The sequence below is a fragment of the Epinephelus fuscoguttatus genome, linkage group LG2 (genome assembly GCF_011397635.1).
Source record: "Epinephelus fuscoguttatus linkage group LG2, E.fuscoguttatus.final_Chr_v1".
In the NCBI taxonomy this organism is placed as follows: domain Eukaryota; kingdom Metazoa; phylum Chordata; class Actinopteri; order Perciformes; family Serranidae; genus Epinephelus; species Epinephelus fuscoguttatus.
Window position 1 is genome coordinate 31,513,413 of NC_064753.1, and position 72,089 is coordinate 31,585,501.

The 72,089-nt window shown below is 40.6% G+C and overlaps 2 protein-coding genes across 4 annotated transcripts; one reads left to right on the forward strand and one right to left on the reverse strand.

Annotated features, from left to right (window-relative positions):
* Window positions 1-12,171: 12,171 nt before the first annotated feature.
* On the reverse strand, window positions 12,172-36,920 carry LOC125900621 (beta-2 adrenergic receptor-like). Of its 3 annotated transcripts, none has more exons than XM_049595733.1 (4): window positions 36,688-36,920; window positions 30,109-30,193; window positions 17,039-17,401; window positions 12,172-16,593 (listed from the first exon to the last, which is right to left on the reverse strand). In XM_049595733.1, exons 1-4 carry the CDS (start codon window positions 36,691-36,693, stop codon window positions 15,689-15,691), a joined length of 1,359 nt encoding a protein of 452 aa, XP_049451690.1. In that variant the 5' UTR covers window positions 36,694-36,920; the 3' UTR covers window positions 12,172-15,688. The 3 variants fall into 3 exon arrangements, with proteins under 3 accessions (XP_049451690.1, XP_049451708.1, XP_049451700.1); XM_049595751.1 differs by having other exon boundaries at window positions 17,039-17,406; XM_049595743.1 differs by lacking the exon at window positions 30,109-30,193 and having other exon boundaries at window positions 17,039-17,406.
* A 6,343-nt stretch (window positions 36,921-43,263) lies between these two features.
* LOC125900665 (haptoglobin) lies at window positions 43,264-50,366 on the forward strand. The gene is made up of 4 exons (XM_049595815.1): window positions 43,264-43,399; window positions 43,724-43,779; window positions 46,732-47,015; window positions 49,668-50,366. The coding sequence occupies exons 1-4, from the start codon at window positions 43,395-43,397 to the stop codon at window positions 50,235-50,237; spliced, it is 915 nt and encodes a 304-aa protein (XP_049451772.1). The 5' UTR covers window positions 43,264-43,394; the 3' UTR covers window positions 50,238-50,366.
* Window positions 50,367-72,089: the final 21,723 nt, after the last annotated feature.

The window sequence follows — 72,089 nt, forward strand, 5'->3', positions numbered from 1 at the left end:
AACACCTCGAGGTGCACACAGATGCAACAGCTGATAGCACTTCTGCACTGCCTCATCATGGCAGAGCACAGGATGAACATAGAGCCGTGTTATCAGCCTCCTCATCATCAGAAGCACCCAATTTTCCACAGCATGTGTACTATCAAAATTAACTCATAATCCAGGCACACCCACGGAAGTGTTGACGTCCTCGATGAATTGGGTCATATTCTCTGAATCGGTTGAAACGTATCAATGGACAGTGAGGCAGATGTCAAGCAGGCGTGATTATGTAACCCGGAGCGCTGCAGGTGCTGTCTGAGGTGTTTGTTTGCAGTAAGGAGGAGGAGGCATGACAGCTGGGAGCCTGTCGTGTCGGGTCAACCAAATAGGCATAAATGTACTTCCTGAATCCTGATAGTGATGTAATGTTATTTGGATGATTGTATTAACTTTTTTTTTTCACTAGAAATAAACATACTAAGATAAAATTGGTGGAAGAACTGTATACATTTTGAAAAATAATTATGTGGGAGTGATGTAAGGGCAATTTAGATGCATAGTGCTGAATCAATAACCTGAAGGTCGCTGTGTGCAATGGTGTAAGTATTACCTAGAATAGCATCCTCAAGGACAGTAGCCAATATGTATATAAACAATTTAGTATCACTAATTGATATACTGGAACATAGAAAAAGAACCTGTCAATACACGTGTACATCCATCCGTGGCCCTGGAATCACCTTTACTTTTCATACAAACATTAATGTATGAATATCACATAATGACTACTTGCAGGTTCAAGGAAAGGTTTCAGAATTGCATCTGCTTCTGCAGATCTTTTTGCACTCTGCCTCCTGTTCTCAACTCTATTAGACTCCAAACTGCATGGCAGTCTAAACTCAAATGGAAATAGTGGTTGTCACTCAGGGTTGCCACTCTTTTGTAATCATACATTTCAAGGACTTTTCAAGCAGCTTTCTAGGACAAATTATTTCCAACTTAAAGGCACTTAGTGAGGTCCTATTCCAAGCACTTACAAGTACTTTCCGGACCCCCAGCAGCCGTGCTTACTGTCTATTTTTCTATATGTGTTTATGTAGTTTTTTTTAACCACTTTGAGTTGATTTTTAGCTTATTATACTTCTACTACTTTCTACATACTCAGTCAAATAAAGCATGCTTTAAATAGAACAAACAAAAGCACCATTGTCAACACAACAAACCTTTTAAATTTCTTTTATTATAATTTGCAATGGGGGCACTGACGTCTTTAGAGAAGACCATTTGAAAGCATGTAGTGGTTTGCTGATTCTGCCCACATCAGTACAGAGTCAACAGTCAACACCAGCGTTACCACACCCTTGTTGTCTTTCATACATCACTGGGCGTCATGCAAATAAGAGCTGAGGGACACCAAAACGACTGCTTTCTGGAGACAGGTATTTCTTAGTATAGGGGGTGTGCAATGTGTAGAACGGGAAATATACCGTGCATGCCAGTCTAGGCCCTTATATACCGTAAACTATAGAAAATAAAAGCCTTGAAAAAACAAGCCCAATTTTGTGTCATTGCATCTGACCTTTTGTAAATGAAAAAAAACCATACCATATGAATGCGTTCTGAAATCATGTATGCAGTGCAGTGTGACTGAAGTATACGGCCTAGTGTCCTTCTGCGGAGGGCTGTTATGAAAGCAGGTGAAGCCTCTGGCAACAGGAAGTCACAGGTGTGATGGAGGAAGATGGAGCCATAAATGACACACCATGCTGCCCGAACCGATTACCGCTGACGGGAGGGTGTGTTTACGTACAAAACACACGTAAGAAACACATAGAAGGCAGAGGGTAGATACAGGAAGGAAAGATAGGAAGGAAGGAAGGAAGGACATCGAGAAAGACAGAAGGAAGCAAAGAATGAAAAAACAAAATGAGGAAGAAAGGCCAGAAGGAAACAAGGTATAAAGATGAGAGGAATATAAGAAGAAACACACTAAAAAGAAGGATAAAAAGGAATTTAGTATGGAAAGAAGGAGAAAGGAAGCAAGGAAGGAAAAAAAGAAGGAAGTAAAGGAATGAATGAGGTGTGGAAAGAAGGATGTAAGGAACAAAATGAAAGAAGGAAAAAGGGTGGGCAATAGAATGAAAAATAAATAAGGGAGAAAGGCCAAAATGGATGAAGGTATGAAGAAAGGAGGAATTAAAAAACAAGTAAAGAAAGATAGAAGGAAGGAAGGAAAAAAGAAAGAAGGAAGTAAAGGAAGGAATGAGGTGTGAAAAGAAGGATGTAGGGACAGTAGGAAATAAAGACGTAAACTAAGTAGGGGAGAATGAAAAAGGAGGGAAGAAAAGAGGAAAGGAATAACGTATAAATGAAGGAGAGAAAGGATGAAATTAAGAAAGCAAGGAAAGACTGAAGAAAGTGTATTATGTATGGAAAGAAGGACATGAGAAAAGAAAGAAAGAAATAAGGAAGTAAAGGAAGGAATGAAGTGTGAATATAAGGATCTAAGGAAAGAAAGAATGAGGGAATAAAAGAGGAAAGGAATTAAGTATAGAAAGAAGGGTGTAAGGAAGGAATGGAACAGAAGGAAGAAAGAAGAGATAGAAGCAAAGAAAGTAAAGGAAGGAATGATGTATGGAAATAAGGATATAGGGACAGAAGGAAGTAAAGATGTAAACAAAGTAGGAAAGAATGAAAAGAAGGAAGAAAAGAAGAAAGGAATAAAGTATAAATAAAGGGAAGAAAGGATGATATTAAGAAAGTAAGGAAAGAGGTAATTAAGTATGGAAAAAAGGATGTGAGGAAAGATGGAAAGAAATTAGAAGGAAGGAATAAAGTATGGACAAAAAGGCGTAAGGTATAAAGGAAGAGATGAAGGAAAAAAGGGTGTACAGAGGGGAGGATGGAAAGAAAGACAGAAGGCAATAAGTAAGAAAGGACAGGCTGAATGTACCTAACAAAGGAAATAAGGATGGAAACTGCGCACCAAGCATCATAGTGTGTATCAAAGAAAAAAGCGCAAAGGTCCAGATGCTTTCCGAATATTCCAGTTTCACTTGTTCTATTTTTAGCATTGTCCTTACGTCTGTTTCAGGTTTTACATAACCCCTACTTCCGATAAAGTAAGCAAACACCCACTCACTCTCAGCCATGCAGTAAAGCCATATGGGACTTCAGCTCTCATTAGCCCAAGACAGCGTGAAACAAGTCGGCTGAAAGGCATCAGGGATAACCATCATTCACCCCTGGAAGTGGCTGCTCACTCTACAGCCCTTCAATATGTTCCCCAGCCCTATACCGTACATGCATTAAATGTATGAATATATAAGCCTGATGAAAAAACACATATAGAGAAAACAAAATGCAAATTAGTAAGTGGGAAGGTGTTTAATAATTCAAGTGAGACTGTCCTCCAAAATACAACCACATAGGTCAGTACAATCAGCTGTTTACAACCCGTATACTGTAGAATGGTACAGGAATGAGTCCTAAAACCTGGAAATGAGGCATTTTAGCACTCCTGGTTCCCTCGTCTCAAAGTCAGTGGGTTTTCGGTTGGATGCCTGAGATAAGATCTGTGGTTAACACAAGCTTAAGAGACGTTTATATGTTGTATGACATAAAATACTTCAGTAAATACCTCACTTGTAAATTTTGAAGCCTTTACTTGGCTTAAAAACAGCAAATGGCTAAATGAAACTACAGAACGTCATCAAGTTGAACGGCTTTACAGCCTTGTTGCATTAAATAGAATTCATGCGACTGTGTTGTAGTACGTTTAAAGATGGACCTGCGCTTGTATAGTGCCTTTTTGTTATCTGACCACTCAAAGCCCTTTTTACACTACAAGTCATATTCAGACGTTCACACACACATTCATACACTGGTGGCCGAGGCTACCATACAAGGTACAACTCAGTTTTTTAACACAACAATTTGGAACAATTTGGGGTTCAGTATCTTGCTCAAGGATACTTCGACATGCAGACTGGAGAAGCTGGGTATTGAACCACTGATCTTCCAATTAGTGGACCACCCACTCTACCTCTGAGCCATAGCTACCCACCTCTACAGCCTAACGTTAGCTTTATACTTCTGGTCTCTTGCAATTACGCGTCATTAAATCATAAAAGAGGTGTTCATTTGCAGAGATTATCTTGCTGAAGGTATAAACTTTTGTTTTCCACAGAGCGTATTTTCTGCAATAATTCAAAACTCAAAGGTTAAATCCCATTGGCTTTTTATTAAGGGGACCAGGGCGATGTTAACTCTGGTGTTGCCCTCTATACATTACAATAAATGGAAACCCTGCAGCACTCTATGCTTATTATTAGTTGTCTACCTCTAGTGGCTGTAGGGATAATGATGGGAGCAAAGGAGGAAGTGGGGTGATGTAGTATAAAGAGCAACAGGGAGGCAGTCAGGGTGGACGGGTCAGTCAAACAAACACAGAACTTTAACCCAGGAGATCACTGTCCATGTCCCTTGTGAAACAGAATGTCACAATCAGTTTTTTAACTATGTAACGTATGGGGTAGGTCACATGACACACGTCAAGTTTCATTACATTAGTAACAAACATGCTTATTTTATCCCAAACAATGACATGTGTTCTAAACCTTACTAAGTTGTTTTGTTGCCTAAACCCAAAACATTGTTGATAGGCAGATACCAGATACCCCCTCATTTAGATATGACACCTCTAGGGGTGCTATTTTAGGAAACACTCACTCCTATGTATTTGAAGTACAGGAACAAATGACTCGTGGTTGTTTGGGTTGGAGGAGTTGTTGATTTAAGCACATATAATGTTTTAATATTGTGTTTTTAGTGAAGAATTTATCATCAGTTTGAATGAGCATGACAGCTTGATGATACATTTTTAAACTTGAAAACTTCCTAAGCGTGCCTCTCGCTGGAAAGCTGATTATTTCAAGAGCAATAGCTGTAGTGATATTATACCAACTTCCTCAAACACAGTAAAACCTCTGTGTTAAATATTACAGAGCAGCCTCTCTGTCTGAGGACAGCCTGCAGTGACAGGACCACTCAAGTTAAGTGCAATAGTGAGTTTATTGAGGAGCCTGTGGATGAACCGTGCAGGTGGGTGTATTTATAGAGGGCAGCGTCAGAGCAGACTCCAGGTAGACCTGACACCAGACCAGCAGTCTGTTACCTCATCTGAGGCTTGGTCTGCAGGGCAGGTGGCCTCACTTGGGCCATGCTGTGAATAATCTAGCTGACATATCTGCGAGGGTTGGGACCAAACTAGATGGACGGCTGGCGATGGAGCTGGTGTTTTTTGGACTCTCAAAGGAGCCTCTGCTTTTTTCTAAAAGATAGAAACTTTCAGTGAGGACAGAGGGAGAAAGTTTGCCTGATATCAGATAGAATTGTCAGCTTGTTACACTCTGTTTCCATCTTCAGTCCGCTCCAACCGATTCCTGTGGGAGAGGAGGAATTGATTTTCTATAACCAGTCACTAAAAACCAATGTATCAGCCAATGTATCAGCCAGAGGAGATATGTAATCCCTCCTACCAGTGGGATGTGACCAGAATATCTCTAGCAGGAGGCACCCAGGCGGCATCCAGACCAGATGCCCGAACCACCGCAATTGACCCCTTTTGATACGAAGGAGCAGCAGCTCTACTCTGAGCTCCTTCCGGATGTCTGAGCTCCTCACCCTATCTCTAAGGCTGAGCCCACCTACCCTTCCGAGGAAACTCATTTCGGCTGCTTGTATCTGCGACCTCATCTTTTGGTCACTACACAGAGCTCATGACCATAGGTGAGGGCTGGGACGTAGATGGACCAGTAAATCGAAAGCTACGCCTTCAAGCTCAGCTCCCTCTTCACTACAACGGTCCAGCGCAGTGCCCGCATCACTGTAGAAGCCGCACCAAACTGCCGATCCATCTCACACTCCATTCTACCCACACTCGTTAGCAGGCCCTAAGATACTTGACAATGGGCTCCATGCCTGTGGTGCTGATTGGCTCATCGAGTCCCCTTGCAACACTTGTTTGTTTTATTTTAACCAAGACATCGTTGTTTTGTGTCAAAATGCCAGACAAATTCGTCAACTTGAACTAAGTGGAACTCGTTCTTACTAAACAAAGTTTTGCTCTCTTCCCAGTAAACGACCAAAACGAAATTTAACAAATTTTCTATATCGTTAAGATTTTATTCTTCCAGGCTGACGTGTCCAATTTTAAACATTGGGTGATAAAATATTAGATCTGAGCTGGTTGCATAAACTCTTTAGCCTGGAAATCCAGACCCAAATCTAGAAAGATTTAGGGTCTGGCTATGAGTAATGCAAATGGCCCAACTCGAGGGGCGAACCAATCAGAACAATACACAGGGTGACGTATCCAGAGCGCTATCAGCTGAGCTAACTGGTAGATTAGACTCTTGCCGTATCCGGTCGGCAAAACAGCAAAAACGTCCTTCTTGCAAAGGAAAGACTCGAGCGCCGTCTTCTGTTCCTCTTTTAGAGAAAAAGCCAAGTCTAACTCGTTCATTGTAGCGGCCAAAGCCGCTTCAAACAACTGGTGTTCATCCGTAGCCATCTTGCAATGTTTACTGACTGATTCCGAACTCGGTCGTCGCAGCGTTGTCGTCATCTGTTTAGCTCACCTCTGGCCCGCCTATATCAGATACACCAATGTGATTGCCTACAAGGGCATGGGTAATGAGCATCATTATTGATTGCCAGAGTGACTCGCTGAGCAAATTCAAATTGTGCTCTCGCGAGAACTCTGGATTTCCAGGGTATAAACTCTTTGCTTCTTAGACAGATTATGTACAATATAAATCTTCCTTTCCATGTTCATATTTCATCATTCTCAAAGTATGCAGGCTTTGGTTTTGTCTGTATGTCATTTCCATTATTAAAAAATACCTCAGCATGCCCACAGTTGTAAAACAAAGTACACATTATCTCTTGACCAAGAACATGTCCCTTTAGTCATCCCTCACACTTTGCTTCAGTTGTCAGAGGAAGAGCTACATTTTCCAGCTGTAGCACAGGGATGAAGAAAATAAGGAGATCAAAGTATTCCCAGTTGCTCAGTATCATCTTACACATTATTTTGACTCTTGTGAACCTGGAGTGGACGTGGCTTGTCGTTGCCCCTGTGGAGGAAAAAAAAAAACAGCATCGCTCCCAAACCCGCCCCTCCCTATCATCCCTCTCAGCCATCTCTGCCTTTGCCCTTTCCTCTGTCGAGCCAAAAACAGACACCAGCCACAGGTGGTCTCTGCGCTTTATCGGTTCTGACACACATCTCTTGCCTTAAGAGCTTAGAGAGACAATTAAAAATTCATTAGGACAATGAAACAAGAGAGGATAAAAAAGAAATAGGACAGACAACAATACATAACCTTGCTGGGGCTCCAAAGTGCTCTGACCTATCGTCTACAATCTCTCTTGCTGGCGGCACTGTTGTGCGTGTGTGTCTGTGTGGTTATGTTGTGGTGTAACTATAGAGATACAGAGTCTAATATAGAAAACAAGGCTGCCCTGCTGTTACTCTGAAAATCACACGACAGAGGGACATTTATTCATGCGTTTTGTTGTTTGGAGCCCTGAAATTCACCTCTGCCGCCAACTATTTCTAATTAATTTTTATGTTCCTCAAGGTCTGGTCCCTCTGACTGAGGCAGAGCTGCAGCACACTATCCCCAGACATCTGACCATATTTAAATGATTTTGACTAACAAATAACCATCGCCCTGCTTCTTTGTTTACTTGCAAATTAGTCTTTACTGTTTGTCTATAGCTCATTTAGGCTATAAGGGACTGAATTTCCATTTTCCTCGTTGAATCCTTTGCACACCACACAACACATTTTAATAAGATTCAAACAAATGTATTCAAGCTGCTGCTACACATGACATCATATTAACTGCCAGTTTTACACACATTGTTACGGTCACAGTCTGTTCCCTGAGTATGAAAAGTAGACTCTGAAGTGGCAGTGTGAGTGAGTGAGTTAACTGGGTGGAGTGCCATGTTTTATGCCCTGCTCATGAAATTACAGAATAGTGCTGCCATATGATCCCTGGAAAAGTTATCCTTATCCCACAGTTCCTTTGAATGATAAGTGTTGGTGTAAATCAAATCATTTTGACAGCAGAGTCATGGCTGAAGCTGATGTGGAACTTTCTGTTAAAGCCAATGTCTGGGGGGCATGTCTTCACTGACAGAAGAACAATTAATTGGCAGCGCTCGTTCAAAGACATATTGATGAAACACATCACAGCTCATCTCTACATGCTACGGTGTGTTCAAATTTGTCTGTAGTTCAACACTACATCATATGTTTCCTAGCTCTGATTCGTTGTAGCCTATCCAATTGCGTCCAGAGGCGTTTTGATCTACGCCTGTTGAAAACACCCCTTGGAAATTAAAAACATATTCAGAGGTTCCAGGCCAATGACTGTATATAAAGATACAAAACACGTCTCCACTGATTCCCACTGTACAAAAATTAACCCAGAATATCCTGTATACTGCCACTGCCAACTTGGCACCAGTGTTGATGTCATTTGGACCTTGAGTTTGAGCAGTTGTGATCACCGCGGTAATGAGTTCCATCGACCAGTTATGAGCACAATTAATTGCAAGCACACTAATTGGCCGCACAGCTGTCATAACATCAAACTATACTTTCTAAAGCATCAAGTAACCAATTAAAACCAAACTTATCAGAAAAATTAACACTTGAGCGTACATCAGCATAATAAGATCTACCTAAAATGACAGAGACTATCTTAAAGGAAAATGTATTATTTATAAACATACTTAATATGTATGTACTTGAATACACTCACAGCCACTTTATTAGGTACACCTTGCTAGTACCAGGTTGGACCCCCTTTTGCCTTAAGAATGCCTTGATTCTTCTTGGCATAGATTCAATAAGGTGCTGGAAACATTTGTCAGAGATGTTGGTCCATATTGACATGACATCATCATGCAGTTGCTGCAGAATTGTCGGCTGCACATCTATAATGCGAATCTACCATTCCACCACATCCCAAACATGCTCTATTGGATTGAAATCTGGTGACCGTGGAGGCCATTGGAGTACAGTGAACTCATTGGCATGCTCATCAACAAGGCATTTTCACCCAGAGAACTGCTGCTCACTGGATATTTTCTCTTTTTGGGACCATCCTCTGTAAACCCTAGAGATGGCTGTGCATGAAAATCCCAGTAGATCAGCATCTTCTGAAATACCTGTCTGGCACCAACACACATGCCAGATTTGAAGTAACTTAAATCACCTTTCTTCCTCATTCTGGTGCTCAGTTTGAACTTCAGCTGGTCATCTTGACCATGTCTACTTGCCTAAATGCATTAAGTTCCTGCCACGACTGGCTGATTAGCTATTTGTGTTGACAAGCTGTTGACCAGGTGTACCTAATAAAGAGACAGGTGGATGGAGGGGGTGGGCTTTATGACCTATACTGCAAGCAGCCACCAGGGGGCGAGACTATTATACAGTTTGTGTTTCAGACTCATTTGCATTCGCGATTTGGTCTGGCGATGTCAGGCAAGTACCTTTTACTGACCTACTGGTTATACTGGAGATGATGATGTGAGTATGAACCCGACCATTCACAGCTTAGGAAGTGATAAGAAGGACTTTGAGGTGGATTCAATGACGAGTGAGTGTTAAGATATAATGAATGGTGCAATATGGGAAATTAGACCTGGTGGCATGTATGACAGATGGATGATGCATGAGAAAGAACCATATGGCAGGCAGACAAACAATAAAACTTAAAATTACACACACACACACACACACACACACACACACACATATATATATATATATATATATATAATGCCATTTAATTAAGTTTTTTGAAATGGGAAATAGGCACGAGTGAAGCAACTTGACAAACACAACAGTAGATGTTTCCTCATCTTTGTAATTTTAATGGCTGCCTTGGTGAGACTAATGCAGCTTTATAGCATGTCAAGCTGTTACACTGTGACACAATGTTAAAAAAAAAATTTAAAAAAAAAACTTCAAAGAGATTTTGATGTTTTAACACAAATCTCCAAACTTGCATGTGGTCAGTTTACATTATCTTAGAAAGCTGCCATGTCCCTGCAGCAAATGTTCCATCTTATGTGAGTACTACAACTACAACAGAGGCTGTGTATGAGAGCATGTGGACAGTGTTGTCAGTAAGTAGCCTCTAAAGATGTAACACCAGAATGAAAGAATATGATTCATAGGAATATTAATGGATGGATATAATGAAATGATTCATGAGTGGGTCTGTACTCAAAATACAAATCAGGCAGATGAATATGCAGTAATTAATGATATGGCATATAAGTGGGACTTCAGCTTATTTGTCACATAACGCCTTATGAGGATACATGATATATTCCTTCTCTTTCATGGCCTCTGTCCGTCTCTCATGCTCTCTTTCTGACGATCATGTCTTTCTCACTCCTGGTCTCGGTCACATGAGCAGTGTCAGATCATTTATTTCTCGCTGGGACCGGAGGTGGAGAATGCTTTTACCACATCGCTGACGACATTAGCAGTCAGCCTCTCTCCTCCTTCACCTCGCTCTCTAATGTCTTTTCAAATTGCAAGATGACTCTCTAACAGAATAACTTGTAAAATACAAACACTTTTCCTCATCTCTGCAAACACACACAGACATGCTCCTGAAATTAGAATTCGGGTCACTGGGTTTCATGATCCTCTCTTTTGTGTCTTTAGGCCATAAGATGGGGTAGGCAGCTTCCTGGAAAAGGCAGAATTTGCCCTCCTCCTGCAGCTCTACCCTCCCCAGATGAGCACGGGTGTATGCATACCCTTCATATTGTAATCTATATGAGCGCTAGTCATTCATGTGAGTCATCCCGATTGTGATTGTGATCCTGATGCTGTTATATAGAGTTCTATGAGAATTACCATCCTGGTTTCTTTGCAAACTTGTGAGCCTGTAAAGCCATTTGAGATGACATACTGTGATATGAGGCTCTAGCTAATGTCAGATTCATGAATTTGAATTACCTGCAGCAGCGAGCCTTTGGCTACGGTTAGCATAACGCTAAACTATCAGCAACATTCTCTCTCTATTTCTGAAATATTTTGCTGATATTGACACGTGTTTTATTTGGTTTATTGACTGTCCATTTGAGAAGTCTGTCTGTCCTTTTTGGTTGCTTTGCAGCGTAAGCAGTTGTTGCCAATGCTGGATTGGCCACTTTCTCTGCAGGATTCTTCACCACTGAATGAGGTTTTCACCATCTGGAGGAACGTGCACTGTAGAAAAGCCAGTAGAAGCACCTTTTCTCTGAAATAACCCATTACTCTTCAAAGTCTCCTGTCACAGGTTAGATTTTCTAAAGCCTGAAAACAGAGCCAAGAGGTGGTGCAGATGTCCAGTGTTCTCTCAGACCTCTTGAATTACAATATGCTGAAGGTACCATGCCATTGTTGCAAGGTGCCAAAATTCCATTGTCCCATTGGCCCATTATCCCATTGTTTCAAAGCCCTGTTTTTGTGAAAGTAAACACTCCTTGCAGTTAATTTCAGTTTCCCAGCAGTGTTTGAGCCTCTGATCGCAGCTGTTTATATCAACCCTTCGTGCCATTTCCCTGTGGCGTTTGAGCCATCAAACCTGAGTGTTTTCACTGACCTGTCTGTGCTTCTCCAGTGAATTTTGTGCTACTGAATGAGGGCCTTTGGACTCCCACAGTCCAAAGGCATGCAGAGTAATTAGAGACTCTAAACATGAATGACAATGAATGAATAAATGAATGGGTTGTCCAACTGCAGGGAGTGTGTATTTTCAGAGAATCGTGACTTTGGAGCAATGAGCTCTAACAGGCCAGCTTTGAGATGTGCTTCTTTAGATGTTTCTTGGTAGAGATAAGACACTTAACGTCAATCTGCTCTCTTAATTGCACACTATCAAACGTTCCCTTCCGCTGGGTATCCAGGTATCCTGTGGTGTTACTGTAACTCCTTCTCCACATTAGCCTACATAAGTGGGATGAAGCAAATAATGCTCCAGAGTAAATGGAGAAATGCTGAAGTTGTTTTCCAGCAGCTTGTGTAACTGCTGAGGTTGTGAATATTACAGCAGCGAGCTGAGTGCATTACTGTCACACTGAGTCCCATTAAACTCACAAATGAAATGTTCCCAAACACATTTATTATTACCAAATCTGATGCAACCACCACTGATGAATAATGCACTACTGATACAACTCTGTACAGTGATTCAATATCAGCACAATAATAATCACTTGTTTTCTTACACAGAACCAACAATGATTAGAACGCTGGAGATATCAAACTTTTCCATGATTGTGACAGATTTTTAAACTAGAAAAATAATGACAGTTTTTGCTGGAAAAAGCAAAAATGACTGCAAGTTTGTACATGTAAGATACTCATTCATTCAGTGACGTTCGCACATGACAAGTTAACATATACTTGTTTTCTTTTTGTTGAACATTAAATTCCCTGATGTTTGTTTGCAGAACATCACAGCACCCTAAAACATTAAAACATGCTTCCATGAACATGCACTGGATTGTCAATCAGCTGGCTTTAAAAGAACAGTTTGACAAGTAGGGAAATGTGCTTACTTACATTCTTGCTAGGAGTTGGGTGATAAGTTTGATACCACTGTTGTATTCATACAAAGTTACCACAGACTGTATGTAAAGATGGATGACATGTCAGCTCCTAAAAGTGAAGCCAAAATGCCTTAATTGCCCCCTGGTGGCTGACTGCAGTATGGGTCATAAACTCCTCCCCCTCTCTATGTTAGCAGATGGGACATGGGCCATACTGAAAGATCAAAGTACGCGTCAAATAAACTTTTCCCAAAGATGGTTTCTTTCATTTTAGGTAGCTCTTATCACTCTGATGTGTGTTCAAGTGTTTATTTGTCTGGTAAGTTTGCTTTTAAGTTATTTGATGCAATAAAGAGGGTTTGAAATTATGATTAACAGCTGTGTGTACCAATCAGTGTGCTCAGAAATGTGTCCAGATAAAGACAAGTGTTTGTCTGTGAATGCTGCGAGTTATGAAGCCAATTTATGTACTTGTGTTTGAAATTGTTGCTATTAAGCCATGTTTAATGTGTGTTTTGAATCAACTAAACTTTACAGCACTTCACAGAAACCTCCGCCGCCAACTAGTGTTTTGGAGGTGTAACTGCAGAGTGACACTGACACACCATCGCACAAGTATGAAAGCTCACAGCATCGGCTATGACATGGGGCCGACACACAGGTATAAATCCTGCTTATGGCTTCAAGTGATGTCACGAGTATAACATGGCAGCTACCTTATTTAGTTTTGGCTCCACTTTTATACAATGAGAGGAAGTAGAGACTCGTTATCCATCTTTATATCCAGTCATTGGAGGCTGCAGTCAGGAAATGTTTAGCTTAGCTTAGCATAAAGACTGGAAACAGGAAACAGCCAGCCTGGCTCTGTCTAAAGATCACAGAATCTGCCTAGCAGCACCTTTTAAAGCTCACTAATAAAAACATATTTTGTTTGTGCAATCTGTATGAAAAACCAAAGTGTAAAAATAATATTTATGTGCCAGGGTATCTCTTAGACTTCAAGGATGTTACTGCAATGTACAAATGAGATATGACTTGTTAAGTGAGCTTTATATTTGTTGGGAGGTTGATTTAATTTTTCTGTTTGCAGTCTTTATGTTAAGCTAAGCTAATTGTTCCCTGACATTAGCTATATATTTAACAGGCAGAAAGTAAATAAGCATATATTTTCCAAAATGTGAAACTGTTCTGTTAATGGGCACTTCACGGTAAATGGAACATCTTTTTTTCTTTTACTGTCGTTTTGATTGAACTGTAGGAATAATGTTTGCAGATTTACAACATAAGTCTGCAAACAGTTTAGAGCAATTAATGGCAAGAAAAAAACCTTCTTTGTTGTGTTTATTAGTTTCCTGTTTTTGTTCCTGTTTTGTTCTGTTGCTGAGTTGTTTCCTGTCAGTGACAGAATAACAAGCACAAATGCAGCAATTTATCATGAATGAGAATATAGCCATTTTATCCTGCAAAATGCTGTTTAACCTCTTTTATATATATTATTTTATTGTCAAATTGTACAATACAGAATTCCAAACAATACACAAGACTTTTAGCTGACACACTGGTGAGATCCTTCTATGTTACAAGTACATTATACCCTGAAAAGACAGGCCGGCACAGTATGAGGGTCTGCTATAATGATAATGCTTTTTATTCTAAATCTCTGTGGTTGGCGTCCCATTCATTTAGTCTAGACTGATTTAATAAATATACAGATCATTCTTTCATTCACATTTGCGTCAACAGAAATAACCAATATTATAAAACTCTAAAAATAAACGTCAAATGTCTCACACCATAACTGATAAAGTGCATGTCTGTTACTTGAGGCAGATTATTATTACAATAGATTGAAATTAGATGCTTAAAAATAAATGTATACACCACAACAGAATCAAATCTATGATATGAGCTGTTGCCCAGAGAGGAGGCAGTGGCAAGATTTCTAAACACACACACAACACTCCTTTTAAATGAATACATAAAAAACCTTAAACTGTTATTGTGGTCGTCAGTGCTGCTCCTGGAGATACAGTAGGTTTAGTTCCTGAAGTTATAGAAAGACTCATAAAAGCCCTCTTACAGTATGTAAAGCTTCAGGAAAGAGGTTTAGCGATAGAGGAAGGCGTCAAATTGTACAAAGACAAATTAAGATGGAGGTTAAAGATTTTGAATCTGGCTTCCATTTACAGTCCTCAGTAGCAAATAAATGCAAATAATAATAATAATTTGACAGCTGGGACATGCACTTTGTTGCCAAGAGTTAGATGAGAAGATCGACACCACTCTCATGGATGGAGTGTTAATGTGGTAAATATGACGCTCTAGCCAGGAAATGGTTAACTTAGCTTAGCATGAAGACTGGAAGCAGGGGGAAGCAAGGTAGCCTGGCCCAAGATTTCATCGGTCGCTTAGTTGCAGAATTTTTTTTAAATGTCAAAATAAATCAAAACCTTTATGACTGGACCATGTGTGAATTTAATTTGAATTAGCCACTTAGCACAGTCATTACTGCTTTGCCGACAGCGTCATTAACAGGCGGCTCGCTCAGTGTGTGACGTGCACTTGTAGATAAAATATAGGCCTAAAATATATAATTTATAATTAAAATAATATTGTAGACATGCGGGAGACGAGTCGACTACTGGCCCTAAATGACGACAATTGGTCGACTAGGAAAATTCTTAGTCGGGGGCAGCTAATAGAGGTGAGCCAAAATGTTGTCTGGACCTGTCTCAAATTGCTAAACAATAAACAATGACAGGCACATTGAGGAAGAACTCCTGGCTAAGATATCCACTGGCTACACCGGCTCCCCCCAAAATATTGGCTGTTGCCTACAGAGGCTTTATCGCCACCAGATGATTGGTGCTAGGCTAACTGTATCCCCCTGTTGTCAATTAGTATGCTTAGCTACCCAGATCCAGGCTCCAGCTACATATTTACAGAAGTGGTGTCTACCCTCTCAGCAAAAAAGTGAATGTACATATCTCCCAAAAATTCTTTTGAAAATCAAATGTACTGGAAAGCAGCCACAGAACATGCACTCATTGCTGATAAAATCACATAGCCTTCAGGACTTCTCGCCATGTGGGGGGGAATGGTCTCGCTGAAACAGCAGGGTCACACCCTTCCTGAAGCGGTGGTCCCTGACACTGTAGATGATGACATTACAGCAACTGTTACTTGTCAGGATCCAGAAGGCAAAAAAGGAAAAGTTACACCAGGTGTATCCCACCACGTTCCCGAGCACAAACACTGCGATGGGAGAGAAGGATGCTGTGAAGGCAAATGTCAGTATGCCAATTGTCTTGGCAGCTTTGATGTCTGAAAAGGAGGGCCTGTGAGAGCACCCTCCTCCCCCTCCTCCTCCTCCTCCCCCTCCGTCACTCAGACTCCCCTCTGACAGCAGTTTGCGTTTTTGGGAGTACCGTCGGATGCTGGTGAAAGACACAATGTTTACTGCTAATGTGCCACCGAGCAGCGTGAAGTCAAATGCTGGGAACAACAACAAAATGTTGGCGTCAGGTGGCAGCTGGCCTCCAAACAACAGCGGGGTGTAGTTACACATACGACTGCACTCATTGTACTCCAGAGTGAAGTTGCTGCTGAAGATGAGGGGCGCAAGAGCCAGCAGGAAGCTGGCAGCCCAGGAGAGCAGGATGAGGAGCAGCGTTCGTCTCCGGGTCACCAAGGCGTCCTTGTGGAGTGGCCGTAGGATGGCCACGCTTCGCTCCAGTGTCATGAGGAAGATGGTGCTGATGGAGACAAAGGTGCATCCAGCAAACACGGGGCCAATCAGCATGCAGGGCTGCCACGGGCTCACCAGTCCCCCGAGAGGAGAGGAGGTGGCCGGGGAAGAAGAACTACCCTGGTACCAAACAGGAGGTGTGCTGGTCACCATCAGAGAGATCTCAGTGTAGACAGAGAAAGGGACCACGAGGACACCGACCATCATGTCTGCTATGGCCAGAGACACTGTCAGAGAGGGATAACAAGAAGAGGGTACACATTCAGGCTGTTTTCCTGTAGATACCTACAGTTTTTTTTAGTTAGATTTTCACTGTGAAATAGACAGTGTTGTAAATGTTTTTAAAGCAGTAAGAAGTGAACTTTTTCACATTTTATATAAAAAAATCTGTATTAAATAAACCGGTATTTTGGGCGGAAAAGTGTGAGAATTGAAAGTCTAATCGTATCTGGTCATTAGGCCTTCTTAGATTATTGTAATTAGACCGTAGAAGGTCGTTGGTGTTGGCAAGTTGAAATTATTCTTCATTAATTATAGTGATTTTAGTAAAAATATGAAATCATCCTTAGTTATTTATTTTCAGTTTGAACATTGAATTTCTACTGGAAGGAACCCCACGGATTAGCATTTACACCTAGATAATTATGAGTGGTAAGATGATAAAAAAAGTACCTTTCAGGTATCCCTGTGGTGTTCGGGACTGTCTTGTTTGCACAAAGACAGTAAGGGTGACCACATTTCCAACCACGATGGCAAACGCCAGGCTGACCATGAACACCACTGCCAAAGTACGATTAAGAAATCCACAGCAGCAGAGGGTGCAGAGAGGAGCCAGCGACTGGCCTGAACTCAGTCCCGCCTGAGTAGCTGCAGTCAGGTTAAACGGACTGTCTGTAGTTGGCAGCAGCACTGCTGTACCCCCGGGAACACTGACGTTGGGAAGCAGAGCAGTCATGGCCCAGGATTGACTGGTTTTACCCCTTGTGATGTGTAGGTGGTAGGGCCACTCAGGAAACCATGTCCTGTTCTGGGAAACTACACTGATGAAAAACGAAAGACATATAGAGGTAGTTAAATTGTCGATCCAAGTAATGAGTTAGTATTGTTAGAAGCAGGATACAGTGTATGTCATTCATCTGCGAGTCAGCCATAGTTTCATGTCACAACTTTCTCTCACTGTCACACAGAAGTGTTTATTTACACATATAAAAACATATAATACATATATTTAAAGAATGTGAGAAAGAAAACCTCCATGGGATTGAAAAGTGGCAATGTGCGGGCAGGAAATTACAGGAAATAGTTATTTATGTGGACATAGTGAAAGATAAAAATAAAGACATATTTTCGCATAGTACTTGACAACAAAGCAAAAAACACCAATCGTTAAACAATAGTCAGTAAAACTTCGTTTCAAGTAAAAATTTGACCTGAGCATGTTCACTGTAAACTGTAAAAGAAACAGAACCCCACTGGTTTGGTTTAATGGAGAGTTATCTCTAGATTCAGCTGTCAAAGAGAAATCCTTACTTCTGTGCTACATCTGTCAACAAAAAGCAGGAATACTGTTCTGTTGCAGAAAATCACATTCAGTTAGTACTTCTCATGATCTAATCCAGACATTTCAGCAGCACAATGCTTCAGAATGGAACACGTCAGCCCATTTTGTTTTTAACAGTAGTTAATAACACTTAGTACTTTCACTTGTTCAGTGTGTTTCAGCTGCAAATGCCCACTTGAAGGGGAATTATAATCATTCACATTAGTTTCCAAAACCCAAAACACATTCTAGCCTTGCTGGATTGTTTTTAGCATTAAGCTAGAAAACCCTTCAAGCAAGTCATTCATTTGGAGCGACTGCTTTCTAAAGATCATTGCTTTTGAGTTAAATATATATTAGCCTGTATCATCAGCATATCAAGATACGTTTAGGGATTATTAGCTTAAACATTTGAAAGCCACCTATATAAGGGTACAATGAAAATGATCTCTGTGTCTTTGCATACACCTAGCTGCTTCCAGTATGTTGCTAAATGTAAATTTAATGGCTGGGGCGTTGATGGCTTAGTGGCTAGAGCAGGCGCCCCATGTATAAGGCTGTTGCCGCAGTGGCCCGGGTTTGACTCCAGCCTAGGGCGCTTTGCTGCATGTCATTCCCTCTCTCTCTCTCCCCCCTTCACACTTAGCTGTCCTATCTATAAAGGCAAAAATACCTAAAAAAAAAAAACTTAAAAGAAAAAAAAAAAAGTGAATTTAATGGCTGTACGTTGATCAGCACAGTCACCAGAACAAAAAAAATGTTGCCATTGTACACTTCTGCAAACTATGGATACATTATATATGTACATTTCATACCTATTACATTTGTAAAGTGATGTAGTTCAGATTACATGTGCATGAGTTGAGTTTCTCATGACTGCCAAACAGCAAACAGCAAACCACAGCTGAAGACGATACGTTGTGACATTTACAGCAGTATTTGTGGTAACAACCGCTGGGTATTTTAAGCCAAAACGTCATCTTGTCCTGACCCTAACCAAGTGGGGCTTTTTTGTGACTAAACCACACATTAACCAGAGCGTATTAGCATACATACATATTAGCTGCAGATAAAATGTACAAATGTAGCATATCAACGGTTTGCAATAACATACAGTGTCAGCATTTACTCTGGTAATTGAGTTGCATTGATCGTCTCTAAAAAATACCTTTTATTCATTGTTTCTATATAATATTGTGTCATATATCAAGCCAAGCACATAATCCAATAATGTGTGGAGGACATGGAGAGGTAAAACTATGTACACAACTGCAAAGTTTTAAGGTCGTGTATCAGGTGCAGTTTACCTTACAAATGTCTTATATAAATTGCTGAATTTTCTACGATAATAAAGTCATCGGTGCCAAAAAAAGAAAAGATAAAAGGGACATGTGAATGATAAGTAGTCTTTTATCCAAGATTTCCCAAAGTACGGACAGTGATTTTTCTTCTTGTGATGTGGTTACACGCTGTTCCTCTGACCTAACACTGTTGGAAGCACCTCGACGCTGTCAGTACCCGTGCAGAGACTCTGAGTTCAGGACCAAATGTCTTTCTCAGCTGACAACTAAATACTCGGGTCCTTCAATCATTTATGCTGTTCACTGGGCTGGAGAGCAGGAAGGTATACACATCCAAGAAAACAAAGGGTAACAGGAACGGACATATTCAGACCAGAGCAAAACCAAACCAAATCCCATGTTCTCACTCTGGCTGCAGGCGCAGATACATTCAAGGAAACATCGCAGCTGTGAGACTGGAATCCCTTATCTGTTATCGGCGGTGAATTGGCTTCAGAATAATGAGAGGTTCTTGAGCGGAAGAAATAACACTTGTGGGTGTGCAGTCTGTGGACAGCATATTGTTGAGGATTTAATGAAGACCCAGACAAATTGCATATGAAAGAGCCACAAAGCTTATTTCCTCAACATTGCATTCACATGTGCTTGATTACATTGAATATTAGTCTTATGAGGAGGCTGATGGTGAAAACAAATTATCACTACAGAGAGCCAATTTAAATTCTGCAGCAATAAAACAAACTTGAATGTAAAGGGTAAGATGTAATGAAACTTGCCAAAAGTATAGGAAATTGAATTGAAACATAAAGTTTAACTTTTTTTCATGTTTGTCTCTTATCAAACCTTATTAAACAGCACCTAAAATAAGTATTCACCTCCTACAAAAGCCCTTTTCAGACATGGACTATGTAACACTGCTGATTTCATTTGTCTGTTAAAGTGAAGGCTTTTGTCATTCAGATGGGCGTATTTTATTTTAAAGTTCTTTTTATTAAGACTCAGACATGTCAGTAAATTTTAAGAAAGCTACATGCTCACAACACCTGGTGTGCAAGAGGGAGCATAGAGAGAGAAAGAACAGCAGTGAGTTTACTAGGATTTTAAAAAAGGCAGTACTCACTCTTAATCACCACTTATCACTATTACGACCCACTATAAGTTAGGGCCACAACGATAATTGAGTAATTGAATAGTTGTCGACTATTAAATTAATTGCCAACTGATTTGGTAATTGATTAATCAGTGAGTAATTATTTAAGAAAAGAAAGTCAAGATTCTCTGATTCCAGCTGGTTTCTTTACTACACTGTGACAGTAAAACGATTATCTTTGGGTTGTGGACAATGATGTCATCTTGGGCTTCGGGAAACACTGATCGACATGTTTACCATTGTCTCATGTCAACTCATTAATTGACACTGAAAATAATTGTTAGTTTCAGCCATAGTAGGAGTATGTATAGGTGTATTCATCTGCAGAGACCCTGCCCTCCATCTGTATATTATTTTCTTTTAATTTTTCTGTGTTAAGAGCCAACATCTGTACGTACGCTGTACATATCTCTCCTGCATTGGTTCTGGTAGCTAAGTGACGGCCTGTCAATTTACAGTTACTACATGCATTGTGTCTATCCATTTTCACAGGAAATGCATAGTTTCCACGTGTTGAATGCATGCAGTCTCTTTTCAAAATAAACTCGTAACTAAGAACTTGTTTGTAGGTTTGTAGGTTAAAGTCCTTAATGATGAATACATTTTATTTATAGGCGCCTTTCACGGCACTCAAGAGAGAGATAGAAAGAATTAGAAAAAAACAACAACATTCGGCCACAGGGGGAGCCACAACGATCGGTCACATTTTAGCCATTTTGAAGCATTTTTCTGTTGTTATAGCGCCACCCAGTTGCCAATTAGAGTTACATTTCTCCAGTCACCTTGAGACGTCCTGTTCTACATATCTACCAAGTTTAGTAAAAATCAATATGGCTGTTAAGTCTAGGTAAGAAATTAGCTCTCTAGCGCCCCCATTTTGTTTGATGGGGTCAATAATGGAGGGGTCCCCTCAGATTATGTGTGGTCATATGCCTACAAAGCTGCGTTGTGATCGGTGAAACCCTTGAGATGTTATACACCTTTATGTGATGAGCCACACCCTCCGCAATATTCATTGCCTTATAGAAGCTCAGTTTTAGTAAGTTTTCCAACTTTTGCCAAGAGGGAACTTTAGATATTGGTCCCTAGATTATGTTCACTGAGTTTCATGCAGATCGGTCAAACTTCCTAGGAAGAGATCGATTTTAAGTGTTTTTCAAAAAATTCAAAATGGCGGAAAATCTATATAAGCGGAAGATATGGGTTCTTGAGGCAAATTTGTTCCTCATGAGGAGAGGCATCTCTGTGCAAAGTTTCATGTCTCTACAACATACAGGATATGCCCATTCAAAGTCTGCAATTTCAATCGGTTGCTATAGCGCCCCCCCTTTGACCAATTGCGCCACCCAGTTGCCAATTAAAGTTAAATTTCTCCAGTCACCTTGAGGTGTCCTGTTCTACATATCTACCAAGTTTAGGCCTAGATAAGAAATTAGTTCTTTAGCGCCCCCGTTTTGTTTGATCGGGTCAATAATGGAGGGGTCCCCTCAGATTAGGGGTCATATGCCTACAAAGTTACGTGGTGATGGGTGAAACCCTTGAGATGTTATACACCTTTATGTGATGAGCCACGCCCTCCGCAATATTCATTGCCTTATAGAAGCTCAGTTTTAGTAAGTTTTCCAACTTTTGCCAAGAGGGAACTTTAGATATTGGTCCCTAGATTATGTTCACCGAGTTTCATGCAGATCGGTCAAACTTCCTAGGAACAGATCAATTTTAAGTGTTTTTCAAAAAATTCAAAATGGCAGAAAATCTATATAACCGGAAGATATGGGTTCCTCATGAGGAGAGGCATCTCTGTGCAAAGTGTCATGTCTCTACAACATACGGAGCATGAGATATGCCCATTCAAAGTTTGCAATTTCAATCGGTTGCTATAGCGCCCCCCTTTGGCCAATTGATGTAATATTGCTTCATTCACATCCTCCCATGACCCTCTACCACTGTGCCAAATTTCACATGGATTGACCAAGTCAGTGAGGAGAAAAACATGGAAAAGACACACAGACAGAATTTTCCTCATTATATAGTAAGATAAGATAAATAATAAAATAATAGATCGGAGAGGTACAGAGGAGCTAGGTTGTGAGTGCCTTAAAAGGTGAGGAGTAAGATCTTGAATTCAGTGCGGTGTTAGGTTTAGGTAACAAAAGCACATGGTTAGGTTAAGAAAAATATCACGGTCTGGCTTAAAATAAAAACGTGTTATGAATGTCATGTATCACATACATGCATCATTAGCATAGTAGGCTACACATACTAGTACACCACATTGTTATTAAAATAATTCCACTGACTTTGCACAAGACATAAACAACGGTCTCGTGTGTGACAGTCTGGAGGTTGTTTGTACCATTCACCTATCCATCCCACCCGCCCTATACGGTAATTGCTTGAAGCGTCGAAAAATTCCGCCACCCGGTGCATCTCATACTGCCACTAAAGGTTGTCTCTGTGTGTCAGTATCGGTATGCCAGGGACCACCGACCAAGTGTCGGTTTTCACGAGTTGGGAGTGAGACCAGGTTGTGCGTGCATCCAAAAGAAAGCTATGACAATTGCGCACACAAACATGAAAACGCGAAGAGAAGGGAGTGACAGTGGATAGCGTCAGACCTGCAGCAGGCAGAAGACCTCTGTTAAAGATGATACATCATGACACTTTCAGCAGTGTTTATGGTGATAACCAGGTATTTTTAAGGCAACGTCAACACATAGCCGGGTGTATAAACCAAAACATTAACTTGTCCTGATCCTAACCAAGAGGTTTTATTGTGCCGAAACCTTTACCACACATTAACCACAGCATTTCATGAGTTGGGAGTGAGACTGAATGAGCGTGCATCCAAGAAGAAGCTATGAAAATCCTGCACACAAACACAAAAACGCTAATATAGAGAACGAGAGTGAATCTGGGGTTGAGTTTCACTTTTGCTTGCAAGACAGTTGACAGGCAGTAACCGACAATTCCAGTATAGTATGCTTTAAAAACTGTCATGACGTCAAGGACGAAAACTGTTTTCTGCCCCAGTAGTCCATCTCTGCAGTTTCTGAGTGAGTCTGCTGTGTTGGATCTCTGTCTTCTCATCAACTTTGTATAATATCACCACTGAGTCTCAGGAGCCTGACCTCCTGTACCTGAGTCTGGTTCTTCTGTCTTCAACCTCTATTTAGCCCTGATTTTCCATCATCTGAGTCCAGCTCTTCCATTTTAAACCTGTCTCCTAGAAATTACATGTATACGTAGCACTAAATTGTTTTCTCAATTACGTTGCGCTGACAAGTGCAATCACTGCCTGGTTTATGTTCAGAGACAATGCTTATGTGAGTGAATGATTTCTGCAGTTTATGGTTTTGAAATGAGCACGCAGCAGCTTGAATCTGTATAATTGAATGAGGGGTGTTTGTGCCTCAGGTAAGAATACAGCCTATGCAGAGGGACTGTGTCGAATGCCTGATTGATACCATTGTTTGCGGCTGCTACACTGTTGTATACTGATGGTTTGGTGTTTACCTGGTCATCATACAAGCATTCAGAGAGGACAGCATGAAATGATGTGTCTTTCTGCAAAAGTCTATGCCTTGTTGGCCGATAGGCGGTGACATCCATGTACAGTGTTTTGTATTTAGCATACTGCTCAAGCAAGATTAACTGAAGGCACAGCCGAGGCTCTGTACTGATTAAACCTTGTGTTATGTTGAGAATGGCTTTACATCCTCATTGTTTGGGGTCCCACAGACCTCGCTGCAGCAAAATGAATTATCTTTCTGACCAAAAAAAAAAAAAAAAGAATATGTAGGAAACTAGTGACAGTAGTGACAGGAAGTTACTGGGCTTGTGCATTTGATGAAGGAGACTACTCATGCTTGGCGTCAGTCAGACCCCAGAGAAGTCTAGCTCCTCTCCTCTCCTAATCCTATTAGACTAATTTAGGATCTTTGAGGGATTTGCTTCATAGACAGTGCTGTCAACCCCAATCACAGCTGTGCAACATATGAAAATCCACTGCATTAAATCATGCTTTACCCCGTCACATTACCACACTGCTGTCATCACTACACTGGCTACCTGTAGTTTAGAATTGATTTTAAAGTTATTTTATGTGTTTATATAGCTTTAAATGACCTTACTCCTTCATACATCAGACATTTCCTATCATTTAATGTTTCAGCCGGATCACCAAGGTCCTTCACTACTTTATTTTTAAATGTTCTTCATTTAAAACGTAACTTAAAATCATAGCTGAGAGATGGTCAACTCTGTGACCACCTGCTCTAAAACTGTCATGTATACTATATTTGTATTTTACTGTATTTAATTAGGTATTTTATGCAATGTATACTTTAATGATTGTAGTGCTCATGTCACCTGCCCCAGAGACTACGGTTGAAAATTAGCCAACCTGGCTAAACCGGCATATTTACAGTAATGTTTATTAATATGCATTGTCTCTGTATTTTAAACCAATAAACTAAAGCAAACTAAACTAAAGTGTCCAATAAAAGTACTTTCTGTTTTTACGCCTCTAAACTGTGGAATTCGCCTCCTCTGGATATTAGAATGGTGAGCTCTTTCTGTATTTTCGAACGTAAATTAAAGACCTATCTTTTTAATCTGGCATTTAATGTGGAATTACATTACAGTCCTGGTTTTTTAAGTTTTAACCATTGGTGTTTACCTTCTTTTATCTCTCCTGTTCATTTTTATCTTACTATATATCTTATCTTACTATATAATGACGAAAGCTCTGTCTGTGGGTTGACGTGGTCAATCCATGTGAAATTTGGCACAGTGGTAGAGGGTCATGGGAGGATGCGAATGAAGCAATATTACATCAATTGGCCAAAGGGGGGCGCTATAGCAACCGATTGAAATTGCAATCTTTGAATGGGCATATCCTGCATGTCGTAGAGACATGAAACTTTGCACAGAGATGCCTCTCCTCATGAGGAACAAATTTGCCTCAAGAACCCATAACTTCCGCTTATATAGATTTTCCGCCATTTTGAATTTTTTGAAAAACACTTAAAATCGATCTCTTCCTAGGAAGTTTGACCGATCTGCATGAAACTCAGTGAACATAATCTAGGGATCAATATCTAAAGTTCCCTCTTGGCAAAAGTTAGTAAACTTACTAAAACTGAGCTTCTATAAGGCAATGAATATTGCGGAGGGCGTGGCTCATCACATAAAGGTGTATAACATCTCAAGGGTTTCACCGATCACAACGCAGCTTTGTAGGCATATGACCACACATAATCTGAGGGGACCCCTCCATTATTGACCCCATCAAACAAAATGGGGGCGCTAGAGAGCTAATTTCTTACCTAGACCTAACAGCCATATTGATTTTTACTAAACTTGGTAGATATGTAGAACAGGACGCCTCAAGGTGACTGGAGAAATGTAACTCTAATTGGCAACTGGGTGGTGCAGAAAAATGTTTAAAAATGGCTAAAATGTGACCGATCGCTGTGGCTCCCCCTGTGGCCAAATGTTTTTTTTTTTCCTTCTAATTTTTGGCATGACTAAGTCATGGTATGTTATGCTGTACATAATCACAGAAACTGTCAGTGTATCATTCTGTCAGTCAGTCATTCTGTCTGTCCCACATTTTTCTACTCACTGACGTGGTCAATCTATGTGAAACCGCACGTAGGCATTGAGGACTGGCATAGGTAGAAGCTGGCAAAGCTACCAATGGGTATGGACTAATTCTGTTTTATTTATTTATTTACTCTCTTTTTATTCTATGGAGTTTTAATCATCTTTTCTGTTAGTTTATTCGGTTTTGGTTGGTTTGCTTTTTTAATATATTATTGTCTTGTGTCTGTGTCATTCCAATTTTGCCATGTAAGGCACTTTGGGCTGCATGTTTATATGAAAGGTGAGAGATTTGAAACAGACTTCTGAAACATGTCAGTTCAAAATCATGTTGATAACTAAATTTCAGAAAAAAAAGGAACAGCGGTAAAGTATCAAGCTTATAAAACAATCCTGGGTATGTTTCTTTGAGCGGTTAAAGAGAGCTTCAACACCCCACACAGATGATTCAGGTTAATAAAGTAGTTGCTGCTGTTGTGTCTTATACCAACATTTAATACTGGCTCGTTTAAAACTAGCCACAGATCCTTCAAGTAGCTTCAGTTGCATAACCTTAAAGAGAAATTTCGGTTTATTTCAACCTGTCTCCTATCGTCTTAAATTTGTTTCAAGTAACTAGTGACATAAAAATAATAGTTAGCATGTTAGCTGTTAGTCTAGATACAGCTGGGGCGCATAGGACCTAGACTTAAGACTTTCCTCTTTGATAAAGCTTATAGTTAGGGCTGGCTCAGGCTTGCCTTGTACCAGCTCCTAGTTAGGCTGACTTAGGCCTAGTCTGCCGGAGGACCCCCATAATACACCGGGAACCTTCTCTCCTTCTCTCTCTCTCTCTCTCTCTCTCTCTCTCTCTCTCTCTCTCTCTCGTATCCTATTACTGCATCTTGCTAACTCGGCCATTCTGGATGTCACTAACTCGGCTTCTTCTCCGGAGCCTTTGTGCTCCACTGTCTCTCAGATTAACTCATATCGCAGCGGTGCCTGGACAGCGTGACGTGTGTGGTTGTGCTGCTGCCGTGGTCCCGCCAGATGCCTCCTGCTGCTGCTGTCATCATTAGTCATACTTCTAATGTTTTTATACACATATGATTATTGTCACATATGTATACTGCCAGATATTAATATATACTTTCAACATATTGTACCATAGTAGCCAGAACTATAATTATAATATTATTACTTTCATTAATGTTGTTGTAAGCTACTGTCATTACCGTCTGTCTCTCTCTCTCTCTCTCTCTCTCTCTCTCTCTTTTTCTGTCTCATTGTGTCATACGGATTACTGTTAATTTATTATGCTGATCTGTTCTGTATGATGTCTATTGCACGTCTGTCCGTCCTGGAAGAGGGATCCCTCCTCAGTTGCTCTTCCTGAGGTTTCTACCATTTTTTTCCCTGTTAAAGGGAGTTTTTTGGGGGAGTTTTTCCTTATCCACTGCGAGGGTCCAAAGGACAGAGGGATGTCGTATGCTGTAAAGCCCTGTGAGGCAAATTGTGATTTGTGATATTGGGCTTTACAAATAAAACTGATTGATTGATTGATTGATTGATTGATTGATTGATTGATTGATTTATTGATTGATTGATTGATAGTAGCGTCAGACCTGTTAAAACGTAAGTGAACCGGCATACTTCAAGTGCAAAGTTGGTCCACTAAACAAGCTTTTTTTCCACAAAGACCGCCTCATATCGTTAGATAAATGTCAGAAAACATATAGAAAACAACATGTAAACGTGTTGTCTTACCTTACCGATGTGCTGCCATGTTTGTTTACCATTTAGCTCTGCTTTCCAAAGTGCCTGAAATCTCGCGAGAACAAGCAGCAACAGCTGGAAGGCAGAACCGGACAGTAACCTGAAAAGTTCATTCATTTATTTTATGAAAGATTTATAGAGAAATGGCTGACTTTTTGCCAGACTTCGACTTTGTGGAGGAGGAATTTGATTTTGCAGAGTTTGACGGCCGCCCTTATTTATTTGAGCCAGAATACACTGACGAAGAGCTTCGTGAAATTGAAGAACAGAGGAGGAGAGAGAGAGAGAGAGAGAGAGAGAGAGAGAGAGAGAGAGGTGCAACAGGTAGAGGACGAGAAGGGAGGAATGGCTGCTGCAAGGCTGCGTAGCTCTGGAGATTGGTGGTGTACCTGTGAATGCTGTGCCCCAGTGCCCACAGAAGAGGAATGCCTCTGTTGCAAGGAATGGGACCGGTTGCAGCCTTACTTTCAAGGTCTGGATGTGACCAAGGATGAGACACCTCCACCTGGAGTAGTATCCAGCTGGGCTTTATCTAGAGCTCGCAAGATTTCAGGCACGGTATGAGATCGCTGCTTGTTCTTGCAATATTTCGGCTGCGCTTTGGAAAGCAGAGCTAAATGGTACCACACCGGTAATTTAAGACAACACGTTTACATGTTGTTTTCTATATGTTCTCTGACATTTATCCTAACGATATGAGGCGGTCTTTGTGGAAAAAAAGCTTGTTTAGTGGTCTAACTTTGCACTTGAAGGTTGCCCGCTCACTTATGTTTTAACAGGTCTGACGCTACTATGCGCCCCGGCTGTATCTAGGCTAACGGCTAACATGCTAACTATTATTTTTATGTCACTAGTCACTTGAAACAAATTTAGGACGATAGGAGACAGGTTGAAATAAACCGAAATTTCCCTTTAACCATACATTACCATGCTACAAGTGCCATGCATAAATATTAATATTATATAATAAATAAATAAATAAATGAAACTTTGCAGAATCATCCTCCATTGTTATGTTGGTGAAAGTCAGAGAAAAGCTAATCCACTTCACACCTGTGACAGTAATACTCAACAGTGCTCAAGTTGCGTAATTCACAGTGATCAAGGACAAGATTTCCTAGAGAAAGCTTTGAGTGTTTTATGTGAGAATCTTGTGAAATACCTGAGAAACAATTCTCCCTTTTAAAATGCTGAAATGGGTGGGAGGGAAAGGTGAGATATTTTGACGTAAATCATTCTTTACTCTGCTTTAGCTTTTTAATGAGTGGATTGTGTTATTTATTAGTCATCCAAATACATAGAAAATCACGCTAACCATTGAATGCAGTGCAGTCTCAGAGCCCTTTCACTATCAGTGTGACGACAGTAAGCTTCTGTGGACAATGGCCAACATTTCAGGGGTTCCGGTGTAGCCTGCAGATCTGCGGGCCATAACTTCCTCCTCTATGTGCCAGACATTTCGTCTTATCTCTGTAAACAGACATCTGTATACACTGACTGTATATAATGGATGTAGCTACTGTGACATCACCAATTGGTTTGCTGACTCCTATTTTGAAGCCTCGAGTTCTGCATTTTGGACTTTTTGAGCCAGAGGTGACCATATTTGGACGAGAGGCTGGAGATGTGGAGAATTGGGGGATGGATCTGTCTCACAGACTGTGGTGATGCCTCGCAGACAGCCTGTCATTCAAACCACCCTTATGTGTAACTTTAGGCCTTTATAAAATGTAAAGCAGTGAGTTATATAAAGTTCACTCCCCCGCACAGTTGTCATGAATTGAAAATAGCTATAGAGGCCAAAGCTGTATCTTGTACCAGGCTGTAAACATGTTTATTTCTGCTGTTAAGTTGGGCGTTTTAATATAGAGGTCCATGGGGACTGGCCCCAAGTGGCCATTCACATAGCTGCAGTTTTTGGCACTTCGGCTTTGGCTTCATTTTTCAGGAGGTTGCTGCTTGTCTACATATGGATGCAAATACAATTTAAAATAAAAAGCTATAAAACTAAAACGTCATCAAATGATAACTGATGCTTCCAAGACTGCATTTCGGTCAATGTGTTCCACCTCCTTGTGGGACTGTTTACCTGCAGGCAACTAAAGCTTGCTTAAACACGTTTGGTCAATACTACTCGGACTACAAACAGAAATCAGAACACTTCTGATACCAAAATCCTGTCTCCAGATTCTGTTTTTACACAGTGCAAATGGGGATGTTGAAACCCCCCCAAAATGAAACAAAAAGGCATGGTATTATCAGCGTTGGCAATTGCTTTCATGCCACAGCGCAGTTCCTTTACATTTAATTTAAGTCATGGTAAAACAAAAGAAAATGTATTTTTGGGAGTGAAGAGGATGAACCTCATTAAGGGGCTTTTTGCTTTTACCTTCAGTGAAGATGACAGGCGGAAGTCTTCCCTGTGGCAAGACCTCAGGCGTGGTGAGACAAGCAGCTGAGAGCATAGACACACACTAACGCACACACACACACACACACACACACACACACACACACACACACACACACACACACGGAGTACAGCTGTTAGAGAGATAGGCCTACAACCCAACATCCTCACAATCAGTACAGGCTGAAGAATCTCCCAGAGTTTGTGTGAGGGGACAATGAAATATTACTCAGTGCAACCTCACCCACATGTGGCCCTATATTTTGAAATTTCCTCAACAACAAAAGAAGGCTGAAAGATAGTTCATGATTTTAAGTGTGCTTTTGAAATCTTTGTTTCACCACAACCTTCTATGTCAAGATACCGGAAAAAACAAACAGATAAAAAACTAGTTTTGTCCCTCACGTTATTGTTCTTTGGCTTCTTTTGTCTCAATGTGAGTCACAGTCAGACTCTAAGTTTTGAATTGTTCCCATAATGCCGTGGGAGATGTAAACACCAAGCATCAAGTATAATATCGCCTTGTAGTTAGGAATTTAGCTAGCTGACAAATTGGCACCATTAAAAGTACGCTGAATTAACTATTAGCAGTTATGGTTTGCAGAGTACCCATTTATGAACCAACAGCTATCGTTGGATTATTTTAATACTGAAAACAAAACAAAACATGGAAATGTAATAAATCTCAGGCAAGTTCTGGAGTTATAAAGAAGCATTTTTTTTTTATTCGTGATTTTTGAGTGGATTTATTAACTTTTATTCACCATGGAAGTGAACGTCACACAAATCTGTGTGTTGATGTGTTGATGATATCCTGACAGGCACTCAAGGTGCTGTTAATTAGCTCATCACTGTTGAGGTCCACAAGAGGCCCAACACAGTCTGCAATTACATGCGTGCAGGCATCCTAGACGCCACTTAAGTGATGGCATGGCGATTGTCATGGTGACTGTGTTGATGTTTTACAAATAAACGTGTTTGGGAATAACAGTTGTTCATTAATCAAGGTAGATCTAAACGCACCAAACTGGAATTGGACTTTATATGGTTTTTATGTGACAAATAAATTCATAGATTGATTGATCGATTGAGTGTTCCAGCTTGTTTCAGGGCAATGTTGGGTTGGAGTTATCAAAATGAGGATTACGTTTGGATTGGGATACCACAAATAGTGTGTGATTTTTTTTTTCTCTTGTTCTTATTCTTCTTACTGTCAACAAATCCCATGAAAAGACCAAAGCCAACAATATTTTGATTGGTCCGATCAAAGCCTGGTAGGGCTCCTACATGTCGTAGTGCTCTACTGCCATCTGAAAACTATTAAAAACAGATCAGTTCACTGGGTGACTTTTATTATGAACATGAGAGCTGCAGTTTATTTTTATTGTAAGTCAGTCCTACACACACTGTCCTGGTGTTGTACATGCTCAGAAAGCAAGTGTGTATTAATCTGTATCTGAAAATAGTCCCCAACAATTACACCCTTCACTGTCCTGCTGTATGAGTAAAGTTTGCTAGAAATGTCAGTGCCCATTTGCCACAGGAAATTAGCCTTTTAGAAAATGATTGCCAGCCTTATCTTATACACAACCAGTAGTGTAGTGGAGGGTATACTCAGGTATACGGGGTATACCCACTTCTTTTTCTATCCAGTTACAGTATACCCACCTATCAGCTAAAAAGCCATTGTAATACATAGGAGAGTATGCCCCCTTCCTCATCAGTAACCTACCTATCTACCTAGCAGTACACCCACCTCATCAATTACCACTACACCACTGTACACAACACTATCATCACAAAAATGTTTGCATTGTAAGTTTCTGCAAACCATCGATATCTTACATTTGTACATTATTTTGAAGCGGAGACTTTACATTTCTCAACTAGATCTCACCATAACAAGGTGCGGTTAGGTTTAGGCACAAAACCCTCTTGTTTGTGGTTAGGAGACGATCATGTTTTGGCTAAAACACCCAGGTGTGGTGCCACAGATGTAGCTGGGAAAAAACAGCTGATGTTGTTTGTTGGTTTTGAACCCTTTTCTTCAGCTTGGCAGGTGTCTTGCCTGGGTGACACACCATCCACAGTCCCCTCCACTTCCTGATGACAAAGTCAGCTGATATATTTCGCCAGTTTATAAACTCTGATTTTATACATACAAATGAAACAAAATGAAAATGATGGAATGAATGTGATGCAGGCCTGTTTGTTGTAACCTTTTCTCCTGGCAACTGGGACGCCTTTACAACAGGTCGCATCTTATTTAATCTCACATTACTGCTTTTGTTGTTTGTATTTTTTTCTCTCTAGCTGTTTGTAATGCTTCATTGGTTGCTCTCAAATAGGATTGGCAGTGACAAATCTCTTTTTAAAAGAAAATTAGGTGGAAACACTACGTTTTGCATGACTGCATATTAATAGGTTGGTGTGTAAAGAGAAGAAACATGACAGGGACAGGGAGAGGTTGCGTTACTGGATTCTCATTGACTGACAACACTGGTCCTGGTGAAGATTTAAAGCAGATGCTAACATGCTCACCATTTTCATTTTGTAGCATGTTTACGTTTGCTTAACACAAGGTACAATTGAAGCTGATGGGAATGTCGTTATTTTTGCAGGTATTAGGTCATAAAATGAAAGAATTTCAGGGCTTTTGTCTTTATGATAGAAAAGCTGCAAAGTGAGAGGAAAGTGTAGAGAGAGAACGCAGCAGAGCGCCGCAGGTTGAAAGGACTGAGTTTACATAGGGCGCACGTTCTACCTGGTGAGCTAGGTCACCCTGACACAAAGACATTTAAACTTGATAGCACTGGATCCATCTAGTGACCATGAATGTGCTAGATTTCATGGCAATCCCTCCAAGAGTTATTGAGATATTTTAATAACATACAAATATGTCAAACACATGGTGACTCAAGAGGAAAAGTCAGTCAGGCTGGGAATGACAATGTTTTGAGTGTTTGTACAGAATGTTGTGTTTTTGTGCCAATCCATTAAGTCGATGTTGAGATATTTTATGAATAAGTAAAAAACTTTAATACCTGTAGCAGCTTTCATGGCACTACATTTAATAGTTGTCAAGATATTTCAGTCTGAAGCGGTGGACCATTGTGCTGCAATAGCTGCGTTTAGGTGTAGGTTGTTCATGCATGCAGTGAATCTCCTTTGACAGGGCTGTGTCCCTGAGTGACAGGTCAGGCATATGTAGGAAGACCGTGGGGGCTCGGTCGGGGCTCTCAGGCCAGGTCGCGGGATGCACAGAGGGGTCATTTGCAGTAATGATGGACAGGCCGGCTCAGAGCCGCCCGAGGCTGTCTGCCACAGCACATGAGCAGAAAGACAACTTTCTCCTCACATCTTGGCCTGTCATTCTGTCTGTGTTCGTTCCCCTCGTGTTTGTCACAGAAGTGCCCGAACAACACATTCATACACACACCGACACAAACACGTAACAAGTGTTACTTTCTTTTTATTGTTGTTTTATCTTTGGCAGTGTTCTTGTTTTGCTTACAGCTGTGGGAATAAGTTTCCTCTGGCAGCATTTGTTCTTACAGCAGAGGTTTCACTTCACCTGTCACTGTGGGTTTTTGATAATATAAACAACCTGTAAAACTAGAAAATATTTAGTTAAAGGTCCAGTGTGTAGGATTTAAAGGGATAGTGCACCCAACATGAAAATTCAGCCATTATCTACTCACCCATATGCCAATGAAGGCTCAGGTGAAGTTTTAGAGTCCTCACAAAACTTGCAGAGATCCAAGGGGAGAGGGGGTAGCAACACAACTTCACCTAATGGAGGCTGACGGCGCCCCAGATTCAAACATCCAAAAACACATAATTGAAAGCACAAAATATCTCCATACTGCTTGTCCATAGTGATCCAAGTGTTCTGAAGCCCCCACGTAAAAAGCTGTTTGGAAAAATGTCATTTGAACTCTGTTTTTAGCCTCATTGTAGCCTGTAGCTCTAACTGCCTCTCTGTGCACCGCGCTCACGTGTGCGCGCTTGCGCGAGACCGTGAGACATGGGTACCGCGTTCATGCGTGTTCACGTGCTTTCGCTGGTCTCGCGCGAGAGCGAGTTGTGTTGCTACCCCCTCTCCCCTTGGATCTCCACAAGTGTTGTGAGGACTCTAAAACTTCACCTGAGCCTCCATCGGCATATGGGTGAGTAGATATGCTCGTTACATGGGAGAAGTTTCAGTTCTGTAACCCCAAAGCTAGATGCCATTAAATCCTACACACTGGCCCTTTAAAACTATAAGTCACACCCCTTTACCCAGGCAAAGCCTGATATTTTGTTCCCATGTGGAAAAAAAAAAGAAAATCATTTAAAAACATAAAAATAATATTTCTGATAATAAATACTTTTGTCAGGTTTTGTAAATATATATTAATTCTAAACAAAGATATAATGAAAATTATTTTATTTCAATATTAAGACTGTTTTCACATTTTTTCTGCCTGATTTTTCCTGATACCCAATTACAATAATATTGTACCCAGTAATTATTACATAGCTGCCTAGTAATTAAAAAAAAATATATTTCTAAGCCCCTCCTAAAGGTCCAGTGTGTAGGACTTACTGGCATCTAGTGGTGAGGTTACAGAACTGAGACTTCTCACATGTCACAAGCATGTAGGAGAACTGTGGTGGCTGATGCAAAAATGTGAATGGCCCTATCCAGAGCCAGTGTTTGTTTTGTGCCACCTGGGCCACTGTAGCATAACACAGGAGACTCTGTGGGAGAGGACCTGCTCTATAAGTAGATATAAATGGCTCATTCTGAGGTAACATTCATGATAAGTTTTTAACAGGCAGTCTTAGAGAGCCTGTCCAGTTACAGCATCGCAGCTTGATTCGGTAACCTCTCTCATCCAAAATAATTGGTGTCAAAGAGCACATTTCCATGCAGCCTAGATTTGAACAGGCTGCTCTAAGTCAAGCCAATGAGATCATCAGAGACTCCTCTCATGATCTGCATACAGAGTACGAGCTGCTGCCCTCTGGTAGGAGATTTACTGTGCCTTGTTGCAGATTAAACAGATTTAAAAATTCATTCATACGTATGTCTTTAAAGCTTTTAAATAATGGCAGATGAAGCCAGAACTGGCATTGGGTTATGATGATTTGCTGATTTGCATTTTTGTAGAGGTTTTTTTTATTTAATGTTATTTACTTTATTATCTTTTTGTGTTTTTGTGTTTTTCTGTTATTGCTAGTACATTTTTGCAAATAGACACCCCTAAATCAAACACACTGGACCTTTAAACACTAAGATGCTAACCCCTGATGTCCTGACCTTTGGTCTTCTTGCCTTGTACTCTCATACCCAGTAGGTTTTTATTGATTCACTGTTTTAGGACTAGATTGTTTCATCTAGTCCTAAAACAGAACTATGCACTTAATAATTACAAATAACTTGCGGGCTATAACCCACCAGACTGAATAGATAACTGTTGCTGAAACTTGAGCATGTGTGTATGCGTATCTGCATTCGTGTGTGCGTGCTGTCTCCATCCTGTCAATGAGTGCCATTCCAAATTACACAGTGCTAATGGACGTCATGCCCACCTCACTTTAGTTCGTCAACAGCTGCTGCACGCCTGAGCAATCAGACACTGAGCAGGAATCCACCTGACAGTTTCATTCTCACATTTATAAATGCTTTTAACCAATTTCTGGCATGGAAATAGGAATTTTTGAAGGTCCATCAGAGGCTGAAGTTTATTTTAATGGTAGTGATCTTCTCTTGGAATCTCATATAGGTTAAGGTTAACAAGGAACATTTTCTCCATACTGCGATTTTAAACTCTGGGGCAAAATATGTGAACTAAAAATGTGATTATGCGGACATTATTAGGAAATATTGTACTGATCTTGGTTCGGAAAACAGTTGATCTGCTCAGCTATTTTCTCAAATTGCCTCCTCATGAACAGTTGTCCTTTGTGTGTCAATATGCAAAGCAATAACTGCAACAATTTCAGTGAAACGTGCAATTTAAAATCAACAGGACAGATTTAGGCATGGCTGTGTGTCCATGTGGTCAATGCATGTGTGCATCAAGAGACAACACATGAAAAAAGTTTATAATTAATGCATTTATACAGTGCCATTATGACATTTACATTCCCAGTGATTTTTTTGTGCTGTGTAAATATGTCTTCTGTAAAAGCATTGCTCATTATCATTCACTTAGTTTAAATATTTTGATGACCGACAGTGCTGTGCTAGTGGATAATTAGTCCATCTACTACTCCAAAGATGCATAGTGCTGATCAGTTTTTAAAATGTAACATATAGCAAATTAATATCCTTTGACACATGAACAGTTAAGTGGTGTAAGCAGAGTCATTTTTCAAATGAAAAGGCTTATGTGTGTGTGCAGCCTGACACATTTTAAGTCAATACTCAACTGAAGTTGCTTTTAAATAACATAAATATATATATAAATAATTGTTTTTATCCCTTTGTGTGATATTTATTATGGAAAACAGCTGTTATTTAATACCACACATGCACGTGAAAAAGAAAATCAGATGGGATAATCTTACCTGCATTTGCACTGTTATGGACCATACAGCTGTTGTGCAGACAGAGGTTGATAACAGGAAAACAATCCAGTGTGGAAGTGCTGAAGTACAATCCAATTAAAAATCCTCCAGTGAAGAAGAAAGTGGAGTCCTCTCATCATTCATTCTCCTGAGAAGCACACATTAAGCGCAAAGCCTCTCACACACTCCAGCTCTCTGTCCTAATGATTCAGCCTCTCCCTCCTCCTCCTCCACTGTCTCTCTCTCGTTGTGTGGAGCACTGAACCTCCAGTCCCTTACTCCACCGCTCCCCCTCCCCGCTCCTTCCCTCAACCTCTGAATGGCTTTCCGTCCTTATCACATGCACATGCACTCCCCTAAGAGCTTCAAGGTAAAGTCCACGGCAGCTCCTTTCTCATTTTTTTCCTCCCACGTTTGCCCTCTGATGTGACTCCCCCACCTCCTCTCATCTTCTTCTCCTTGTTCCTCAAACATCTCTCGTGCTTTGTTTGTTACATCCTCCACTCTTGAACTCTTGATTTCACTCCACCCTTAATCATACTCATTTTACTCCCTACTTTGTCCTCAAACTAATTTTAGCAGCTTTTCTTTGCTCTAAACCTTCATTCTCTGTGCCTTTCATGTGTCCAATTTGATGACAGTGTTAGTTCTACCCTTCCCTTGGATGCTGTAAAAACGACAAAGAATGAATGAAAGGAGATGCAGATAAAAAAAATAACAGAGCCGGAAAGAGATACTACGTTGCACTAATGAGAGGTGACCGTATTACAGTATGAGATGGGGTAGAATGCATCCATCCTCTCTTGGGCATTTGTCCGGTTTTGCCCCCAGTGGCCTTGGCCCATGTACACAGTTTTGATCATGCCTGGCACGCGGCTTACATCCCGTCCTCTTTATTGCCCCCGGGGAGCAGACACCACAGCACTCAAGTGAGACCGCCTCCTCTTAGATATGATTTGAAACACTGGACAACACGTTGCAGGACATGTCACTGATTTGCCCTTGCCTTGACACCACCTCTGCATACAAAAATCTCTCTGAGATTCATCGGAGAGGACATTGAAACTGAAGTGTAAATTGAAGCTCGCATTCCAAATATGAATGCTGACGAAATGTTGATGAGGCCGGAGTGAAGGATGAAAACAGTAATGTACATGCTGAGCACTGTTATGTAACTTAATCCTCAAGGGTTTTGTGAACCTGCCAAATAAATAACTATAGGGCATTTTCCATGTTATAGTATGGGTCATATTGTATATCTGATTCTGCCCTCCAACAATCTGGCTTCTGGGTGATTACATGTGAGCTCCCAATAGCCTGAGTGACAGGTCTTGTAATGCTACAACACGTAATAGATACACATATTTACAGCCTGCGGTCAAGTATTGTGATAAGCTCTGGAAAAGTCATGCTGTGAATAACAAGGCAGGCTTCACCTGTATTTACACCATGGTCTTGGTGGTTGATTCTGATTGGCTGCAGGGCGTCCATTTATTTCTGATAATGGACACTTGCTAAGTACTTCCAGTAAAACCATGTGTTAATTTCTGAGCATGCCTTGGAGCTTGAATCAGGTCGGGTTCACCCCAATTTCCTGATGTTAGATTTTGTTAGAGCATTCTTTTTCTATAAGGATAAACAAACATATTTAGTTTCACTCTGCTTGGCTTTTTGCTGCTTTATCTCCTCTGAGTGCCCAGAGCACACTCTACTGCTCAGAGAGTGTGGTGCTCTGAATAACCAAATGGCACTATATTCCAGCAGTGCTATTAACAAACCAAATGGTCCAGTTTGTGCCAGAGTGCCTTCTGGCACTCAGAGTGACTATTTACAGACACAACCCATGTCACAAATTCCTGTTACTACAGTGAAAAAACTCAAGTTAAGTGGAAATGGGTTTTAGGCTCAAAACTGCTGCTTTGGTACGGGCTTGGACAGAAACTAAGGTGGTTTGTGTCAGGTCGGGACCAGAGTTGGGTATAACGCGTTACAAAGTAACGCGTTAGAGTACTTTGATTACTTTTTGCAGTAACGAGTAACCTAACACGTTAGTTTGCTGTTTGAGTAATCAAATAAGTACATTTTCAAATAAGACATCAGTTACTTCCGTTACTTTTAGAACGCTGGTCCTTCAGCTCCGAAACAGCAACGGCTGTCGTTTGGTTCTAATAACGGAGATAACGTTAAACCTATCAGTCTGAAAGAAGCCACGGAGCTTGTGGCTCGCTACGTGGTCGGAGAAATGCTGCCGTTGTCTACGGTGGAGTCTCAATAGGTGGAGTAGGACTTGCTGACAGACATATTTCAGACTCAGGACTTGCATTATGCCTGGTACACGCTACATGCTGGTACTCACCAATTATCCCCGGTCGTCTTTCACGGCGTGTGTGGTGTCATCGGGTTATTCTTGTCCTATTTTTATCACTTTTACTATTATTTGAGTCAGTGTGTCTGTTCATGTGCCAGCCGACATGTTGTTGTAGTCACCTAAAAGCGTCAGCAGATGGCAGGAGCTTCATTTGAAGCACCGTATGTAAACATCAAGTTACTGTATCCTCCACAACCAAATTCCTACAAATGTTTCAGAATAAAAGCCTATTTAGAAAATGGAGGGATTCTCTCAGCTGAGGTTATAAGGGGCTTTTAATTTGAAACAAGTGTTGAGTTTGAAATGACGGTACGATATGTTAACTTTACAAAGACAGCGGAGCGGATAAAAAGTAAATATATAAACACACAGAGGGATTAATAAATAACGGACCGTCTATAATGTAGTCTGTTTCAAATGAAGCTGGGAGCCTCTGCAGTTGTGGTGAGTAAAAGCCCTGCCGCTATTTGTTAATGTTATTACTTTATGTCCAACCGTGAGGATGTACCATTGTTTGCTAGCTTGATGCTAATGACAGGAACGTTAACTCAGCGGGTTGACAAAGTGCCTCTGCTGTTTCACACCATCATTTCCCCCTTTTACTCTGTGTGGTAACATCCCTAGAGGAAATATGGTATAATAATATAATAGGGCAAGTGGTCCATAACTTTAATTTTGGAGACAAAAAAATGTAGGCTTAGCGCCCTGTGGTCCATTGTCCAATAGGAAATGTAGAATACTCAAAAGTACTTTAAAAGTGCTTGAGTTACTTTTCTCAGGGAGTAACGTTGGAAGTACTTTTAGAGTAATTAGTTACTTTACTCAGGGAGTATCACAGTAAAGTAACTGTTTTTTAAAAAAGTAATGCAGTAATGTGCAATTTGGGGTTCAGTATCTTGCTGAAGGATACTTCGACATGCAGCTTGGTGGAGCCTGGGATGGAACCGCTGATCTTTCAATTGGTGGACAACCTGCTCAACCTCTGAGCCACAGCCGCTGTGGCCTTGCAGTTGAACATACTGTTTAATTATATTTTCTGTTTGTCAACAATAGGCAATCTTAGTGACTTTAAATCTTGTTAGCGTAACGTTAGCTCTATGGTTCACAGCTGAGGCAAAGGCTTTTATGAGCTGAGCGTACTAGAAATATCACCCATTACCAAGTCATATCTAAGGTTTGTCCTATTTACTGGAGCAGTGGACATTTCCATTGGACTAGAACCTCATGTGATGGTAATTGGTCACTTTCAGGTGTTACCAGGGAAACCAAGTATTGGCTTGTGAAAAACTTTGGATATTGATTGCAAAACACTAAAATACGGGCACGTCCCACTGGTAGGAGGCCCCGGGGAAGACCCAGGACACACTGGAGGGATTACATATCTCATCTGGCCTGGGATCGCCTTGGGGTCCCCCAGGAGGACCTGGAAAGCATTGCTGGAGAGAGGGACGTCTGGGGTGCTTAGGCCTGCTGCCCCTACGACCTAACCCCAGATAAGTGGATGAAAATGGATGGATGGATGGAACACTAAAATATAAATGAATGATCTTCCTTTTTTTTTTGTTGGCAAATCACCATGGTATAGAAATACATAATCAGAAATTAATGGACCCTGCAGAGGCAACTGTTTGCGTCAAACATTAAAGGTTCTGGCCTCATGTTGCTGCCATCCCTTAATTCCTGTCACAGATGTCACAGTGTGCATTCCTGACCTTTCATCCATGCCATTCAGTCAGCTTTTCTTGCTCCTGCCGGTCCATCCCAGCCACCTTATCAAAGCAACTCAGTTTACCTGTTCCTGATTACACCCTGCCAGTGTATAAACTCCAGCCTCACAGACTCTCTTTGCTAGATTGTTCTTTGTCATTCCCCTGCACGACTCTTTAGCCTTCATTCTTGGATTGATTACTGGCTGCTGACCCTGCTTGTCTATGACTCTCCTGCTTCGCCTGCCTCCCGGAAAACATCTCAGCCTTCTGTCCCCGACTTCGAGCTCTGCTTCTGCGTTCCTAGTGTGTGTTTGCCTGTTCCCCTTGGCTGTGAAGAGATTTTCCCTGACTACTCTACAACGCAAGTTAACCTGCTCAGCTGCCTGTGTTTTCCTCAGCTGTGGAGTGAGTCCTCGTGAGGCTGCATACCCCGCTTGAAAATTTGGTTATTTTAACTATGTTTGGATGAAAACCCAACTAGTGACAATCGTTGTTTAATTGTCATGTGGACTGGAACTTTTTTCCCTCCATTAAAGAATTTATGCAAGGGATTGCTTCGGCGTCAAGCTAAATTGCTCTATTTTAATGCTATTTTTTGGGTTGGTGGGGTTCAAAGATGTTAACCATGTGAACGCAATGATGTAGACAATGACCAATTTTCTGTCACTTGTCTACCATCTACTTTCAAATCAAGGTTCCAAAAACTGTGAATGAATGTTTCAAAACTGCCAGTCCATGTAGTAGATATTGGCAGATTTCTCAGTGTAAGTGGAAACTTTGACCTGCTGGGGCACTAAATTAAAAGTCAAAGGATCACCAAAGTCACAAGAATTCATTCAGTTCAGTTTTCATGGCAATCCACCTTCTAGTTGTTCAAATATTTTAGTGTGGACAGTGACTGTGAGGTTAAAGGGCTGAATTTCAGAGAAGTGCTTTCTAACTGAACAGCCTCTATGTCTGATTCACTTAAGAGCAAACTTGCCTCGAGTCACTGAATATTGTAAAGCTTTAGTGACACCGCCACCATGAAATGGCTTCATTTGAAATCTGTGTTTGATTTCCAAGATTTTCATATCCAATTACATGCTCAAACTGATTATCCAGGATATCGTTTCTCAGGGTTCTCAAGAAAGCGTTTTAAATCCTTTTGCATAATTAAACTTTCAAGTACAAGATATGAATCTGAAATCTATCCATCTAGTCAGGCTTGTTACATGTGGGAACTCGAGTATTACTTACTGCATGAAAGGGAAAGGGAGGCTTCCCCTCCATGTAGTTTCTGCATATTTTTTGCATATATTTATTGCATATATTTTATGTGTAGGTATTCATGTATACTGTTATGATAGAGATACTCACTCTGCACACATCTGTCCATACTTTAAGTGGGAGGATTTTTATTACATCTTTTAAAAGTGATAATAACATTTCTTTCATCCCTTTTAGTATTTTCATCCATCTCATAGTGTGCTTAGCCATTCGTTTTGGCATGAGGTTGACTATATTGATTGCTAGGAACTCTGAAATAGACCATGCCTGCTTACTTTGTTTGTACTGGCATGATATTAAAACCTGGAAAATGGTATTGTAAAATTGTAAAGATGAGAAAAAGAGAAAAAAAGAGAAAAGAGAAAAAGAAAAATGCAAAATAAGATGATTATAGTATCTTATACCAAACACTGTGACCTGTGTATACTACTGTGCCTTATGATAACACTTTGTGTTTGACGACTGATCGTCATAATACTTAAAGGTGCTTAATTAACAATGCAGCAAACTCTTGAGACTAAATATCTTGTCATAATTATAAACCTCTGTCAACCTGTGTGACCTTTTGCAAACAGCTAAAACACTAGTGCTGGACGTTCCTCCCTGCAGCGCACGTCTGACTCACTGCTGTCACAGTTAACTGTTTACTGCCAGGAATTTGATGGAATATTGCGTGTTCTTGTTCCCTGCTGAAAAATCTAATGGCTACAATGTGAGCTCTATTTTATTTAATGACAAATTAAACAGCACAGTGTCTTGCAACATCAGCACTGTCTCCAAGAGGTAAAAATGTTAGAATCAGCCGGCTTTGTTTACTTTGAGTAAACTATGATGCAAAACACTGATGCAAACAGTACAACCTGTCTGGTTCTGCAAAAAAGTGAAACACTGACTTGTGAAATAGTTTTACTTTGCAAAACCGCCACTACTCTTCCAGCCAACACAGGATCCACAACTGAGCTGAACAGTATAAAACAAAGCTGACTCAAGCAGAACTCCACTCATAAGGGTTAAAACACAAACCGAATGATTAAACTACTGAGTACACTCACAGGAAGTGTTGTATTTCTTACATGTGTAAATGCTGAATTCCCTATATCATACAAGAAACTTTCACTGTACGTGCCCTTAAATGTCAATAATAGATAAATGCCCTTTGTCCAGAGTCCACAGAGTCTGTGGAAAGTCTGCCAACTGACACACACCAAGATTTCACAACCCTTTATTTTACTTTCCGGGAATAAGTCGTTTTTATGCCAAGCTGCCTCTCAGCAGATATAAATAAATACTCCCCACTCCATAATGCACACCAGAGGGAGAGATCATAACCACCACTGTAGAAGATTAATATTATTAACAACATGTGGTAAGTTAAGATATTCTTTTGTAATTTTTAAACATTTGTAATTTTCTCTTCCTCAGTGCCAAATGTTTTATAGTGAGCTTTATCATGATCTCAAGTGTCAGCATAATTTTAATATGAAAAGTCTGATGTATCTTTTAAAAAGCTTTCTACCTTGGTGGAGTTTTCTAATGAATATCCAGAAATGCAGTGTGAGCTGTTGTAAATCAACCGCTTAATGATCTCACTCTGTAACTGAATAACTGACTTGTTTATAATTTGTCATTCTTTATCCTTAAATGAACAATGAGACATGTAATGTTCATTCTGTGACTTTGTTGTTTGAAGGTTTTCTGTGACTGTGCTCCTGCTGGCTGCATCGGCATGTCTGCCAGATGTTTCAGGTAACACACACTAACATATACAGACGTATAGTGAGTAGAAACAAAAAGATCCAGTAAAATGTATTATTATTATTATTATTATAGTGTTATTATTGTTTTACTTTATTATTATTATTATTATTATTATTTTATTTTTATTTATTTATTTATTTTTAATTTTTTAAAACTTTTTTAGGGTACTGAAATTTTAGGGAACTGCTGAGTTGCACAGCTACAAACCAATGTAGTGAACAAACTGATTATTTGACCTGATTAAGGTGTTCAATATGAAGTGAAATTCACAGCAACCCATTTAGTAATTGTTGATTTATTTTTTTTATTTTTTATTTTTCCCGTTAAAGGTTTTTTTGGGGGGCGTTTTTCCTTATCCGCTGGGAGGGCTCAAAGGACAGAGGGATGTTGTATGCTGAGGCAAATTGTGATGTGTGATATTGGACTTTATAAATAAAACTGAATTGAAGTGATACATTTCACTCAATAACATCAACATCAACTTAATGGTAGTGCTAGACGAAAAAGTCAGCGGGTCATCAGAGTCTTTTGGACACATTGTCTGGCAACCTTGAATATCTGTCCAAAATCTTTGGGCCAGTCAAACCAGTAGATGTCATAGTGCAGTGGATTACCACACACCAAAAACATGACCTTTCTAACAAGGGAAGCCATTGTATGTTGACTTTGTAGGTGTTAACCTGTGGTGTAATGTTGTTGGGTTAAAGACTAGTATTAGGATGAAAGATACTGTGATTGCAGAGTTATTAAATAGATTGAGGGCAATTCAAAAGGAACGCCAATATCAGCATGTGATGTAGATTTGTTAAGGAGGCGTGAAACTGGTGAAGACACATCATCTGTGTACATTTTCCCATGGATGCTCAAGTTAGTAGTTGTAATCTGGAGCAATTATTGAAAACTTGTTTGGAATATGTAGAAATGGACGCACAGGATTTTGGACATATTAAGAAAACATGGACACGCATAGACATCATACTAAAGTGTATAACACATGTCTAGCTGGTAAGCTGATTCTGCAGTACAGCAGATAAGTTCTCATATCATAACAATTATGCATCCCCACATGGGCATCCCCAATTCAGCTAAGAATGACAACTTAAATGTTTTTCTACACTGTTTAGTTTTGAAATTAGATCATTGTACAATAGACCCGGTGGAATGTTGGGCATCTTGGGTTTGACCTCTCACAGTTCTCAGAGGTCAAATCTGACTTGCCTCCACATCTGAAAATAAACCTTATGGTATATACTAACTATGCTAGAAATGCTAGAAATGTGTCCATGATGACTGATCCAGAGACCCAAACAGCAGCCTTTTACTTCAGACCACATTTACATGGGTCCAACAGGCTCCAGTTGTCTGAAGTTACTGTTTTACACCAACAGCTCCTCGACAGCTGCTGTTCAGACAGATAACTGCTGCATGAAATGACACAGGCTTTCCTGCGGGGTCTGAGGGCTGGGCTATTACTACTCATTTCAGATATTGTCCTTTAGTTGACTAGGAAGCTACAGTATCTGACAGGGAAATCGCCTCCTTCCCTGCTTCTCTTCAAGCAGCCCTTAAAAAAATAACAATAAACCAAGCAGTCAGAGACCAGTGAGAGATGTGACTAAACTGACTCAAGGCCCATTGAAAAATCAGAGAAGGAATCTTATGAGGGAATCAAATGTAACAGAACTATCATATCCATTTTCATATCTCATATTCATGCAGTCTCTCTAATGCATCAAACTAATTGGTCGTGAACTGTGCTTGTATTCTGTTGTTTACTGTGTTGAATGCACTGATTAAACAAGACACCAGAAATTATTCTATGCAAATAAACCATGTCAAGACGTAGAATAACAACGTTCTACTAATTACATCGTAAAAGTATACAAAGCATGTTGTCATCGCTTTGAAGAGACCACTTGAAGCAGTTTTCACGATTATCTCAGCCACACAACAGACTTGTGGATCAAAGCACAGCAAGTAGATGGATTCTTTTCTTTGCTTCATGATGAATAAATTAGAGGCCACTGTTTCTGGAGGAAACCCTCAGAGCATGAAAGCGTGGTGTACTGACGACAATGCTGCGTTTAACAGCGGATCTCTGGAATATGCTTTTTTTATGCGGTGCATGTTCTTCAGCGTGATAACCCTGGTGTCACGGAAATCATATTTTATTAAATATGTTTAAGTTCTACATGAGGGAAAACAGGTTTGGAACAAAAATGCTGTCAACAGTGTTCAGAACACAAAGATAAACCACTCAAACTGGTGAAGCATTTTTAATATCTGAGCTCAAAGTAGCCATCTTGGAAAGGAACTCGCTAGATTGGTAGCTAAGGTCTGAGAAGAAATTATATATATATATATATATATATATATATATATATATACACATATATACCAAAGGAAAACAAGATGAGTCATTTGAACAAAACAATCATCAAAGACAAACTAAGTAAGAACAAAAAATAACAACCCTGCAAATAAACTTTAAAAGTTTATAGTAACATAAAAGGTTTGTGCTTTTGTTAGATGCATATTCTTTTTGTAGAGTTTAAAACAAGCTTTTACTTAATTAAAAATAGACATCATCAAAGAGAGCAGGCAATAGATTGGAGGAAGTCTGGTTTGTGGTCATTGGCATACAAGATGGTTGTAAATAGTAGGAGCCCTAATATTGATCCTTGTGGGACACCCTTATCAGCATTGTGGGGACTTTGAATCATTAACATCAGTCAGAATTTTACCATTGTACTTGACATAATGTGATTGTTGAGTTTACATAACCTGTCTAAACTGTACATTGTAGGTCATAAGAGAACAATATGTGAATATGAAAGTAAGAAAAACAGAAAGTCGTTCAAATACAGATCAAAAAGCAAGTCTATGGACACAGTATATAGTACATATATAAATAAATATATTCTTTTATTTCTTTCCCAGCCTCCAGGGTGGCATTACACCGTCCCAAACGAATGATTGGGGGAACCCTGGCTCCTTATGTCCCCTGGCAGGCCATGATCTACCTCAGTGAAACTGTGCTGGATGGTGGCTATGCAGGCGGTGCTCTCATCTCTGATCGCTGGATTTTGACAGCTGGCAGAAACCTGTTTGTCAGGAAGAGTAAATCAGACATTCAGGGAAAAGCTCCTCTCATTCCTAAAGTGTACCTGGGAATCATTGGACTGCCACAAGCTAACGCCTCCACAGAGGTCGCTGTAGAGAAGGTGAGCAATAAAATATTTGATCTGAAATGCAACACCCCAGTGGCCATTATTGTGTTTTTTACTCATTTCCAGTTCTCCACTTAATACAATGTTTTTCATTTGACATGAAGCAATCATGAAACATGGCTTATTTGAACTTTCTTCCATTTTTATAAGTGTGACACGGCTACAATGCTGAAGCAACATTGTGGTTTCATCAGGAACTGAAAAAAAAAACAGACTTGATTTTAGCCTTTAGGATGCATGAGACTTAGGGGGATTTTCTCAACCATAAAGAAAGATGTAATCCCTTAAATGATAAGGCTGGTGATGTTTTTCTAACTATCAACAAATCCCATGCAAAGACCAAAAGCACAAATTGACTGATCCTTCTAAAAAGTGTTGCCTTTGCTTCCAAAGCTCGATGTAGTTTGTTCCCATGTGCCACAGAACTCCATTGTACACACATATACACACAACATATAAATTATTCTAATCATTTTCACTGAAACAGCTCGTCCTGCCTCTGAATATCCAATCAGCGAAGTGAAGTCGCGTTCCGACCCTTTGGGGCGATATCAGCCTGGCTGGAAATCACCCTGATTCACTCTCATAGACTTTCATGTAAAATGCTTTTTTTTTCTAAATGCAGGCACTCCAATGCAATCTCTGTGGGTTCCAGGAGGGCTTGCCCCAACGTGTTTTCGTCATACGTAAACCACCAAGTATCATTCATGTGCTCCTCGGATGGTCCGATTTCCCATGTCGGGAAGTTGTTCTTCGGTACTTCATTGTGTGTTCATGAGCGTTTAGGTGGTACTGTGGAGACAACATGGACATTACAAAGAAGATGTGTTGTATTTTATCACTCAGAATGTTTAAAAAAACACGTCGTCAACTGTTTCCACTGAAATATTGCTTTACGGTCGGGAACTCATTTTTCCGATTATTCTGACATCACATGAGGCAGCGCCACTGCGCAGCGGTCACATTCAAGATCAACGTGGCTAACATTTCCAGCCGATCCAAGAGGCTTTTTAACCATATAGATTAAAAAGGAATGACGCAAAGTGGACCTGTTCTTCTCTATGGATTTTCTCCGTGTTCCTCCTCCATTTGTCATAGCGAGAAGCCATTCATATCACGTGAAACAGCGGAACTGCAGCTTTCCAACAAGATCAAGCACTTGTCAGTAGTCCAATGTTTTTACAGCGAAAAAAAATGATAAATTTACACTAAAATTATGTATAACAAAGCTTTCATACAGCTTTGCACACACATTACTCTTGGATGGATTACTCATGAATGCAGGGTCGCACAGAAATGCCACGCATATCACATGAAAGCGCAGGTCCAGAGCTTTCCAGTGATACCACATACATCACTGTGCTGTCATCTCATCACGCTATAAATACAGATCAATTGTCTACAAAAATAAAGCATGACAGGGCAGTAGTCATCATATACATTGAGGGGGACACGTTTTAATGGTAAAACAGGTCTCTGTTCACATTCAAAGGTATTTGTGTGGGCAAACTGATGAAAATTAGTCCGTTGATGGCCACAGTGGATTGTTCAGTCATTGCAGAGCCAAATTAATTCAAATTTACCCATTGAACAGGTCACCTCAGCCATCATCACAACAATTGCCCCCCCTGAGAAATTTGGCAGGAGCCGTCACCGGTGTCAAGTTCTGCCTGTTATATGTCTTCTTTCAAAATACACTTCCATTTTCACAGAAAATTTACCGTTTACATACAGTCTCTTTCTATGCCGGTACAACACCACAAAGAGATGTTTTGGTTTTTTTTCTTAAACAACAAACACGCATGGTTAAGTATAGGCAACAAAAACACATGGTTAAATTGAGAAGAAAAAGAACAGGGCTTGACTTTAGAATCTTATAGAATGTGAACGCCGCTCTCTCAGGTAAAAGTCGTGTTTGTCTGGGGGTGCTGGATAATTAATGTGACTTCTTATCGAGGCTTTTAGGATGTATAAAGCTGCTGAATGTACACTGTGTTCATAAACTTTAGCAGAATAGCTGAATAGACCTATTCATGTTGACGTTGTATTTCACTGTCACCCAGGAATATACACCCGGGTGTAAATAGCCACATTTGCTCTTTCATCATGGGTGCAAATAGCATTGCTAGCACAGACACCTGGGTGCTAATAGCACCTGCTGTAAAAAATATATAAAGGAGCCACACCATACGTCGTGTGGCTAAGTGACATGTTTCTTGGCCACTGTAGTTTATTTTGAGTTGATTTACACAGTGCTGCTGCTGAAAATACTCACCCAAAGCGTTTTAATCCACTGTTTAAAAAAAAGTCCCAAACAAATGCACTATTTATTCCTATTTGAATTAGGCTATGTTTTCTAAAAACTTTAGTGACCAGTCATTTAAGGAATTTACTGAACCTTTATGTGTCACACTAATATTCCAGTGGCTTTGGAGCTGAGTGTCACAAATAGGCTGTGATATTTGGAAACGTACTGAGAGACAAACTAACACATTGGCATTTGCTGACTGTGACAAAAATACAGAATATCACATGACTAATCCAAAAACATAAAATGAGCAAGTGTGATTTTTACTGGACAGTGAAAAGACACTGAATATAACACTCACACTGTCTCTCTCTCGTATTTTCCTTTCCCTCCGGCAGGTTGTTCTCCATCCACACTTCCAGAACTACTCCGACTGGGACAACGACCTGGCTCTGATCCAGCTGAAGGAGCCTGTGGTGATGAGCGATAAAGTGACCCCCATCCCCCTTCCAGAGAGAGGCCAGGACCTGGCAGATGCCGTGGGAGGGTCAGGGGTTATCACCGGCTGGGGCTGGGGGTCCACTCTCACCCTAGCTACATCACTCAAACACCTCGTAGTCCCTCTGGCTGGAAACACTTACTGTAGGGCAGAATATGGACATACCATGCCATCGCTCACACCAATTGTGGACGACAACATGTTCTGCACCGGACAAACGATGTCCCAGGAAAATGTTTGTTATGGTGATGCAGGAGGCGCTCTGGCTGTTACAGATGCTGAAACTGGGGACATCTACGCTGCGGGGATCCTTTCTTATGACAAGTGCTGCACCAGGGACAAGTATGCAGTCTATATGAAGATTTCCTCCTACTTGCCCTGGATCCACAGTGTCCTCAGAGGAGATACAGAAAGATCGTCTGATCTGCGCGCTGAAGTAATGTCTAAGATGCACTTATGGCAGTCGTAGAGCTGCGGGCTCTGTTGTTTTTATTCTGTAGAGAAATCAGTGTAATGCACTGAATGAGTAAATGCTCACAGTATAACCATTGTCACTTAAATGTTATCTAAAAAGGAAAAAAATGAATACATAAATCCAGTAGTATGTGCAGTTCTTTTGGTTTGCAGTAATACACACAAATTGCCCTCCATCATGTAAGTAACTTCAGCAAATGCTCAAAAACCATGTGCTTACATTATAGTGGTAGAAATTACTCGTTTGTAAAGGAGGAGTATAGGTGGACTAGTGTGACATTGTTAGAGAGCCCTTTTTATTCAATCTTTTGTCACTTGTTTTGTTGTGCACAGATGAGTGCGACACTATGAAAGCTTTCCAGAAAAGACAGCAAGTGGGCACTTAAACCCCACATTTAAACGATTACTGCATCTCACCTCTTTTGGTAGCCTAAATAAAGTCATTTGCTTTTTCAGTCCACTAGATACATTTTCCGAAAAAAAAATAAAGTGACTAAAGCGAGATGAACAAATGAACTTTATCTTATTAGATAAAAAACAGATGTTGACAAAGTTTTCTTTTGGGGGACATGATTTGCAGTTCAAAAAAGGTAATAAAGGTTGTTTCCTCTGAGAAGGTACAAACTCGATGTCAGAAATAAAAGTCAACCACTTTCCTAAAATCCATCCATCCGTCCATTTTCATCAGCTTATCCGAGGCCAGGTCGCGGGGGCAGCAGGCCAAGCAACGTCTTTCTCCCCAGCGACATTTTCCAGCTCCCCCTGGGGGACCCCAAGGTGTTCCCAGGCTAGATGAGATTTGTAATCCCTCCAGCTTGTTCTGGGTCTGCCCCAGGGTCTCCTACCAGTGAAATGTGTCTGTAGGTGTAAAGTTTCGAGAAAACACGAGCCAGCTCTAGTAACATAGACACCATGCTGCCAATTGAGTCTGCTCCATAAGACAGCCACGGAGCAACACCAAAGGAGTCGTAGTGAGTGTCCACGACAAGAGTGGGCAGGACCTCCAACTCCAGCCAGACAACCCTATAGACTGGTGTTGGCCCATTCGCTAGCCCCTCTTACACTGCCAGATTTTCCGCAAATGTTGGGCCGTTTAGCTGGCAAGCTGTGAACATTTAGACCCACAGAGCCGGATTGGCGAGTTGATCTGAGGCGCCCAATTTTCCACCTTGGAGGGTAGACATATTGGCAGAACCCTTTCAGTTTAAACAGACCGAGGCAGCCTTCTGCAACGGGAGGGGCTGTTGAAGACTTGTGGGAGGAGCTGTTGATGACCCCGCACGTGCGAGCCACTGGCGGTGGATAAACAGGAAACAGCTGATAGCAGGAATTAGCGAGCAGCTAGTAGCAAGAGGGAAATGCAAACCTGACAGACACTGTAAAGATGAGCAACTGGGGAGACAAGGAATAGCGCACCCTCCTTGCCCTCGCAAACGAAGAGGCCATTAACCATCAGATGACAAGAACAGTGAAGAACAGGCTGACTTGTGAGAGAATCGCCGAAGGACTGACCAGCCGCAGCTTCCCTCCTGCGTCACTGGTTACGTCACATGCTGAGCTACAAGTTTTGTTACTTGCTCACACCCCCCAATGCCCCGAAAAAGGCGCATTCTATATGAACAAAAGTAGGCAGGCGGCATTTTGCAGCACTCCCCAATTTTGTTTTTATACTGCCAATGCTGAAAAAAGACTGATTGGGCTTTCCTGCAAATTTGCACAATTCCTATGTAAAAAGGGCTACTGATAGCTTTATTCTGAGCTCCACTGGTGACCATCTGGAAGCTGTTAGCTGTGGCTGAAGAAGGAGGTCTGGGGTATGGGGCTTTCTTGAAAAATAAAGAAGAATCAGAATCAGAATGCCTTTATTGTCATTGCAAAAAGAATTTGCAATGGAATTGAAAGTGCTTCACCTATTTCAGTGCTTAGGTAAAAAAAGACAAAAAGAAACAACAACAGAAACATCCACACAGACATTCAATTTAGAATAAACTAAGGAATATACGTTTAAAAGCAACGATGCCCTCAGAGAGGATTAAAATTGTCATTATTGCACCCCAAAAACGAGCATATGCACTTAAGCTCATTTCATTTGCCCTGGTTGATGAGCCTGATGGCCCATGGGTAGAAACTGTTTTTGAGCCTGTTCGTCCAAGATTGAGACCTCCTGCCAGAGAGCAGAAGAGTAAACAGTCTGTGGCCAGGGTGTGTGCAGTCCTTTAAAATCTTGTTGTTTCTGCGGAGGCAGCGGGAGGTAGAGATGTCCTCCAGGGTGGGCAGAGTGCAGCCAACGGTTTTCTCCGCCACCTTAATCACCCTCTGCAGAGCTTTTTTTTCTGCTGCCGAACAGCCACAGTACCATAGCGCAACGCATTGCGCCAATACACTCTCCATGGTAGAGCTGTAGAAAGCGATTCACCAGGCCTGTGGTGTTGGCTGACCAGGTGAGATCCTCTGAGATCTGTACCCCCAGGAATTTTAAGGTGGAGACCCTGACCCTATTGATGTGAAGGGGGGCCGGCTCTGCTCCATGCCTCCTAAAGTCCATAATCAGTTTTTTCGTTTTGTCTGTATTCAGGGATAGGTTGTTCACTGTGCACCAAAGGGACAGTTTCTGGACATCATTCCTGTACGCCGACTCATCTCCTCCCTGAATGAGGCCCACCACGGTGGTGTCATCAGCAAATTTAATGATGATATTTGAGGGGCTAGCAGGAGTGCAGTCATGAGTGTATATGGAATAGAGTAGGGGGCTCATCCCTGTGGGGAGCCAATGCTGAGGGAGCAGGTGGAGGAGCAGAAGGAGCCCATTTTCACCGTCTGTGTACAGTTTGTGAGAAGGTCACTTATCCAAGCGCATGTGGTAGGGGGAACATCCAGGTTCAACAGTTTATGGATTAGTGTGTCTGGGATGATGGTGTTAAATGCTGAACTGAAATCAATAAATAGCATCCTGACATAATTTCCTGGAAGTTCAAGGTGGGACAGGGCCGTGTGGAGAGCTGTAGCGATGGCGTCTTCAGTTGATCTATTTGACCTATATGCAAACTGATACGGGTCAAAGAAAAACACTAACCAGCATTAACTTGTTTAAGTGTGAGCCTGAACAAGCTAACCTTTAAACAAGCTAATGCTGGCTAGCCATCAGTCCACAGAGGGTGATAGGGGCATGTGTATGTGTGTGTGATGTGTCTCTGTCTGTCATTTTCATTGGCCAACAAATTGTGAAACTTATTGGAGATTGGGGTATCAGTGATTGGCGTGCCACCCGTCCTAGACTTTCCCGATGGTGTCCAGTTTATTTTTTGATCACTGGAATCCACGTTTTGCACTGGTTCATTTTTTTATTTATTTTTTTGGGAGGTGGTACATTTTGTTTTCTTTTTTTTAATAGATTTTATTTCTGATTTTTTTTAACACTTTAAGGATCCACAAACAAGAAATATAGATAGAAAAAAAAGAAAAATATGACGAAAACAAAAAAAATGAAAAATATATAAATTATTATAAAAATAGTAGTAATAATAATGATAACAAATTACAAGAGAAACGATAATACGCTGCCATCTTGAGGAAAAACAGTACAATTATAAGCCTGTTCATACTACAGGAAGGTTAAGGCAGAGAGACAGCATCCATGGGATAAAGACCATGAGTGGTCAGGGAGGGTCAACAAAATGTTGGACTTTGACACAAGAGGCAGCAGTTTGCTGTCTGTTATCTACTGACATGACTCTTATCTTTCCCTAACCTTCACCAAATATTTGAATCCAAATCATGTTTTTCCCCAAACTTGAACTAAGTTGTTCTTGTGCCTATACCTGAACAAATTCTAACCATATATGTAGTATATTCAGTTTAGAAAACAACGTTGTTCTGGTTTTTGTTTTTCTGCCAAGCGAGGAAAGAAAACAGTTCCAGTGCCGTTCTGGAGGACAATTTAAAAAAAGAAAGTGATTTCATTTGGAGAACTTGTTGATTTCAAAAGTCAGCTGCAGTGCCCACATGTGATGTTTCACACAGTCACCTTTGAGAAGTCATCGGCGTGAAAGCAGAAGTGGATGGGATAAATGTGAATGACACAACTCAGAATCTGAGGTTTTGCCCGCAGATGTTATTTTTTTCCCCCACCAGTAGCAGCAGGACTTGACAGATATTTTCGTCTGGCAGATGTGTCCACTCTGCCACAGATCATGAACTGCCTGCAAAACAAATGTTTTCCTCACGTCAGAAAAGTGAGGTGATGACAGCTGCCTGTCTGTCCAATACAATATGAGAGAGAAAGATTAGAGGAGGGAAGGAAAAATCAAAGTGCTAAGTTGGTTCTAGTTAGCAGAAGGCTAAGCTATTAGCAGCCTTTCCTCTCCATCTTTAAAACGCTTTGCCAATATTGACACATTTTGTTTTGTAATGTCAGACTCTTATTTAGACTCTCTTTTTTGATAAGTCTGTCTTCCTCTTTCGGGATGCTTTGTAGTGTAGGCATGTGTTGCTAATGCATGAATAGCGACTTTGTCTGCTTTGTCTGATTCTCTGCCATTGAATCAGGCTTTCACCATCTGAAGGGACAGGCATGCACATCTGCATATGTAGAGCAGCCAATTAGATCAACCTCTCTCTAAACTCCCGTCACAGGTTAGGTTTTCTAAAGCCTGAAAACAGAGCCAAGAGGAGGTGCAGAAGTCTAGTTCTCCCTCAGACCACTTAAATTCACAATATGCTTAAAGTTCATTTAGGGACTTTTGCCAAATGAAGCCAAAATTAAACCTTCGACCCCAACTTTAAGGGGTCAGAGGCTACATACAAGTGACAAATGTAAGGGAATCCCTGAATAAATGAACATTATTGATGCAGTATCACCTTGCAGAAGGGAGCGTGCATCTACTGAGCTAGCTAACATTACTGCTCACGCGAGGAGGACGCCATTAATGTTTATACCTCGCGCTATCATGACCAAAAGCCTCTCATCTGAGGAGATGAACATTTCCTCCTGTGCGATGATGTGGTTGGTGGGTGTGGTTTGGTAGAAAGAAAATAGTTCCTACATGAAACTGCTCACAGCAAGGTCTGTGGATTATTTTGAGTTACCGGGTCATGATTTCTGGAAAAAGTCCTTGCTGTTAAGCCTTTCAAATGTAGTTTTTTTGGTGCTTTGAGAACCACAAACAGCAACTCGTTCAGTTCTATTCAAGAGAAGGCAGACATCTCTACAGCCGATATCTCCAACACTCAGCAACTCACACCAAATAATGTAGACTGACAAATAGCACTACATGTGAGAGGAGAAATATGTGTTTTTGATTTTGCAGCCCCTGCCCCTGCCCCTGCCCCTTTGACGCATCTGACTGGGACAGTTAGAACACAGACTTACCTTTTGTCACAGACCAGCACCCTGTACACATAATCAGTCCTGGGCTGATGCATATAGGAGTGTGTGTTGGTTTACTGTCAGCGATATCATATTGGCAACAGAAAGAGATTATCTCTTCAACTGATCAGTGAAGATTTTTGGCATCCTTTAGGTGAAACAAAAATGGAGCTGTTGAAGAGAGTTCTTTTTAGCAGGTCTGTAGCAGGGTGCAGGAGGTTCTCCTCTATGGCCTCTAAAATATTAATATCCCTGTCAAGGGCCATTACTCTCTACCAGTCTCAGGCTGTACTCTCCCTGGCTCCGTCACTCCTGCAGAGCACTGACTAAAGTCAAAACATGAACAGTCTCTTACTGCAGTTTAAACCAGGATATTATGGATGATGAATGATGTGTTAGCATGTTGTATGTGTTTGTTCTAAAACCCTCAGCTGATGTTGCTTTTCTCGCTTACTAAGTGAGAGAAAAGATAAAATATAATTAAGTCACAAAATTTCAATATGAATGAATATATATCACCAATCTGTTTTAAAAAAATGTAAAGCGCAAATGTATATCTTAATGTCTGTAGTAGTAGAAAAATCAGGACATGCGTACTACTCACCTTTATACTTAGCTGCAATGCTTAATTAGTCAAAAAAGTCTTAATTTTTGTTTAAAATTATCTTGAAATTGTCTTAAAAAGCACTAAATTTAAAGGTCCATTGTGCATGATTTCGGGGAAAATATTAGTAGTGATATAATAAGTGCTCAAAACAGACAAACCAAACACTGGCTCTAGATAGGGACATTCACGTTTCTGTTGTTTTTTGCCTCAGCCACCAGAAGCTCCTCCTGGACAAGGATAAAAACACAGATTTGTTAACGTGAAACTTCCTTATTTGGTGTTTTTACTGGTTTAAATCATTGGGTCTGTTTGTTTTGTGGATAATTTGGCTCTTGGTAAAAACCTCCTTCATCTTAAGTTACCAGAGGCAAAAAAGTGACCTGCTAACCTAGCACATTAGCAGGTGCTAGGTTAGCATTTCTTCTCTGACATACCAAGCAGCATCAGAGAAACACTGAATTAAAAAAAATAAAGCAACTTTGCCTCACTCTTAAGTCATCGAAATCCAGCGCTTGGGCAATGACACTGACGAAAAAGCTGTCCTTTGACGTCAGTTATAGTTTAAAGGTGCTCAGCACGCCTGTAAAGTATACCCCCACACCTTCACTCAGGTTAGCTGCGAGAGGGCCTCATGTGTTTCTGTTACGGGACAGGTGCTCGGTAAAGTCAAGGGGAAACACAGTGGGACAAGAACAAAAGTTAAGGCAGCGAAAGTCAGAGTAGGGATGGTGGGAGTGGTGGTGGATGGGTCCAATAAACAAAGACTTTCACCAGATAGAGCAGTGTTTGCACCTGTGAGATTATAAAGCCAAACCCTTGTTTTTTCCTAAACTCAACCATGTTCATTAGTTGTTGGAGGAAAAAAAAACATTAATTTGTGTTGTTTTACTGGTGCATTTATTTTGAAAGAGACTGTATGTAAACATTAAATTTCCCATGAAAACAGAAGTGTGTTTTGAAAAAAGACAATGCATGGAACAGGCAGAACTTGACACGACGTCCCAGAACGTCAGCAACCAACGCACCCAGGGTACCTTGCACATTGTATCTGGACGTGGAAGGTCCATGACCAAACGTTGATATGTGACAAGGTTGGAGTGAGAATATGTAAATCACCGGGTCCGTTTATTTTGGAGAGGCGGAGACCTCTGTGCATAATTCAACTCACAGTAAAAACCTACCTGAAATAAAGTGACCAAATATTAAGTAACATATAACAGGCACTGGCCTGTCTGCGACGTGCCAAACAGTGTGGAAGAAACACTGATTTGTAACATGTTTTTACAGGTATTAATCACCTGGACTGTTTGTTTTGGTGAGGAGAAGACCTACTAAATGATGAACACTGAAGGAATTCTAACTGAAAGAAGTTTCAGCTGGTTGAAATCTGCAGTCCTCACCCTGAGGCACCACTAAATCTCCCTAAATCTTATGTACTGCTCCTTTAAATGTCTGATACATGTAGATACCCTGGTATGCAAAAGGGTTACAGACAGAAAAACAAACGAGCCAAACAGCTGGTGAAATTCTGTAACAGGTAGTGGCACAGATGGTGTATTATCAACCCATAAGTGTGGTGCTCTCGGTTCATTCATCCCAACACGTACAAGTATTGTTGATTGTTTCTCATATTAAACAGAAGCTCAGCATCAAAGCACATGCACTGCTGATATGAGCCATCTGTATGTTCAATCATCAAACACAAGAATGGAGCTTTGAGGTGGAACTGATACAAATTAATGGTATTTTCTAAGCCAGTCTGCAGTTACAACATAATGTGTACTCAGCTGCCCGGTTATGTACTCTGTCCTCATGTGTAACTGGGAAACTGGAGCTTTCTGAGCTTCATCACCCACCTTCATATTTACTGTACTAACCACACACATACATCAAGCTTTTCAGAAGGCAATAATGCCTCAGATATGATAAACTGTATCGCCCGATGAATCACTTTCCACTGCTTGCAAAAACAGGATCTACTCTGTCTTCTATTAGTCATAGATAAGCTTTTTTCATGTCTGCCCGCTTGGTCATGAATGATACTTCCCCTCAAATATTGATCTGACATCATGAGGAAACACACGGATGAATCAGGCGTCAAAACAGTCATAAGCTCAAAATATTAGAAGACTCTGTCTGAGTCATTGTAGTGCTGATCCCTCTCTCCTGGTGTTTGTTCACAATTATCCGTCTTTTTTTATCAGGATCCTTAAAGAAAGCTTACATGTTCTTTTCATCCATCATTCTCACAGTGTGATCTTCAGGCTCGGCTGTGTCACATCAGATGTTTACTGAACAAATATTCTCGCAAAAGTACATAATTTCTCTTACCTGTAGTGCTATTCTTTACAGAAATCATGATCTGCTTATGCAAGGTCATCGTCAGACCTTGTTGTGAGCAGTTGTGTAGAAACTATTTTCCTTCTATTGAACTACACCCACCAACAGTATCGAGTGTGATAGGAAGCGTGCATCTACTCGTGAAGGAAGGAGAGGCTTATGAATGCTTGTGGCAGTAAATATTAATGGTGTCCTCCTCAGCTGAGCTGCAACGTTAGCAAGCTCAGAGGTGCGAGGTGAGCTAACAGTAGATGCACGCTTCCTTTTGTGCCGTGATGTAGTTGGCAGATGTCAGTCATTAGATAGAAAATAGCTCCTACGTGAAACTGCTCACAACAAGGTCTGTGGATTATCTTGAGTAACCGGGTTATGATTTCTGGAAAGAGACATTGCTGTTGAGTTTTTCAGATGTGTTTTTGGCGCTTTGAGCACCACATGCCGAGTGCCATCTAGTTCCATTATATCTGAGAGAAGGGAGACATCTCTACAGCCGCTATCTCCAACACCTAGCAACTCACACCAAAACAAAATCTAGATTGATGAATTGCACTGCAGGTAAGAGGGAGAATATGTATTTTTGATTTGAGGTTGAACTGTCCCTTGAAACATGTGAATTAGCCCAACAGACTAAATGGACATTTTGTTACCACTTAGGGTGCTTTCACACCTGCCCTGTCTGGTTTGGTTCAATCAAACTCAAGTTCATTTGCCCCCTCAGTGCGGTTTGTTTGAGCAGGTGTGAACACAGCAATCGCGCTAAAATCAACCTGCGTAGTTGTCCCTCCGTTGTGACATTAGAAAGTGTCACATTTATCTTGCAAGTGCACTCTTCTTCAACATTTTACTTCCTGGATTTTGCCTGCATGAAAATTCTGAACAATCAAGAGCAGCTTTCTCATACAGGCATTTGACCTAGTCCGTTTGTAAATGCTGCTACATGCAGCACTTCCCAGTGGCTGCACTGTGCAGCTTGCTGTGTAGACTACTGTTTTAGAGCAGTGAAGAAGAACTGGTTTCCACTGAAAGAACCTGTGTTATCCGGTGTTATCTAGCAAAAGTAAATTAATAGATTACGTGGTATCAGCTTGGTTCATAGACTTGCGTACTTGCCGATACGCGATCCAGCATTTTAGGCAGTAGCAGAGGCATTTCTGACAGTGGTATCAGTATGGTAACAACTCTACCCAGAGCAGCAGTTTCTAAGAGCAAAACCACACCTTTTTAAATTGATTAACAAATATCCCATATCAAAAACACAAAGTCATGGCATAATGTGTCATCTCAGACAGAATTATGAGTTCATTAGTCTCAGTTTTCATCTTCAGCCTGGCAGTGCATCCACTTTAACTGATTTATTTTGGGGACAGGAATTTGATTTTCCCTACTCAATCACTCAAGACCAACCTATCTGCCTAAATCTAACATCATTTTAGGTCAACCCGGATGCACTGACTGGTTAATCTAGTCCCTGGCGATGCTCTTTGGTCATTTTTTATTGTATCTGAGAACGTCACGTCACGATGCCAGACCCATCAGTCAGGTCGAACTCCGTGGAGTGGGTGGATTCACAGGTCTGGATGCATCCAACATAGTTTAGAGAGTTAACTTTATTTTGCTCTTACTTCACCATCTCCGTGTGAATGTAGCTCTTCCAACACCTCCACCACCTACAAAATTGATCTGCTGTACTGGGACATCGTGACATTTCCTGTATTGTACCACAGAGGCACAGGCTGTTGTGGCTGTAATTGAAAAGAGAAGTAAAGAGCAAGTACAAATATTTCAAATGTTCCTGTGGAACAACAAAAGCATCTGTAACAAAGGAAAAGTTTCGTCACTTTAGGTGTCAGTGACGTGTGAACATTGTCGTGCAAATGATTGAAGCTCAAGGTCTTCCTTTTCCTTTCACACTGGTTGCCTACTTTGCATCCTCTGTAGCTATTAAGTGCCTAATGTGGGGGAAGGGAACAATGGGGAGGATGATGGAGCTGACAGGGATTAAATGCCACGGAAAAGCCACGACTGTCACACCTTCTCCTGTCCAAGGCACGACCGCCTGCCATGACTCCATGCAGACCTCCTGGTCTCACTACCCGTCTCTTATCAGTGAGGAGCCACAGTTCAGCATGAAACAAACATTGGTCAAGTATTCATACCAGAAACTTTATAACCAACAAATGATGGAAAATATGTGCCAAAATTTGATCAAATAAAAAGCATCTATAATTCATATATGGTTTAAGAAGTGGCATAATCAGTGTGTAGCTGCCTTACACATGAAGGGATAGCTGCTGTTCCTTTGTTGAGAGGTTCTGCTCAGTGCTTTTTTTGTTCCCTGAGCAAAGCTCTTTGAAGAAGACAGTAAATAATTTCTGTGCTGTCCTGGCCATTCTGGTTTCATTATAGGATATGTACAGTGCGCACAACCCTCTCCAACAGCATCTTCTCATGTTCCCATACCACAGGAAAATAGAAAAGGTCAGCACGCTTTCCGCAGCAGCTCTGTCAATATACACTCCTCCTCCTCCCCCCAAGAACAATGAGGACAACAATGACAAAAAGTACTGAGGCAGCTTTACAGAGCTTCACTTTAAACCAAAGATGTTATCAGTTTCAGACAGGTGGACTCCCTCTACTGTGCAGCAGCTTCAATCTGAAAAAAACTCAAACAGAAAAAAACTTTCAAACATAGATCTACAGCCCGTACTCATTCCCAGGTCATCAAAAACCGACATTTTAGATACGCCTCCACAAAACACTTTCAGTATCTTTCCTTTAGAACTGGTACGTAACCTGTATGGACATATACCTAAACCCTGAATATGTTAAGCATTCCACCACAGACAGTTCTTGTAAATGTAGGCAGGGTTGTTACTCATTCTCCATCCAGCTGTCTCTGTATTTCCTCCTCACAGATGATTTTGATGGGTTTGCATGCCAACATTTTCACAACAAAAAAAGAACCCTGGTCCGCTTCCACGTATAGTTTGGTTCGTTTGGAGTGGTGTGAATGCTCATTCGAACTCTGGAGAGCGCGTCGCATTTTTGTGGTGACCAACCTGGCTGAAGGGGATGGATTTCCATTTTCAGTCCTGGCCAATCGATGAGCCGGGTTTTCTTCTTCCTCATGCTTTTTTTCTTCCTGGTCAGTGGTCGTTTGAGACAATACCACCCCCAAACGAGCAGCTGTTGTAACTGCGTGACAGGCAGTTTGGTCCGCTTTAAGAAGTGCAGTGTGAAAGTGAACTGAACCAAATGAAAGTGTGAAATTTTTCGGCATTCCCCGCCCAATCGCACCGAGTCCCCCGGACTATCCTGGTGTGAATGCGTCCTTAGGGAGATTTAGTGAATTGTGGGTTTCAAGCTCCACCTTCTAGTATCGGCTCAGTGTGCAAAAAACCTCAACAGAGGGGTGATAGAAAAACATGACGGATTAAAACACTTCTGCTGGTAACATCCACAACTTTTGACAATGGAAACTCAAAAAATAACTTCTAATGTCTAACAAACTGAACTAGGTTGAACCAGACTGCTTGGCAGAAACAAGGCTGTTGTTACATCCCTTGATGTCTTAGGCAGAGGCGGTCCTGGCTAGTTTTACGCCCTCGGCAAACCATCCCTCGGGATACATACTTAATGTATTGAATGAATGAATGAATGACTGTGTATGTATTGTGTGTATAGACTATAACATTTTTGACCACATGGTCAACACATGGGCGATACGTATCAGGTGATTTACAGGGATGGTGGAGGGGGGAAGTCATTTTGATCATAGGTGTAATAACTTATGGTATTTACCGTTGACGTAAACACAGCAGAACATAAGCAGCTAAAATAATCTTGATTACTTCTCATGCATGTTTTCATCAAATCATCAAGGTAATCAACTCTGTCTGTATCATCATTCAATCAAGATATTTCATTGTTTTGGACATTCATTTATTGACTGGATGCTCATTGAGAATATTCTTTTCACATGTGCAGGTGACTGAAACATTTGAATGTTACCGACAGTTAAAACAGTTTGGTTGCCTAAACTTAACCACAACAAACTTTAACCAGTTGTTAGAACGAGTTTCACCCAGGAGACAGCTGTGCGTCACATACAAATGTTAAAGTGTATGTCTCATAGAGACGCAAAAGAGCACCTTCGGCATCAGTATGACGTGAGGGGCTTGAGAAAGCATCAGTATATGACGACCTGGGATGAGAAAGCATTGCCATGTGTGTCAGACAGGGCCTTTTACATTGCTGTCCAAAACACTTAATGTCTCTAATTGGGCATTCTGATTATTCATTACATTTCCACGAAGTTTGGGTACGTGGAAAACACAGATTTAAAGATTAAAATGGTCGAAATAGGTACAGCAGGGGCTGAGATATCCTGATTTTGAGTATATTCCTATAAAGAATCTGTAGTCTCTAAACCCAAATTACCCAAATGATGTCACTTGAGTAAATTTCTCAGACTTAAACAGAGCTCCCTCCGACACCACAAAGCTTGTCTTCACAGGCTGAGTAGTATTGCCCCTGATGTGTAAACTGACCTTTATGTCTAAAGCTGGAGCACCTTTAAGACCTATTTGAATCTATACAGAGGTTGATGCATCCAGACAAGTCTAGTAACCCTGGAAAATGTATCACAGTGGGTCTTGCATAAATGCCTTTACCCTGCCAGAGAGATGTGTGCTGGATAAACAAGGCCACCTGGTGGCAAGATGAGTCATATCATGTCATCTCTGTATCATCATGTCATTAACTATCAATGACCTTATGTTAGAGTTAAACAGAAAACCAGAGAGAGCAGTGAATATTACATGATGCTTGAGCTGAAGAGCAGAAGTAGAGATAGTCCAGTGTGGGTTTGTAGACGAGCTATGATTTCATAACATTGTCTTTTGAAAGTCTGTGGAAAAGATTTCTGTGACTCCTTTGTGTTTGGAGCCAATACGAACACTCAACTCCTTCCGTTAGCATGCATATGGACTTGTTGTAGTTGTTGACCGTGTTGTACTGTTGATGTGTTTTTTTTGTTATGTGTTTTTTTGTGTGTCACGTTGTGGGGGTTTTGGCCACAGGGCTATTGTTTTCCGCAATATGCTCTGTGGATGTCTTTATTCATGTATGTCTGTATGCACTTGTTGATGTTGTGACTATGAAGCAGTGTCCTGTATATATGCCGAAATCAAGTACCACTGACTCTGGTTGCCTGGCAATTGAAGTTCAATTCTATTCTACTCTGTTCTATCACACCAGTAATTTAGGAGGATGTCTTTTAAATTCAAGTGTTAGATATTTAAAATGACAGGGTTCAAACTGCTAAAATGAAAATAATGACATGCAACAGGAGTCCTTCCTGACTCCCATAACCAATACTGCACCTGTAAGGGTACTTTATATTATATATTTATTTATATTATATATATATATTTATAATTCTTTTTGGTTCATGATATCTTTACTGAGTTCTTTCAGCTTAAGGCAAGTTGGATTTAAAGGGGAACTAATGTTTTTTTCAACCTGGGCCCTATTTCCCAGTCTACTTTTGTCTAAATGAGTGATAGGATGTTCAGTATTTGACATTTCTCCAGTACGAAGCTGCCTGCAGCCCGTGAGCACCCTATATTAAATAATAGGGCACTCAGACAGCGTCAAACAACGTCAAACTACGTCCAGTATAGTACGTCCAAATGCATTTTTTCACACAGATAGGCTCGGATTGTTAGTATAATTATCCGACAACATAACAGAAAGGAGAAATGAACGTCTGTGTTTATCTTTGGCTGGATTCAGACATGTTCCACTGCCTGTTGCTGCTCCCTCTCTCTCCTCATCCGCTCTTCAGTTTCAATGAGTTCTGCGTCCGTGTACTCCGTGTTCAAATAAATACGGGCGGTCATCAAATTCAAATGGCTCATCCAGATCCAGTTGGTTAAAATCAGGTAAAAATTTGGACATGTTTGTTGTGGCAAGTCAAAACACTCAGAGAGTAAAAGTCTGGCTCTGAAATCTCACGTCTCACGGTATTTGAGTTATTGCAGGAAGTTACCGCTGGAGTGACGTTACAAACGTGAGGAGTTAATCTGTTTGGAGTAGTCATGGCTGAATTTTTACCCGATTTTGACCAACTGGATCTGGATGAGCCATTTGAATTTGATGACCGCCCGTATTTATTTGAACACGGAGTACACGGACGTACACGCAAGGGGCAGAACATATCCGAATCCAGCTAGTTATACTAACAATCCAAGCCTATCTGTGTGGAAAAAAATGCACTTTTAGTGGACGCATTTTGATGATGTTTGACGCCGTGTGAGTGCCCTATTATTTAATATAGCGTATGCTCACTGGCTTCAGGCAGGTCAGCCCTAGCTTCGTACTGGAGAAATGTCAAATATTGAACACCCTATCACTCATTTAGACAAAAGTAGATCGGAAAATAGGGCCCATGTTGAAAAAACATTAGTTCCCCTTTAGGACTTTTTAAGACCTTTTAATGCCACTCATAATTAAATTTAAGACCCATTTCACAATAACCAAAATACAAGGAAAGAAAAAACATAAACTGTCATCAATCATTTAGAGTTAGGGACAATTTTGCCAAAACGTTTATTGCAATAAAAGAAGTGACTTTGGGGGTCGACGGTAAAACAGAACTAGAGCTTCCTGCAATTGTTGACAAGTTTTTTTCTTGTGTTTCCCACTCTGCATGTGTAATCCCACTGCCTTGATTCACATGATGCAGATTTGAAAAACGTTTTGCATCAATACGCTGAGCCTCATAAGCATTGCCTCACAGGGCTTTCAGCCATGCAGTGAAATCTTGTATCTCATCTAAATACCCCATTTCTATGAAATTTGCACCTCTGTATCGTCCAGTGTGCAGTGACAACTAGCTGTGTTTTGCTGGTCTGGTTCTGCTTTCCTGATCTGTGTGACATTAATGCGAGAGACATTAAGTTCAACTAACCAAAAAAAAAAAAAGTCACAGTAATAAAATCCTGCTTGCCATGTGTTAGTGTTTAAGGCTTCTGAAAGATTGATTGAAGACATAATACCAATTAAGGCCTTATTTTTAAGTTTATCAATTCAGCGCCTTTTAAGACTTTTTAAGGACCCCAAGGAACCCTGTTTCAGCACAGCTCAGCACAATTTAAACCTGAACAGAGGTTTAATTAGCCAGTGAGGGATATTTATGAAGAATGTACATAACATTAAACTAATGAGTATTATCGTAATGGCAATAATAATTCAATAATTTAACCTGAAAACACAAACAAAATTATATAACAGTTGATTAACAGCTCAAATTTGTTCCCCACCCAAAACAAGCCAGCAACACCAATAATAATGATTATTAATAAAAAAAATAATAATAACAAATTTGAATGGCATCTGTAGTTTTGAACCCTCGTGATCTGAGGCAATTAGCACTGACACCAGCTTTACCCTTCAACTTCCTTCCCCTCAGCAGAGTCATCTGAAGCCGGATATATAGAGAAGTGTGAAGTGGCTTCTCACATGGCTGAAATGTGTGAGAGTGCATGTGCAACCAAGAGTGCGAATGCTACAATAACGTGTGTGTGTAGGTGTGTGTGTGTGTGTGTGTGTGTGTGTGTGTGTGTGTGTGTGTGTGTGTGTGTGACCATGCACTGACTTTAATAGCAGCTGATACAACATCATAGGGAGCCCTTGTCAACTTGATTACTCTGCACATGTTAAACAAAAATCAAAAAGATCAGTGACAGAAGGTGAAGGCAGAGAACAAAGCAAAGCCACTTTTGTGTCACTTAAAATAAAAAAATTATGTATGTTCCCCAAATTGATTCTCTGCAGGAGACACATATTTCACAGACAAAATTACAGAGTCTTTGTATAATTTTCTTTTCTTGCTTTGGGCTTTCTGAGCAGCTGAATCTCATTTACGGACGTGCAGCTCTGGTAGGTGTAATGATTCTATCATGAAGCAGGCTTTCACTCCATGTCTCAAAAATACCAGAGACAATAATCTTCGAAGTTGTGTAAGCCTGACTTTGAATATCATTTCTTTCAAATTAGGCCAGCTGACATCAAGTGTACACACACATGACACACGTGACACAGATTTTTACACACACCCACAAAGTACACACAAACCCACATAAACCATAAAAAACATATAATTCAAAATTAACTCAGTGGCACAGTGAGTATCAGCGGTACATGCTGTGTGGCACAGAAAAACAATCAGGCTATCTGCTGCTTAAAGTAGATTATTCAAATCATCTGCACTCAGCTGAATCGACTCGTGTCAGGAGATAAAACATGTTTGCTGCTTATTTGTAGCCTTGTTTTTAAAAGTCTGAAGCCTGGATCATCTTTAAAACAACCTTCACCACTTCTCCAAGAATGGATTGTTAGATTAATGAAGACGTTTTTCTCGCCTATCCTATCAAGCAGAACCCAGTTTAGTTCTAGCTTTGTGTTAAAATCAGCATGTTTTTTCTAATTACCTCTGAATTTTGGTTTTATTTCTCCAGATTTTGATATGCATCTCTGATATGTTTGCAGCTACTTCAATATAGTTAAGGTGAACAGAATTTCATTTGTGATGCCCAAAGCACTGAAATCTGACATCAGAAAAGATTCAACAGCAACATTGTGTTTTGTAAAACATGTCCCTGTCATGCTGGATAATCCATAGAACTCTCTCAACACTTTGCACATGGACTTATCATATTTCCACAGTAACAGTTCGGCAGCAATAACCTCAGAGACGAATATCATAAAACCTGGAAAAATTAAACCAAACGTTTCTGCATGACAAGTAACCACGAAAGGTGAATGAGAAATGTTTTCAGAATCCGAGTGACTTGGTCCTTTAAAGTTAAATTAAAGTTAAACTGCATCACCTATCCTATAACATTGATGGATTGGCTTCAGTTCAGAACTGAAGAGGCCTTTTGGATGAGAGGCTGAATGTCTCAAGCAGGTCCAGTTGCCTACGATAGAGCACTTAAGACTGTCAGATTTTGATACTTTTTCAAAGTATGGTTTCAGTTCTCCTTGACACCTTTATATTACATGCATGTCTGACAGCAGGGTGGCAGCCCCACAAACCTTCTCAGTGCATTACCAGCCATGATGTAAATGTTTACATTAATAAAGATAACATTTAATTTTAATGAACTGATTCAGCATCCCACCTGTAAGTATGTAGGCTATGTGTGCTCACGATCTGTTGTTCTTTAAGGGGCAGACGTGCCAGTTACCTCCGCAGCCTTGTGCTACATTCATGTGAGGTTGGAATAATCTGAAAAACTTGTCCCTGATCAAATGTCATGGCTCACCTGATCTGTTTCCTTTGCTTTTTGTTATCACTGTAGTTTAACCGCTCTCAGTAATAAAACCCATCTTCCTCATAGCGTTGATGTTGTTTCCACATTACAGCTTAAAACTCATCAACAAACAGAAGCTGACAGAACGACCATCCGTGGAGCATCTGAATGCACCATTGGCATTGGCTGGCATAGTCTCAACTCAGCTACAACTTAATCTGTCTTGATGTGTTTACTCAGTGTCATCGCTGTGCTACAATACAACACCATACGGATTACGACTCAGATGGTTGGTCGGCTGACCTGGTACATATCAGACACTAAAAAGATTTGTTTAAAGAGATTTGTTCGTTCATTTCTGTCCATCACTAGTCCAACTCCCCAACATCTGTAAAATTGGTGAAGTTTTCCCGTAAATATGAAAAATTTTAGACGACACACATCTAAATCAGACTCTGACTCTCTGCTGTAGTTTTTTTTAACTGTATTTTGCCACACATGTTTTAGTATATGTACGTATTTCCACACCATCAAAATAGCATGGAAAATCTATTAGTCATTTAGCTGTTGATCTGGTCGTCCATCATATTCTACCACTTATTAAATTTTAAAACAAGACAGGACACAGTCAATTAATCAATTCAGTCAATTTTATTTATAAAGCCCAATATCACAAATCACAATTTGCCTCACAGGGCTTACGACATCCCTACGACATCCCTCTGTCCTTAGGACCCTCGCAGCGGATAAGGAAAAACTCCCCCCAAAAAAAACCTTTAACGGGGAAAAAAAAAACGATAGAAACCTCAGGAAGAGCAACTGAGGAGGGATCCCTCTTCCAGGACGGACAGACGTGCAATAGATGTCGTACAGAACAGATCAACATAATACATTAACAGTAATCCAGTCTGTGCAACTGAAGCAGTTCTAATTTACCCATGGTTCATACTGCTCATCTTAGCTACTGTTGTTTAATGTTTGTTGCTAATATTAAATGCACCTCTCAGTTTTACCAATTAAATGAGCCTCAAAGTTAAACTTTTAAGGTCATGTCAGTTTCAGCATATTTTTTTGTCTTTGGTCAAATATGACTCGCTTCAAAGGTCAACTAGATGACAGTCACAAATTACGATGGGAGCATTTCCTTAATTTTATTTCCTTTTTTCAGTTGATGGTTTATAACCAGACAATGAGTCATTTTATTTCCTGCGTATACACAGTGCAACACAGTGTATGGAAGAAATGGTGCAAGGAATCTCGTCTTTTTTAAGAAACTGCAATTCCAGCAGAGGATATACAGAGGATTTACTGTATGTTTACAGTAGGTGTAAGTCAGAGGTTACAACACAAACATCTTGCAGTACTGTGTTTGTGCAACAGGATGAAACAGAACTTATTTGATCATATCAGGAGGTCAGAAGCTCTTGTTGTTTTATGTGGTTCAGCTCTATGATCTGGCATTGTGTTACTCAAATGAATCTCAGTGATATTAGGCAGACTGTTTCTTTTCCCAAATACCTGAAGGAGTGCAGTGTCCCACTTCAAACTTCTGCAGACCTGATGAAAATCATCTCTGCTTGCGTCACATCTTGTTAACGCGACTGAAACTCCCCCTAGATCATTTTTACAACACTGTGTCTCTCTAAGCATCCTGTGATGCTCAGACAAGACTCCAGACTAAAGGTCAGTGTCTGGGCTACAAAATGTATCTCTTCTTTCCTATGCCTGGGTATTTTCATTCGTTAACTTTTCTAAAGCATTTTTTTTGTTTGATTATTTGTAACTTTGATTGATTTTTGGGATCATATCTGTTCTCAACATTAACAATATGCTGCTGTTATTTTGGCCATAAACTTTTAATTTTGTAATAGTGTCTTTCCACTCCAAATCATTCAGTTTGCCCACTCTATGGGGAACTTTCTGACCTTAGCCCTAAAGATGTATTATACAGCTTGAAAGAGCTCAAACTAGGCTGTAAATGCAGTAGAGAGACAGAGATCATTTTGAAATTGGTGCAATATGACCAGAGAAAAAGAGGAAGAGAGCTGAGGTATTTGCTTTTGCTCAAGAGGAAGAAGACTTACATCTACCAGAATGCACTGCGCCACATCGGACCAATAAATGCTCCTGATGTAATGCAGTTCAGCCCATGATTTTTCTGCAGGAAATAATATTTGTAGCCTACATGTATACTGTCCCCTGGCATTTCCATTTGCTTGTTTTATTGTGACACACTGGAAACAATATGGTGGCTGGCTGATTACAACAGATCTTAAATTACAGTTAAAACGTACGCTGAAATATATATAACAGACTCTTGGTTCATATTTTGTCAGCACTGCTTAGTTTTACTGTTTGATCTCAGTTTTTTCAGCCTCAGTTTTTACAAAAACAGGAAACAGTATAGTGACCACCTTCTTGTTCACAAATTCTCATGTTACATCCAAACAGTGCACTGAAATATGTTTCTGGAGACAGTTTAGTTCTGAAATATGCACTACAGTAACAGAATCTTGGTTGTCTGCCTACTTTTACAGTTTAATCAGAGTTTGGTCTGAGTTTAAGAGAGAGAAAGAAAGTCTGTTGTGGCAGGAAGAGAAAAAGTGGTTAAAAATGGACAATATTCCTTTAAATGAAATAGTCAGTGTTTTGGCTGATACGCTTTTTTATTTTCTTGCCAAGAGTTTGCTGAGTTTACTTACAGCCAGCACTGTCCCCTTGTAGTGACCATGAGGTTTCCAAGCAACCAACACAAACTTCAGGAAGTCATTGTTGCTAGCCAACAGTACTAAGGCTTCTTTGCACATGATGACATTTATTGGTGCACTGTCCGGATGGACGGCAGGCAACTGGAGGCAACGACTACGAACACTGCAAAGAGCTGTTTACGGCTGTTCCAATTGATCACACTGAGAAAAACACTAAGTACTTTGAGTCCCAGACAGTAGGATGTAGATGGCTGCGACTCAGGAGGTAGAGCGGGTTGTCCACCAATTGGAAGACCGGCGTTTCAATCCCCGGCTCCTCCAGTCTGCATGTGGAAATACTCTTAAGTAACACTGAACCCCAAATTGCTCCAAATGGCTATTCCATTGGTGTGTGAGTGCGAATGAATGGTTACAGAGTAGCAGGCTGTACCTTGTGAATGGGTGAGTGTGACTCATGGTGTAAAAAGCGCTTTGAGTGGTCAGAATACCAGAAATGTGCCATGCAAGTGCCGTCCATTTACCATTTAAAGGGTAGAAGTAAAAAAGTCACTGAGAAACAGCAACAGATGTGGATCCAGAACCTCCGTCTTAAGTCTGAAGTAGCAGAGTCAACTTATTTCAAGTGTAAAAGTTAAAGAGTTGTGTTGAACACTTCTCGAGTTGGATGCAATTACAATGTGCTGTGACAGCTTCTCTTTGTCTGTAACCACAACCCATTTTTAATGGTGTTTCACCAGATCTCTGGGGACAGTTGACCTAGTAGGTAGAAAATTAGGTAAGGTTAGCTAATGTTAGCAAGTAACGTTAGCGTTACAGCGGTGCATCCATGTACAGAGTCAACATATAAAAGACAGTTATACTCAAGCACATTTATTCAACTCCCTTGTAGGCTTTCATCAGCTTGCCATGCAACGTCAGTAACATCAGGAGGTCTGGACTTTAAAGGACGAGGTATGGATCACATCCAACATCTTATCTTACTGTATAATGACGAAAACTCTGACTATGTGTGTGTGTCTGTTCCACGTTTTTCTCCTCACTGACTTGGTCAATACATGTGAAATTTGGCACAGTGGTAGAGGGTCATAGGAGGATGTGAATGAAGCAATATTACATCAGTTGGCCAAAGGGGGGCGCTATAGCAACCGATTGAAATTGCAAACTTTGAATGGGCATATCTCATGCCCCGTATGTCGTAGAGACATGAAACTTTGCACAGAGATGCCTCTCCTCATGAGGAACAAATTTGCCTCAAGAACCCATAACTTCCGCTTATATAGATTTTCCACCATTTTGAATTTTTTGAAAAACACTTAAAATCGATCTCTTCCTAGGAAGTTTGACCAATCTGCATGAAACTCGGTGAACATTATCTAGGGACCAATATCTAAAGTTCCCTCTTGGCAAAAGTTGGAAAACAAACTAAAACTGAGCTTCTATAAGGCAATGAATATTGCGGAGGGCGTGGCTCATCACATAAAGGTGTATAACATCTCAAGGGTTTCAC

Bases quoted from the DNA above. Each gene is read 5' to 3' on its own strand.
- LOC125900621 (XM_049595733.1), bottom strand. The intron at 17,402-30,108 runs GTAAAAGCAAAA...TCATCAGTGTAG, and splicing joins GCCTGTCATCTTCACTGAAG to TTTCCCAGAACAGGACATGG. The intron at 16,594-17,038 runs GTACTTTTTTTA...CCTCTCTGACAG, and splicing joins ACCACAGGGATACCTGAAAG to TGTCTCTGGCCATAGCAGAC.
- LOC125900665 (XM_049595815.1), top strand. The intron at 43,780-46,731 runs GTAACACACACT...TTTCTTTCCCAG, and splicing joins ATGTCTGCCAGATGTTTCAG to CCTCCAGGGTGGCATTACAC. The intron at 47,016-49,667 runs GTGAGCAATAAA...TCCCTCCGGCAG, and splicing joins CAGAGGTCGCTGTAGAGAAG to GTTGTTCTCCATCCACACTT.